The sequence below is a fragment of the Mercenaria mercenaria genome, chromosome 13 (genome assembly GCF_021730395.1).
Source record: "Mercenaria mercenaria strain notata chromosome 13, MADL_Memer_1, whole genome shotgun sequence".
Taxonomy (NCBI): domain Eukaryota; kingdom Metazoa; phylum Mollusca; class Bivalvia; order Venerida; family Veneridae; genus Mercenaria; species Mercenaria mercenaria.
This window is the reverse complement of record NC_069373.1, coordinates 44296643-44368731: the sequence shown is the minus strand read 5'-3', so window position 1 is coordinate 44368731 and position 72089 is coordinate 44296643. Positions and strand designations below refer to the sequence as shown.

Below are 72089 nucleotides of genomic sequence, written 5' to 3'. Positions count from 1 at the left end.
ATTAGATCGTCATTTTCTATATATATATATATACTTTCCAACACAGTGCATGTATTAAGGTGTCTTAAAAACACAAAACTAAAAAGAAAATTTAATTTTGTATGTCCTTTCTACTTGAGTGTGTCCGGTAGATTGAATTCACATTTCAATAAACAACCTAAAGTAAAATACACCCACGAGTATCCCGTGCAAAAATTTACACACTGAAACTACACTTCACACAAAAGTACACGCAACGTAAAGACAATATTTTCGCGCTATACTGCCGAAACGCGCGAAAATTTCAGTCTTAACTATACTGTATACTGATTAAGAACCCCTAAAAACAATCAGGCTACCAAATAAATAACAAGCAACTACTGTATGCACTTGCCGGACAAGCATGTAGACCATAAAAAGTCAGGGCTTGAGCATATGGCTGTAGTTAAATACATGTAGTATAAGATTTTTTTTTTTTTTTTTTTATAAACTTAATTTTTGAGACACCACAAGTCTGCTTGACAAAGAATCTGTCACGTAGCCGTCTTTACTACTGTCGGACTTCCACCGACCGTGACGTTTCCAACATCTGTCATTAACTCCGGAATTTGCGGCTGTGGTTGCCCCACCAGATCTTAGCGAATGAAGGCCTATGTTTAAATCCCCCGTGAATGGACGTAATCTACCTATAATACATTCCCTAGCCCTTGTATAACTTAACGGTTTGCTTTTGTAAATTAATTTACAAGTAGAATTTGATCTAAAACATGGTCTGAATAAATAATTGCTATCAAAAGTAGTCTGATTTGACAAAGACAAATAACGTCTTAACATGTTGTAAGGACAAGCAACAGATACTCCTTTACTTATAACTATTTCATGCCCTAGTCTATATTGGTCAGTCTAACTTTTCCTAATTTTCAGACAAAAATGGTCATCACGAAAAACAATATCGTTACAACGGAGTGAACTCAATTCATCATATCTTAGAAAACCTGCAAAACCAAGTAAAATCATACACAAATCTCTTACAACTAAAATGTCTGAAGATTCAGAATATTCAGCACAAACGTCAATCAATGTCTGTGTAGACAGAGGCTCCTTTTTAGAAGTTGGTTTGGAATTGTTTCTTTTAGCATTATCTAATAAATTCTTTACAAACGAGTTATCAGTAGGGTCTTGAAGCCCTTTCAAACCGTGTGCCCATTTCAAACTATAAACAGTTGCTGAAATCACGTGATCCGAAAAACGCTTTTCTAATAAATCCGTGATATATAATGCGACATGAATTGGAGAAGCTGGTAAGGAACTGCCTCCCTTCTCAGAAATGAACTTTTCCCACTTCTTAAAATATGAAATATACTTAATGTTTGTATTGTCACTTCGTGAACCCGATAACTTCTGTGCCATTTTATCAGGCAAGTCACCAAAACTGTCTAATGCTACCCCTGCGTTGTTTACGTGGTCAATGATTGTGTCCTTGAGCTTCAAGCCTGAAAATATAAGAACATTTTATTATGTTGTCACAATTCTCAACGCTAATAGGCCAAATTTTAAAGGCCTCCCATCGAAAATTCCGTTCTTTCCTCTTCCTCTTCTTGTCAAAAGACCCGGCTGAAACTGAAATAAATCTTTAATGTAAGGAGCTTGATTTTTCGCCATCTGGAAATATCAAAGGCCAAAAACATGCCGATCTCCACATCGGTACTATCAGCGTACATACGCATTTGTCTTCTATAGCTTTCTTGATACATTTACTTACAAGCCTGGGCGGCGGAACCAACCAGTTTACGTGACCTGACCAATCCTGTCTGAATGCATCTATTCCGCTTGTACCTGGACACCAAAACCTTGAATTGAAACTGCAACATTTTGCATTATAGTTATAAGCAAATCGATCAACACTATGCTTACCCCACATGTTTTCAAGCTTCCGAAAAATCCAGTCTTGTACCGACCAGTCGTCACTATCGCAACATTTGCTCAAATAATCCGCATCAACATTGTCTGATCTAGGTACCCACATTGGTACTATTTTCATATTATTCTGCCTACATGCATCGTCTACCTTTAAAGCAATATTCTGAAGGTATGGCTTAGAACTGCCTTTACTCAAAATTACCGACACATTTTTGTTGTCGGTTTTCCACGTTACCTGTTGTCCTTCCAGACTTCCCAAGTTACTGAGCAATACCCTATGTACGGCCTCAAGTTCCCGCCAAGTAGAACTAGCGTCTGTCTCACTTACTGACCAACTTCCTATGACATCACTTCCAGACGCGCCCACTATGTACCCTCCATAACCAAGGTCACTGGCATCGCTAAATACCGTACAATGTTTACTGCTACCACAGTCAATGAAATCTACACTGTCACAACTGACATTATCCATAATACAGGAATTCATGTGTCTTATATTTTCCTTCCAGAAAATCATTTCAGATAGTGCATCTGATGTCACATTGACCGGAGCATTCCAGCTCGCTCTTTGATTAATACATGCATACATAGCACGTGATCGCAGGCTAACAACGGGGCCTATCACACATTTCATTGACATCAACTGTCCGACCAAACAAGCTAATTTTCTTACCTGAATCAGCGTTCTGCCGCCACACACCTGGTCTATTAGCCAAACCACTAACCTTTCAAAACGAAGCATTCTCTCTTCTGTCACGGATAAGACGCCTGAAATGGTGTTCCACACGTATCCCAACCAGACAATAACCTGTGTTGGATACCAAATACACTTATCGTCTGCTAAAAGGAAACCAAACAGCTGTAAATCAGCTTTTATGAATTGACTTAAAGACAAAGCTTTATCAAACGTTACGTCTCCGCTCAGACCGTCATCTAAAAAAACTAAAATCTTATGTCCTCTGGAACGCCAGTGTTTTACAACTGCCCTCATCACCTTCGTGAAAATGTAGCCTGCTACAGAAATACCAAATGGTAAAACATTGAAAACATAAAACTTTCCACCCCATGCGAAACCTAAAAATGTACGATGAGAATTAAAGATCATAATATGATGATAAGCACTCTTTAAATCGAACGAAAACAGAAAATTGCCTTTTGTAAACAGTTGCTTAGCGACTGACTGATCTTCGAAAGTACATTTATATCTAAACAATGACATAGTTATATGCCTACAGTCTAAAACCAAACGAGGCTTACCTGACCTGTTAAAGGCCACTGTCAGTGGATTTACAACCTGTGGAACCTGCTTAACTTCAGATATACAACCTTTTTCTAAAAGCTTATCAATCTCTGATGTCACAATCTGAGTATTAACTCTGGCAGATTTGTTGTTTTTTAAAATTGCTTTTTCAGGAATTGCCTTTAAAGGCAATTTATAACCATTTTCAATTACATCTATTATAAAATTACCTGCACCTGCACTTTTCCAATGTGCAATATTATCTCGGAGTCGCCCAACAGGGGACACAACTTTGCTTGAACCTTGAACGCTCAAGAATTGTGCTTTTTCAAAAACAATATCTGAACATTTTTCTATATTATAAAATCTACTTAACTGACTAACGCTTGAGTCATGCACCTCTGCAGCCTTGACCTTGCAGTCCGCCTGCCAATGACCTGGTCTCCCGCACCGGAAACAAAGCCCTGGTTTTCGCCCGAGAGTCTGAATCCGAGCACCGACTGGAGTCGAAGATGTAGCTGTCGCTGCACTTGGTCCTGGAGTAGCGTATGGGGTAAAACGCCTCGACTTTGAACGCTTATCCTGCCTAGCCTTTCGATCAGCCTGAACCTGAGCTCGATACATTTTCTTTTCGTCATCAGATCCTTCCGCTAGCGGATGCGCCTCATATTCTTTAACCACACGCCATCCTAGGTCACTAGAATCTGCCAATTTTATAATTTTTTGGCGGTACCTTAAAGTGTCCATACCTTCAATAACTTTCTGTGTGGCGGCTTCTGCTTTTGTCGACCCGCTGGAAACCAACTCGGCAAGCTCGTCCTTTGCTTCAGCTAAACTTCCGAGCACTTTTTTGTTTAACTTGAACTGCTCCTCGTTTCCCCGCTTTCGAAACTGATAATTGTCACTGGAATCCAATTTTAGCTTTAATTTTTCCAGCTGAGAATCTGAGATTCGTTTTTGAGTTTCTGTCAAAGTTTTCTCAAATTCCGCTAACATACTTGAAACTAAACTTTCCATTTTACTCAATAGTTCATTTTCTTCTGCGGAATTATCCATAATCTGCCACGTGGTCGCACAAACTCGCAAATTTAATTTTGTATGTCCTTTCTACTTGAGTGTGTCCGGTAGACTGAATTCACATTTCAATAAACAACCTAAAGTAAAATACACCCACGAGTATCCCGTGCAAAAATTTATACACTGAAACTATACTTCTCACAAAAGTACACGCAACGTAAAGACAATATTTTCGCGCTATACTGCCGAAACGCGCGAAAATTTCAATATACGGGTTTCAATAGGATTCAGTTGCTAAACATTCTTCAGTCTGGCTTGATTGACATATTGGTTTCAATAGGAGTTGATTGCAAAATATTGTTCAGACTTGCTTGATTGGCGTATGGTTCCAGTAGGAGTTGATTGCAAAATATTGTTCAGTCTTGCTTGATTGACATACTGGTTTCAATTTGAATTGATTGCAAAACATTGTTCAGTCTGGCTTGACTGACATACTGGTTTCAGGAGTCTATTGCAAAACATTATTCATTCTGGCCTGATTGACATACTTGTTTCAATAGGAGTCGATTGCAAAACATTGTTCAGTCTTGCTTGATTGACATATTGGTTTCAATAGGAGTTGATTGCAAACCATTGTTCAGTCTTGCTTGATTGACGTATTGTTCCAGTAGGAGTTGATTTCATAATATTGTTCAGTCTTGCTTGACTGACATACTGGTTTCAGTAGGAGTCTATCGCAAAACATTGTTCAGTCTTGCTTGATTGACATACTAGTTTCAAAAGGAGTTGATTACAAAACATTGTTCAGTCTTGTTTGATTGATATTCTGGTTTCAATAGGAGTTGATTGCAAACCATTGTTCAGTCTTGCTTGATTGACGTATTGTTCCAGTAGGAGTTGATTTCATAATATTGTTCAGTCTTGCTTGACTGACATACTGGTTTCAGTAGGAGTCTATCGCAAAACATTGTTCAGTCTTGCTTGATTGACATACTAGTTTCAAAAGGAGTTGATTACAAAACATTGTTCAGTCTTGTTTGATTGATATTCTGGTTTCAATAGGAGTTGATTGCAAATTATTGTTCAGTCTTGCTTGATTGGCATACTGGTTTCAATAGAAGTCGATCGGAAAACATTATTCAGTCTTGCTTGATTGACAAAATGGTATAAATAGGAGTCGATCGCAAAACATTCTTCAGTCTGGATTGATTGAAATATTGGTTTCAATTTGAATTGACTGCAAAACATTGTTCAGTCTGGCTTGATTAACATACTGGTTTCAATAGGAGTCGATTGCAAAACATTGTTCAGTCTTTCTTGATTGAAATATGGTTTCAACAGGAGTTGATTGCAAAATGTTGTTCAGTCTTGCTTGACTGATATATTGGTTTCAACAGGAGTTGTTTGAAAACATTGTTCAGTCTTGCTTGATTGACGTATGGTTCAAGTAGGAGTTGATTGCAAAATATTATTCAGTCTTGCTTGATTGACATACTGGTTTCAGTAGGAGTCGATCGCAAAACGTTGTTCAGTCTTGCTTGATTGACATATTGGTTTCAATAGGAGTTGATTACAAAACATAATTCAGGCTTGCTTGATTGATATTCTGGTTTCAATAGGAGTTGATTGCAAAATATTGTTCAGTCTTGCTTGATTGACATACTGGTTTCAATAGGAGTCGATAGCAAAACATTGGTCAGTCTGGCTTAATTGATATACTGGTTTCAATAGGAGTCGATTGCAAAACATTCTTCAGTCTGGCTTGATTGACAAATTGGTTTCAGTAGGAGTTGATTGCAAAACATCGTTCAGTCTTGCTTGATTGACATACTGGTTTCAATAGGATTCTGTTGCAAAACATTCTTCAGTCTGGCTTGATTGACAAATTGGTTTCAGTAGGAGTTGATTGCAAAACTTTGTCCCGTCTTGCTTGATTGACAAATTGGTTTCAATAGCAGTTGATTGCAAAATATTGTTCAGTCTTGCTTGACTGACATACTGGTTTCAATAGGTGTAACGGCAATGTACGGATTTAGCGTCACAATACCTTGTGCGTGGATTAAGCGTCATAATACTTTGTGCGTAATTGGTAATTACTCCCCTTGGAGACTGCGCTGCCATTTTATACTGCGTTAAGTCGGAAAGACAAAATCTCCGTATTAAACTGCGTTTTATCTAGTTAAATAGGCCCAAAGAGTTCGACATGAACTCAGGAAAAAAGAATTCTTGGTTCTCAGTGCGGCCTTTGGGTATACTTGTTTGTTCATTACGGCATGCGTGTGCTGCCGTCATAGTCGAACTCTGTCTATATTGAGGTTTTGTCTCACAGTCTACGGATGAGTCACAGTAAATTGAAGAAGTTCATAAACACTCAAAGTGAGCAACTGGACATAAATTCATTAAACTGGACACCATATCTCATAAGTGATAGTAAAGGGAAATATTTAAAACGAGCTTGTTCATCTCATTCTGCAGCGATAAGGAACATAAAATGGGTTTGTAAAGGAGGTGCATCATCACAAAACATCATTAACTGGTTGTCAAAAAATCTTGAAAGCCTTTTGAAAGACCGTGGTCAGGTTTCACTCTATATTTGGACTGGCACCTGTGACTTTACTGTTAAAGAAAAGAAATACATCAGTTTAAAAACACCAGCAGAACAAACCCTTGAATCTTATAAAAACAGTTTGAAAGAAATTCAACGACTATGTACCAATCCAAATATTAAATTAACATTCCTACAAGTTCCATATTTCTCCATACAGTACTGGAATGAAACAAAGGGCGAGAAGGATCCAGACAGATTCAAATCGGATGACGAGCAGTTAACACGCCTTATCAATAGTGCTGATGAATATATTGACTCCTTAAATGGAACTTTAAATACCTACACACCAAAGTTCAACACAGATCTAATCCGAAGCAGGAAAAGGCAAAGATCCAGGGGCAGATACTCAATCAGATTCAATTTGCTGCAAAACGGAATACATCCAGGAGAAACGTTATCAAAAGCATGGCTTACATCCTTTACTAAGCTGATACACATACATTGCAGATAAACTTTTGTATGTAGGCAGAGATTGCTCAGCCACATACATGTAGTGCTCCAGATTTAGAGACTGTTACTATTGCATTGTATATTGTTAAATCTATTTGATTATTTTCATATATTGACAGTTTTTGTATGCTGTAGGCAGGAATTGCCCAGCCATAGTTACTAGTGTATTGTATAATTGATTACTTGAACATGTATTTTTGTAAGTGCTGATATTGTAAATTTTTGCGTGCTTGAATTTGATAATCAAAATAACCGTGACTCTTAAGCAAATAAGGTTAAAATGTCTGAAAATCAGTCAAGTATTTCCGATAAACGGGAGCGCGTTCAAACCGAAAAGGGTCGCGAGTATGAAATTTCACTTAAAGAAAAGACTTTTAAGTCGTCGATATCAGCATGGCGCACACATGCTAACAGCAGGGTTGTAGTAATGCTAATGCTAATGGTAATGCATTAGTAATGCATTATTTTTTTCAACTAATGCCAAGTAATGATTAATGCCACAATTTTAGCATTAAAAATAATGCTAATTTAATGCCAAAGTAAGTAATGCTAATGCTAATGCTTAGCATTACTTAGGCATTATTTTTTGTATCACTGGAAAAAAAATTACACATGTATGCTGTTATTTATACAGGTTATAGCAGTTCTCTAATAGATTTTTGTTTGATTTTAATAAACTGTCTGATGATATAATTGCCTTTTGTTCAATGTACACCTGAAATATTTTGTATAATAGCCATAGAAGTGTGACATAATTAGATTTGTCACCCAAAATATCAAACAGAATCTATTATCTTTTGACACCTTTTTATCAATTAACACTATGCCACTGATAGTGATGTTTAAGACCTGTTTAAGGCAGCTAGCTTTTACATGTCATGTTAAATTAGGCTCTTAGGGAGCCATTAAACAGGTACTTGACTTTCTCTACGATTTAAATGCTCATGCATGCTGTACTTCCAACATTAGGTATTTTTATTTTTTTTATTATTTTTTTATAAAGTAATGGTAAAAGAAAAAAATCAGATAAAATACAAGGAAGTCATACACGTATTTAACTATTCATGTAGACGACCTAGACCTAGGTAAACTAAAATGATTTAATGAAAAAGAGTGTATGTGATAATAACATTCAATGATTCTCAAAAAGTAATGGTAATGGTAATGCTAATGCACCCTATGTAATGCTAATTTAATGCATTATTTTGATAAAAATGAGTAATGCTAATGCTAATTTAATGCCATCTTTTTCCAAGTAATGCTAATTTAATGCATTACTATTGCAAGTAATTATTAACAACCCTGGCTAACAGATTGTTTATGCTTCTCTCTGATAGCAGTGACGTACACATGCCATTCGTGTCCATAGAGATATACTTCAAACTGCATTTGAAGACTTAGATAAAGTTTTTAGGGCATTGCAAAATCTTAAGGAAGATGCCATGGATGAGGCATCAAGGTTCGAACCAATCGAAGAAGAACATCAGCGCATCATTAGTAGCACAACTGAGCGCATTCGCGAAATAGAAAGTCAAAATATTGAAACTGGTTCTAACAGATCCTCTCGAAGCGGTATGTCTCGTATTTCAAGGAAATCTAATGCTTCACATGTTTCTGGCACAGTTAGGAAGCCTAAGCTAAGAGCAGAATTAAAGTATATCGACACAGAGTTATCGTACAAGGCAGAATTAGAGAAAATTAAAACCATTAAGAGAAAAGAAATTGCAATGGCCGAGTTAGATGCCCTAGAAAGGGATTTTGATCAAGATCTAGAAACTGAACTGAAGCCTAGTATTTCTTTGCCTGAAGATAGTAGGAAAGAATATGTACAAAATTATGTTCAAAATTACAGTCAAGTGCCTCAAAGTTCACATTTTTATCAAACAAATGTCAAGGCTACTACTGATACTGTTTTAGCTACAGAATCAAATGTCAATGTTAGTACTTCTGCAAATGCTGCAATGCATAGCGGTTCTATGATAGTTACTGCTGCAACAAGTGATCCATCAATGTCCGTAAATCATCTAAATGTTCCTCCACTCCGTAATTCAGCTGTCCCCAAGGCAAGTTTTGAGTCAGTCATTAATACAGGGGCTAGCTTGCAATCAAGTACACTGCCAAACCTTGTACAACAGAGCCCCCTCTTAGACACCTCTATTAGTCCAGGACTAAACCCCTCTGTTCCTACATTTGTCACAACTATGCCCACAGATAATCAACAAGACTTGGCAAACTTAACAAAGGCCCTTGTTGATCAAGTGAATTTGAGCAGACTTCCTGCATCTCAGACCAATATCTTTTATGGTGACCCACTGCAGTATCCAGCATTGAAACTAGCTTTTAAAACCTTGATCGATCAGAGGAATATCCCCGCTGCAGAGAGAATTCATTACTTAAAGAAATATCTCGGAGGTTCAGTTAAGCAGGTAGTTGACAACTACCTTCTTATCCCAAGTGCAGACGCTTATGATGACGCAAGGAAACTACTCGATAAGAGGTTCGGAGATCCATTCGTCGTTGCCAATGCGTTTAGAGCCAAGCTTGACAGTTGGCCTATAGTTACTTCTAAGGACTCTCTTGGGTTACTGAAATTTTCTGATTTCTTAAAACAGTGTACAACAGCCATGCAGACTGTCCCACACTTAAATGTATTAAATGATTCCATAGAAAACCGGAAACTTCTTTCCAATCTACCAGAGTGGCTAACTGGTCGATGGAACCGCTTTGTCGTCAACCACAAAGAAACGCATAGTCAGTTCCCTCAGTTGAAAGAGTTTGTTAGCTTTATATCAAAGGAGGCTAAGATTGCTAATGACCCAATCACGTCCCCTGCTTCTGTTAAGACTGAACAGAACCCACATGATTCTGAGGAGAGGATAGACAAGAATTTCAGACAGGAAAGAAGAGCCCCATACAAGGGTACATCTTGCCGGCAATGCAAAACACCATAGTTTCCAACTTAGTTCAGAAAACCCTAACAGGACACATTGTCCCCTTTGTCCTAAAAGTCATGAGCTTGAAATATGCAGTTCTTTCCTCGGAAAGCCCCTTGATGCCAGAAAGGCCTTTATCCAAGATAAAAGGCTGTGTTTTGCTTCTCAGTCCAGGTCATATCTCTAAGAAATGTAGACAAAGAAAACAATGCCAAATATGTTCAAAGTTCCATCCAACATCTTTGCCTGTTAACGCCATAAAGCAAGAAGACGAAGCAGTTGCTAAAAAGGCCCCGCCCCCTGGCGCAAATAAGGAAGTTAGGGATTCTAATTCTAGTGTCTCATTTTTGAACAGCTCTAGTTCCCTTAATAAGAATTCTATGGTTGTCCCAGTGTTTGTTTCTCACCGTGACAATCCTCAGTTTGAGAGACTTGTCTATGCAATGCTTGATACACAGTCTGATACCACGTTCGTCCTAAAGGAAACTTGCGATGCTCTAGGTGTGTCCGGACCAAAGGATGGAGTTGGATTTTAGTGAGCATCAAGCTAACCTTGAGTCCTTGTCATACAATGATCGACAGTTCCTGTCCAAATTGAGTGATGGAATTCGCCTGGTAGATGGCCATTATACCATGCCATTACCCTTCAAGGGCGAACCCCCTTCTCTCCCGGACAATAGAAGTCTTGCACTTCACAGATTACGCCACTTAAAGCCTCGACTGCAGAGTGATAAAACTTATCGCAGTCACCACGAACAGTTCATGAAGAACCTGATAGATAATGGACATGCGGAAAGAGTACCAGAATCAGATGAAAGTATCCTGGGACCTTGGTATATCCCTCACCATGGCGTTTACCATCCAAAGAAACCAGGGAAATTAAGGGTTGTCTTTGATTGTAGTTCACAGTTCAAGGACGAGAGCCTTAATGCCCATCTCTTGCAAGGTCCCGACCTAACAAATTACTCTGAATGGTGTTCTTTGTTGTTTCCGAATGGAACATATTGCATTTATTTGCGACATAGAGCAAATGTTCCATCAGTTTTATGTCTCTAAGGAACACCGTGACTACCTTAGGGTTTTTTTGGTGGACAGACGAAGAGAAGACACAGCCCGTAGAGTACCGCATGTGCGTTCACCTGTTTGGTGCTTCTTCCTCACCAGGCTGTGCCAACTTTGGCCTGAAACAAGTTGCAAAAGATAATGAAGATGACTTTGGTAAGGATGTAGCAGACTTCTTGCGGTATAACTTCTATGTTGACGATGGTCTGAAGTCTATGCCTTCTGTGGTAGATGCAGTGAGATTGATAGAGCGGAATCAAGCTATGTGTAAACAAGGTGGTCTAAGGTTACACAAATTTGCAAGTACCTCTAAGGAGGTCCTTAGTCACATTTCTTCTCAAGATAGAGCTAATGGCCTAACAAACATTGACATATTCAACCAGGATTTACCTGTTGAAAGGGCCCTTGGAGTTCAGTGGTGTATTGAGTCTGATAGTTTTCAGTTTAGGATAGTCCTATCTGATAAACCATTGACCAGGAGAGGCATTCTTTCCACTGTTAGTTCAATTTATGACCCACTTGGTTTCATTTCCCCAATTACCTTGGTTGGCAAAAAGATTTTGCAAACGATGTGTGGAGAAAATATTGGTTGGGTCGATCCTGTACCTGACACCCTTGGTATTCAATGGGAAAGCTGGAGGCGAAGTTTACAGGAGTTGCATTCCCTACACACAAGGCGATGTTTGAAGCCAATCAACTTTGGAGAGCCTACTGTTGTTTAGTTTCACCATTTTTCTGATGCTTGTTATAGTGGATATGGTCAGTGCTCTTTCCTTCGTTTGAAGGACGCCAAAGGTCAGGTTCATTGTTCTCTCTTGATTGGTAAAGCCAGAGTTACTCCACTCAAAACAGTCACACTTCCTCGACTTGGACTCACAGCAGCTGCAGTGTCAGTAAATGTTGCTGCTTTACTGAGCAAGGAGTTGGTATATGATAATGCAGTCCATTTCTTCTGGACCGACAGTCGTGTAGTTTTGGGTTACATTTCAAGACTCAAAGAAATTCCATGTGTTTGTAGCCAATCGTGTACAGCAAAAACGGGACCATACCACTGTATCTCAATGGAACTACGTGGAATCCTGTGATAATCCAGCTGATATTGCGTCTAGAGGCTGTACAGCTGCAGAACTGATGAAATCCACTTGGTTTACCGGACCAGAATTCCTCTGGAAGAAGACAAAGCTCCCTTCACACCATTCAAACTTAGAGATAGGAACTCTTAGTGAAGAAGACCCAGAAGTTAAGAAGGGTCAGTGTTTTTCTTCTGTTGTTATGCCAACGAATCAGGTGAAGTTTCTGGAGCGTTTGGAGTATTTCTCAAACTGGTCGCACGTCAAGACTGCAGTCGCTCTCTGTCTACGTTTTAAGTCTATGCTTATGAAGCGTATTGTCAAAAAACCGTTTGCAACTAAATCTCTTGCCCATCTTAAGTTAGAGGTCATTCCAAAATTTTGCTCTCCCTCTGTCTGTGAATTGCAACATGCAGAGTTAGAAATTCTTAGACATGTTCAGTCTGACTGTTTTCCAGAAGAGCTCAAGGCACTTAACCAAGATCAAAATTTACTCAATCATGTTAGTAAGGGCTTTGTAAAAGGAAACTCCCCGCTTTCTCGCCTTGACCCTTATGTAGCTAGAGACGGTCTTATTCGTGTAGGCGGCAGAATGCGTCACTCACCGTTGAATGTAGATACTAAACACCCAGTAGTCCTCCCCAGAAAATGCCACATTACAACATTATTAATCAGACATTTTCATGAGCGTACACTCTACCAGGGACGTGGGATGACTATCAATGAGCTGCGTGCAAATGGGTTTTGGATCTGTAGTGCAGCTGTTCGAAGCTACATATTTCACTGTGTAACTTGCGCAAACTTAGGACAAAAACCGCAGAACAGAAGATGGCTGACTTACCTTATGACAGACTTGAACCATGCACTCCCTTCTCATATTGTGGTGTGGACTACTTTGGTCCTTTTCAAATAAAAGAGGGCAGAAAGGAGTTAAAGCGGTATGGCGTAATATTTACCTGTTTTACAAGTAGGGCTGTTTATCTTGAGTTTGCCAACTCTCTCAACACTGGTTCCTTTATAAATGCTCTCCGCCGTTTTCTCGCAGTCAGAGGTCCAGTTAGGCAATTAAGATCTGATCGAGGCACTAATTACATTGGTGCTGAGAGAGAGCTCAGAGAAGCAGTCTCTGAGTTAGATGATAAACGCATTGCTCAGTTTCTGCTTAAAGAAGGTTGTGATTTTTTTTTAATCAAGACGAATGTCCCATCTGCAAGCCACATGGGTGGCGTATGGGAGAGGCTTATTCGGACTGTGCGCAGCGTTTTTTCTGTACTTTTGAGTCAGTTCTCCAAGCAGTTAGACGATGAGTCCCTTCGTACATTAATTTGCGAGGTTATGACACTTGTTAACAGTAGACCATTGTCTATTGAGAATCTGAATGATCCCTTGTCAGATGCCCCTCTGACTCCTAATCATCTCTTAACAATGAAAAGTAAGGTACTCTTGCCCCCTCCTGGTGAATTCATGAAACCAGACTTATATACTCGTAAAAGGTGGAGACGTATCCAGCATCTGGCTAATGAGTTTTGGCTGAGGTGACAAAAGGAGTATTTAAGTACACTACAGGCACGTTCGAAATGGGTAACAAAAAGGCGCAGTATTCAGGTGGGCGATGTTGTTATAGTAAGAGATGAAAACTTGCCACGGAATCAGTGGAAGGTCGCTCGCGTAGAAAAAGCTGATTCTGACTCTGATGGCCTAGTTAGAAAGGTTACAGTTAGAACCAGTACAGTGTCAGTAGATGATAAGGGCAACCAAAAATGTGTAAACCCTTTTTTAGATAGACCAATCCATAAACTAGTGTTACTACTTGAATCAGAAATATAAGCTAACTGGGGTCATCCCCGTCAAGGAGCCAATGGATTAGTTTATACATAGGAAGTACAGTTGTTTAAGTAATTATTATTATACAACATTCATTGGTTTATAAGATAAACCGTATTTTTATTTTTGATATTTCTTTTTCTTTGACATATTGTTTCTTGCGACACATCAATTTCATTTTGCGGTCAAATTAAGTTTCTTGATGCATTTAATGTGTAGCCATTGCGGATTAATTCAGTTGTATGATACTGTAATTTGGAGGATTAACTGAAATAATATGACAAATTAGTAAAGGACTAATTTGGGGGAGCCATGTAACGGCAATGTACGGATTTAGCGTCACAATACCTTGTGCGTGGATTAAGCGTCATAACACCTTGTGCGTAATTGGTAATTACTCCCCTTTGAGGTTATAACACACTAAATAGTTGTTGTTCTTTATTCTATATAAAATTGACCTATTTCCAATGACCGCAGCACACATCAGGACCCATTTTACATGTCTGTAACTTACATTTTCTTGAAGAATATTGTCAGTGCTAACTAAAAATCAAAAGAAAAGTGGGGGTCATGTTTGATGCAAGAAAAGTAATTTCAGTCAAACACACAAACTGCAAAATCAGCTAAAAAATGAGACCCCAAATTATACTGGTGGTGTATGATCTAAGTTTCCATGAAAAATTTTGTCATGTTGTTATTTCATTATGAAAATGCTACCTACATGTCAAGCATAGATCTGTCATGTGATTTTAGCAAAAAATTGCAAAGAAAATAAGGAAAATAGCTCTACAGAGCAAAAAAGCTGAGGACTATACGCCATTATGCGACTACCATTTTTTTTCGCGCCATTTTTCTATTTAGCGTCTGTATGCCTTGAGACTGCGCTGCCATTTTATACTGCGTTAAGGCAGAAAGACAAAATCTCTGTATTAAATTGCGTTTTATCTAGTTAAATAGGCCCAAAGAGTTCGACGTGAACTCAGGAAAAAAATTCTTGGTTCTCAGTGCGGCATTTGGGTATACTTGTTTTTTCATTACGGCATGCGTGTGCGGCCGTCATAATAGTAGTCGATCGCAAAACATTATTCTGTCTGGCTTGATTGACATATTGGTTTCAGTAGGAGTCGATCACAAAACATTATTCAATCTGGCTTGATTGACATACTGGTTTCAATAGGAGTCGATTGCAAAACATTGTTCAATCTGGCTTGATTGACATACTGGTTTCAATAGGAGTCGATTGCTAAACATTGTTCAGTCTTGCTTGATTGACATACGGTTTCAATAGGAGTCGATTGCAAAACATTGTTCAGTCTTGCTTGATTGACTTATGGTTCCAGTAGGAGTTAATTGCAAAATATTGTTCAGTCTTGCTTGATTGACATACTGGTTTCAATTTGAATTGATTGCAAAACATTGTTCAGTCTCGTTTGATTGACATACTGGTTTCAAAAGGAGTCGATTGCAAAATATTATTCATTCTGGCCTGATTGACATACTGGTTTCAATAGGAGTCGATTGCAAAACATTGTTCAGTCTTGCTTGATTGACATATGGTTTCAATAGGAGTTGATTGCAAAACATTGTTCAGTCTTGCTTGATTGACGTATGGTTCCAGTAGGAGTTGATTTCAAAATATTGTTCAGTCTTGCTTGACTGACATACTGGTTTCAATAGGAGTCAATCACAAAACGTTGTTCAGTCTTGCTTGATTGACATATTGGTTTCAGTAGGAGTTGATTACAAAACATTGTTCAGTCTTGTTTGATTGATATTCTGGTTTCAATAGGAGTTGATTGCAAAATATTGTTCAGTCTTGCTTGATTGACATACTGGTTTCAATAGGAGTCGATCGCAAAACATTATTCAGTCTTGCTTGATTGACATATTGGTTTAAATAGGAGTTGATCGCAAAACATTCTGGCTTGATTGAAATATTGGTTTCAGTAGGAGTCGATTGCAAAACATTGTTCAGTCTGGAGTCGATTGCAAAACATTATTCAGTCTGGCTTGATTGACATACTGGTTTCAAAAGGAGTCGATCGTAGAACATTCTTCTGTCTGGCTTGATTGACATACTGGTTTCAACAGGAGTCGACTGCAAACATTGTTCAGTCTGGCTTAATTGACATACTGGTTTCAATAGGAGTTGATTGCAAAACATTGTTCAGTCTGGCTTGATTGACATACTGGTTTCAATAGAAGTAGTTTCACTAAGAGTGGATTGCAATACACGGATCAATCTGGCTTGACTGACATACTGGTTTAAATAGGAGTTGATTGCAATACATGGAACAATCTGGCTTGATTGACATACTGGTTCCAATGAGAGTTTATTACAATATATGGATCAATCTGGCTTTTTTGACATACTGGTGTCAAAACAAGAGTTCCACCAAGTGGGGCAATATATGCCCAAAGGGTTATATATAAATCAAAAGAGGACAGAAGCAAAACTCAAAGATCTTTTTGGTGGGAGGTTGATGGGGGCAGGGAAGCAAGGGTGTGTGTGTGTGTAGAATATGTGACAAGATACTTAAGGAAAAAACAAAATGAGCTTTTTAAGGGGATGGAGTTGGCCCAGTGTTGTAATGTAGATTGTTACAGTCTGCACATTGTCTCATCACCTCCTGCCTATATTCAAAGTTTCAAGTCAGTACCTTTAACATCTTTACGTTATGCCCTAGACAAAAAATAAGATAAGGGCAGATGTGACCTTGACCTTTGACCTACAACCCTGGTTCATGCGCTATGCACATCGTCGCATCACCATCTACTTACATACCTTGAATGGTTAATAAGTTATGCTTCAGATGCTAAATATGATGGACAGATTGATTTGAATTCAATTTGTGGTCTTGACCCTAAACCAACAGACCAGATTCATGTTCTCTGCACATTGTCTCATCACCACCTACCTACATGCCAAGTTTGAAGTCAATAGCTTGAATGGATAATAAGTTATGCTTCAGACAGGAAATATGACAGACATATTTGACCTCAATTTGACCTAAAGACCAGGTGTATGTGCTCTGCACTTCATCTCATCGCTATCTAAATGCAAAGTTTAGAGTCAATACCAGTATAATGGTTATAAAGATATGGTTTGGACCAAATACGACGGACGGATGGAAAAACGCAAACGCCATCACATAATAAGTCAGTTTTCCAAAATGGGCGGATAAAAAGACATTCAGTCTCGCTTGATTGACATACTGGTTTCAAATAGATGCTTCTGTAGAAACGTACATGTCTCCCCCAAAGAATAGAAGTAATAGGCATAAGTCAATCGGGGACAGGAGCGAAAATCAAAGAGACACTGATGGTTGGCTTGGTTGTTGAAATGCAGTGGAGATCATCTACCCGACATGTCCAGTCATCCTATATAAACTTTCTTAATCAAGAGGTTCTCAAATTATAGATTGAAAACAGTTTTCCATTTTCTGGCCCCTGTGACTTTGACCCCAAAATCAATAAGGGTCATCTACTCAATATGTCCAATCATTCAACAAAGTTTCAACATTCTGGGTTAAGTGGATCTCAATTTCATGTTTTCAATATTCAAATCCCTTCAACCTTCATCCTTAATCTATTTATCCACAAAATGATAGGACATCTATTTATTTAAGCAAAATCAGGCTATCAAGTTTGAAAGTTCTGAGTAAAGTGGTTCTCAAGTTGTTAGGCAGAGATCACTTTCAAGCTTAAGGTTCCTGTGAACTTGGCCTTCTACTTACTGATTCCCAAAACAAGACGGATCGACTACTTCACACAGAGTTAAAAGTTTTGTCCATGTGAAGGTTTTGGATCAAGTCATTCTCAAGTTATTGCGCTGAAATACTTTTCAAGGTTAAGGTCCCTTTGACCTTGACCTTTATTGGGTGGAAACCATTTTAAGGGTGTGGTCCGTTTGACTTGACCTTTGACTTACTGACTTTTCAATGTTTCCCTGTGACCTTGACCTTTAATCAATTTGACCACCCCAACCCTTCAAAAAGGGATGAAAAGCAGACATCTTCATAAGCCCAATCATGCTACCATGTTTGAAAGTTCTGGGTCAAATGTTTCCAAGCTGTCGTGCAGAAAGAACTTTGACCTTCAAAACAATAAGGGTCGTCTACTTCATAATTCCAATCACATTCCATGGTTGAAGGTTCTGGGTCAAGTCATTCTCAAGTTATTGTGCAGTACCAATTTTCAGGCACTTGTGATCTTTCCCTTTGACCGAATGACCCCTTCTCCCACCCCTAAAAGAACAGATAGTTGTTGTAATGTTATTGGGCAGAAACCGTTACCTCTATCGGCAAATGAACAGGCGGACCAAATGACTGACGTACGCAAATCAATATACATCCTTCTTCTTTGAAGAGGAGCGTGAAAATAGTTCCCATTCCTTGGACCTACAAGTAAAATTTCAAAGTATTACTGATTGTGGTCATTAGCCAAAGGATTATATGGCTTTTAAGCTGAAACCAGTTTATCTTTATAATGTTTGAACATATATCCTTCAATGTTTTGTCAAAGGTAAAATGCAACTACATTCTCGAGACTGAAAATCATAAACTTCAATATTTTCAAAAAACGACATAAAAGTGCCAGTAGTTGAAAGTTCATGTTGAAGCAGATATTGAAAACTTATCCCAATCACTTAGGCCTGGCTATTGCCGCAAAACTTCATAGGATAACTGCCTGAAGTCAGTACAAACCCATATTGGCAATAGGTTCAAGTTTTGTCAGAGTGACCTTATGGCTGGAGAATGCTTGGACCTACAGCCTCAAACTTTATAAAATGACTGTGGTTTACTAAGTAGATGACACCTATTATTTTGGGGGCCAGGAGGTAAAAGTCAGGGTCACAGGATTACTGCAGGTCAGTAGATTACCCGTATTGCTAGGGGTCAGCAGGCCTAGGGGTAAGTTAAGAGTAGCCTCGTGACCTAACACGGTTTATTTGGAAATGCCTTCAGCTACTCTATCTACAGCCTTCAACTTGTATTTTGTCGATTGATGGCAATGTGTCAAGGCCAATTCCACTGCATACTTGAGATTTTAAGTACATACTCTTACCTTCCACTGTACATAGTGAAGCTGTATACATATTTACAGAATAGTACCTGAACTAACAAGGAGGATACTAGTTTCGACACGGATTAATTGCTATACCGTTTCCTGTAATGCTAGATTCAATTGTGGTTTTAATCTGGTTTTATTGCCATATTGGTTTCAAAAAGACTTGATTGTCACACATGTTTATTAAATACTGGTGTTCAAAAGGCTTTCCGTCTGGCTTGACTGAGACTAACGGTTTCAAAAAGAGTTCATTGTCATACGTGATTCAATCTGATTTGACTGACATAATGGTTTCAAAAAGAGTTCATTGTCATATGTGATTCAATCTGATTTGACTGACAAAATGGTTTCAAGAAGAGTTGATTGTCATACATGGTTCCATCCGCTTTGACAGAAATAATGGTTTCATTTCATCGATTGTTTGGTTTTTGTTTTTGTTTTGGGTTTAACACCATTTTTCAACAGTATTTCAGTTATGTAACAGCGAGCAGGCAACCAAGCCAACGTTCCTGGATTATGTACCAGTATAACACTGTTCTCAACTACTCCACATGAATCAGAGGTGGAGGACGAATGATTTCAGACACGCTGTCTTTCATCAATCGTCACACAGAACATACGGCCCATCCGGGGATTGCAACCCTGTGATCTGTTGATCTGCGCTCTCCCTATTGAGAGTTTCAACAGTTCAAAAAGAATTACTTGTTAACATGGTTCAATCTGGCTTGATTGGCATACTGGATTCAGTAAGAGTGGATTGTCATACATGGTTCAATGTGGCTTGAATGAAAGTGAATTCTAAAAAGGTTGATTGCTACATGGTTCAATCTGGCCTGTCTTGGCGGACATACTGGATTCAATAAGAGTTGATTGTCATACATGGTTTTCCACATCTCATGTATTTATTTCGATGTAAATGAGATGTGAAACCAAAATTTGTAGTCCTGTTTGGCGCCATATTTATAACCTATACTGTGTTGGTGCGCCGTAAAATCCAAATAAATAAATAAGGATTGGCTAACATTATGAATTCAGTGAGTTAATATTTTGTCATACATGGTTCATTGTGGACTGATTGACATAGTGGAGTCAATACGAGTTAATTGCCATACGTGGTTCAATATGGCTTGACTGACATACTGCATTCAAAAGATAATAGGTAAGGGTAGATTTCTCGGAAGCACAGAGCACCAAAAACACAGCCCCAGAGCTACGCATTTACATAGTAGGCCCACAACAAAAAGAAGCTGTAATGGAAAAATATTTCAGACGGGATGCTTCAAACATCCAACAAGTACATATAAATATAACCTAAAAATTATTAAAGGGGAAGGAAATGGTAAGTGGCGAAATGGGGACGGGGGTGGTGGAGGAATCCGAAGGGGAAAGTTAAGAAAGGAAGAATATAAGGAATGCCATTTTCTTTAAAAACAGTCGCACTACAACGTAAACCACAATAGCGCAGACACTCATGTACCAAAGATAATCACAAAACGACGATCAACTGAATAACATAGAAAAACGAACAAGCAACACATAAGAAAACAGTAGGGCACCGTTATAGACTAACAAGCTGCCAAAACAAAGCGGAGTCACGAAAACTTACTAAAAGTAAAGGGGAAGGGGATGCAAAAAGTAGCGTAAATGCAAGGGAAAGGAGAGGACAAAAGGAGCTGCGGGGGGGGGGGGGGGGGCGGAGGAAAAACGCTTATAACAAACAATAACAAACAAGGAAACATACGCAACACACAATACAAGACAGACAAAGCAACCTGTTGAAAATAGGGGCACCGCCTTGGAACGGTCAGTAACCTAAATAAAGGAAACTGGGGGGTTTTTAGCGTTTAGGGAATGCCAACCTCGCACTTACCCTATTTTCAACAAGTTAAACAACACAATGTAAATAAAATCCCCGCTGAGAAAGGCTCTAACATTAGTGCAGAAGTAACAAATTAATAAAGCAAAACATAAGATTAAGATAAATTTAAGGTACAATTACACCAATGTACTCAACAACTTGTCTGAAGTCAGGGCAACAACAGCATAACTTTTAAGAGCACGACTAAGAAAACTGTAAGAAAAAAATCAACTCCCTCTGTCCGTTTATATGTAGGATTTAGGAGAAAAGCATCATGGAGTCCTACACTTTATTAGTCATCGCACCATCAAATAGGAAAGCGTAGCAATTAACTGTAGAGGGGTCAATCACTAAACATGCACTGTGCTTCACGATTTTCGCATCGTATCCTCTTTTGATAAACTTTTTAACCAATTTCACAAAAATTTGATTGAAATAAGGGGTATGTTTAATTTTCCGAATTTTATAAACTACATCTCCATAGTATTCCGGGTGTATAAGTCCAAGTTTTAAAGGTTTTTTAAGGGGCGTATTGTATTTTTGTAATAGTTCAGACGATCTGTAGTAAAATTTACTAAAAGCTTTCCGCAGCTTATGATAACGGTAACCCTGTTGTAACCATTTCTTGGTGATATGAAAATTTCTGTCAATAAAATCATCTAACTTTGAGCAAGCTCTTGCAAAACGAATAAGCTGTGAAATATAGACACCGTATGATGTAGCTCGAGGGACATCTCCATCAAGATGGGGAAGTTGACAATTTCAAAATTAAAATCGTCCCTTTTATCATATATTTTCGTTTCTAGATTATTATTCACAATTTTTAAATTTAGATCAAGAAATGACACTTCTAAATCTGAAGTATTAGCTTTGTTAAGCTGTAACTCTTTAGGGTAAATATATTTCACCATTTCTGAAAAATATTGGTTGTCCATATTTAAAATATCATCAAGATACCTTGAGGTTCCATTAAAAGCTTCAATAATTTCAAATTGTGTCTCAGTGGATAAACTAAGCATGAAATCTCGTTCATAACAGTTTAAGAATAAATCAGCAATGAGTAGGGCGCAGTTGGTTCCCATCGGGATACCAATTACTTGTCGGTAAGTTTTATTGCCCAGTTTGATAAATACATTATCTAGTAGAAACTTTAGAGCTTCACAAACCTGATCACAACTCCATTAAACGCACTGTTAGAAAAGAATGCTCTAGTTTCATTGCAAGCCAGATAATTAACGTTTTCTCTTGCAAATGTTTTCTCAATTAAAGTTACTAGTTTGTCTTTAATAAGATTATGTGGTAAATTAGTATAAAGAGTAGAAATATCATAAGTACTTATCATCGAACATTTGAAGTGTTTGTTTTGTAGCTTTTTGATAACATCTCCAGATTTCTTGATGCACCAAAACAGATTAACACCAGAGTTCTCATAAACCTTGGAGCAATACTTTTGTACGTGGTCTTTAATTGTAGTAAGACAGGAAGTCAAAAGTACAGAAATGTTTTTTGTAGTGCACAAGGTTGAATTTGCAATGAATCGAGCTTTATATGGAGTTTTGTGAAGTTTAGGGATCCAATAAAGAGTAGGGAGCTTCATATGACTGTCGTCTAGTGCGACATTAAAATTAATACAATGATTTGCATGACTTTTTGCAATAGTTTCATCATCTAGTTGTGATAACTGGTAAGTTTTTGTATGTTTCAGTTCATTTTGTAATACTTCTGTGTAATATATGCGTCATATAATAATAATATTAGAAGCTTTGTCAGCAGGAGTGAAAACAAAATTCGTATGTACCTTGGATAAAGCTTTCTTTAAACTTCGAAGTGAAAACTTTGGTTTAGGAGGTAATAAGGAAGCTAGGATTTGATTCATAAAATTTAACTAGAGTTTTAATGATTTTAAATATATTCTTTTTCCATTCAGTGAGAGCGCTCTGATCTGCATTTTCCTTCCGACACCATTTTTTAATATAGTCATCAACAGACAGTTGTTTCAGAGAGACATTTTTCAAATGGACGAGGAAATTCTATATTTTGGACCTTTGGAAAAAAAATTCTGATTCTTTTATCATTAAAAATCTTAAAATTACCCGTTATGACATGGCCAGATGGTTGGTAACAGTATTTAGATTCTTTACAGTTACAACTATTTGGAACATTAAGTTCTATATCTTAATCCGAGACAATTTGATTGTAATTAAATATAACGTTTCTAACTGGTTAATTATATTTGTAACAGATAATACGAGTTTCTGAATTCTTGAAATATTTAGGAATAGAGTTTACTACAGATTGGTCTCTCAAAATACTAGGTAAATCAATAAACTCGATTCCTTTATTTAAGCCCGCCCGCTTAGCTCAGTAGGTAAGAGCGTTGGTCTACGGATCGCGGGGTCCCGAGTTCGATCCTCGGGCGGGGCATATGTTCTCTGTGACTATTTGATAAACCACTAGTGTCTGAAATCATTAGTCCTCCACCTCTGATTCATGTGGGAAAGTTGGCTGTTACTTGCGGAGAACAGGTTTGTACTGGTACAGAATCCAGGAACACTGGTTAGGTTAACTGCCCGCCGTTACACGACTGAAATACTGTTGAAAAACGGCGTTAAACCCAAAACAAACAAACAAACAAACAAACAAACATACTGCATTCGATAAGAGTAGATTGTCATACATGGTTCAATCTTGCTTGACTGACATACTGAATTCCATACGAGTTTATTGTCATACACGGTTCAATGTGGATTGACAGACATAATGAATTCAATACGAGTTAATTGCCATACACGGTTCAATGTGGATTGACTGACATACTGAATTCAATAAGGGTAAATTGTCATACATAGTTCAATCTTGCTTGACTAACATACTGTTTTCAATATGAGTTGATTGTCATACATGGTTCAATGTGGATTGACAGACATAATGAACTCAATACGAGTTCATTGTCACACATGATTCATTGTGGATTGACCGACATTCTGGATTTAATATGAGTTGATTATCAACATGGTTCAATCTGGTTCGACTGACATACTAGATTCAATAAAAGTTGATTGTCATACATGGTTCAATCTGACTTGACTGACACACTGAATTCAACACAAGTTGATTGTCACACATGGTTCAATATGGCTTGACTGGCATTTTGATCCCAGATGCCCCTCCGTGCATCATTTTTATCACGAGCGGGCCCCTGGGTAGAACCACCGACCTTCCGTAAGCCAGTTGGATGGCTTCCTCACATGAAGAATTCAATGCCCCGAGTGAGGCTCGAACCCACCTGGATGAGGGGCAAGTGATACTGGATTCAATAAGAGTTGATTGTCATACATGGTTAAATGTGGATTGACTGACATAATGAATTGAATACGAGTTAATTGTCATACAGGGTTCAATATGGCTTGACTGACATACTGGATTCAATAAGAGTTGATTGTCATACATGGTTTAATGTGGATTGACTGACACTGTATTCAACAAGTAAATTCGATAATTTGGTATCCCCCGCTGAAAGGGTTTGTGGTGAGGAATGGCCAAAAAACATATCCGGCAAAAAGTTAAGGATGTTAATAAGAAGCAAATAATTTCATTAGTCAAAATCAATTTAACAGAAAACAAATGTTTAATAAAAGAGTACATAATAAATGTATGATACTTTGGTCCTGACTAAAGAATTTATTTTGAATGGGATATGCTTACTGTAGTAAGCTTAGTTTTTAAAATTAAATGCAGTTAATTGAAATGTGAGCTTGAAGTTTAACTGGAACGAAATATTGTCTTTGAGTGGTTTGGCACCAGGTGTTGCTGTTTAACATGTACATTTGAACTTAAAAGAACAGATGTTCTTAAGAGAACACAGGTAAGATATCTTGAACATGGCTGAGGACAAGGTTTGTGCAGTCACAACTTAATATATTTATTTTTTTAGGGGGTGGGGTGTGGGGGAACGGGAGAGGAAACAAAATTTCACATGTTGATTATAAATATTGATTGAAAATTAAAAATGAAAAAAAGGGTAAAAGGGTGATTTATTTATTTATTTGGGTTTTACGGCACACCAACACAGTATAGGTTATATGGCGCCAAACAGGACTACAAAGGGTAAAAGGGTGAAGTTTAGGGGGGGGGGGGGGGGGGGGGGCAGGGGATGCATGATCAGTGGTGGGCATGACTGGGTGGAGGAGTGAGGTGAGGGAATGGTACAACTTGCATGTTGATAAATAATCATGGAAGGTTTGAAAAAAATCTACAATAAATGAAATAAAAAGAAAAAAAATTTTTTGGAGGGGGGTGGGGGGTTGGGAGGGGGAGGGGTTGTGACTAAGGCAAGTGGGTGACCAGGTGTGGGTGCGCAACTTCACATGTTTATAATAAATGTTCACAGAAAAGAATGAAAGAAATTTAATGAAATTCTGCCAATTGGTAAATTTGTTATGTACAAATATGTGGATTTTTAGAAAATCAAAGGGCAATAACTCATAGGGAGGGATGTAATCAAGGTAAGGGGGTGACCAGGTGTGGGTACACAACTTCACATGTTTACAATAAATTTTCATGGAAAAGAAAGAAAGAAATTTAAAGAAATTCTACCAAATGGTAAGTTTGTTATGTACAAATATGTGGATTTTTATACAATTAAAAGGCAATACTCTTAATTTACAAATAAATCCAAACGAAATTGTGTGTACACAACCACATTATGGTGATCTAAATTCTGTTTAAGTTTCATAGTTCTAGGTCAAATATATCAAAAATTATGATGCAGCAATTGCCATATTTATAGTACCCTATATAGTTAACACTAGAAATTTCTAAGGGCCATAACTCTGGTGTTACTTGGGCAATCTGACTGAAACTTGACGGGCCGCAAGAACTCATAGTGGTGAACAAGTATATGAAGTTTAAATAAATATTCCCAACCATTTCCTAGATATGGCTCCGGACGGACGGAAAGACGGACGGACAACGGCAAAACTATATCCCTCCGACTTTCGTCGGGGGATAACAAGCAAATTCGATGAACTGGTATCCCCCGCCGAAAGGGTTTGTGGTGAGGGGTTGCAAAAAATATATCCGGCAAAAAGTTAAGGATGTTACTAAGAAGCAAATAATTTCAATAGTCAAAATAATTTAATAGAAAATGAATGCATTTTTTTTTTGGTTTGTTGGGGTGGAGCAGCGGGGATGACCGGGTGAGGGTACAAAACATCACATGTTGATTATAAATATTGATGGAAAATTAAAAATGAAAAAAAAAGGTGGTTGGGGGCGGGGATGCGCGATTGCAATGGTAGGCGTAACTCAGCGGGGTGGAGGAGTGAGGTGTTGGAACAGTAAAACTTTGTATGTTGATAAATATTCATGGAAGGTTTGAAAACAATAAATAAAAATGAATGATTTTTTCGGGAGTAGGGGTGACCAAGGCTAGGTGGTGACCAGGTGTGGGTACAACTTCACATGTTATAATAAATGTTCATGGAAAAGAATGAAAGAAGTTTAATGAAACTCTACCAACTGGTTGGTTTGTTATGTACAAATCTGTAGATTTTTAAACAGTTAACGGGCAGTAACTCTAAGGAAAATTGGCGAATTAAAAAAAAAATGACAGGCATCAATGAAGTATGTTGGTTCATATTTATTTAAAGTTTCATGAAATTCTACCAGCTTGTTACTGAGAAATGCCTGCAGATGTGGATCTTTAATGAAAACAAGGGCAATAACTCTAAGGGAAACTGACTAACAAAAAAATTGATAGGCATCATCGCAGTATGTTGGTGCATGTTTATTTCAAGTTTTATGAAATTCTACCTGATAATTACTGAGTAATGGCTGCAGACGGACATGTTGGTGCATTTTTCATTAAATCAACGGCAATAACTCTAATGTAAATTGACTAATCAAAACAAAAACTTGACAGACATCATTGCAGTATGTTTATTTCAAATTTCATAAAATTCTACCTGCTACTTACTGAGAAATGCTGCGGACGGACATTTTTGGGCATTTTGCATTAAATCAAGGGTAAAAACTCTAAGGGAAATTGACTTATAAAAAAAACTGGACGGGCACCATCACAGTATGTTGGTTCATATTTATTTCAAGTTTCATGAAATTCTTCCTGCTAGTTACTGAGAAATGGCTACGGACACACAGACTGACGGAAGGACGCCATTTCAATACCCTCCTCCCGATTTCATCGGCGGGGGATAATAAGAGTTAATTGTCATACATGGTTCAATCTGTATTGACTGAAATACTGAATTCAATACGAGTTCATTGTCATACATGGTTCAATGTGGATTGACTACATAAAGAATTCAATACGAGTTAATTGTCATACAGCGTTCATTCTGGGTGGTTTGATTGACATACTAGATTCAATACGAGTTGATTGTCAACATGGTTCAATATGGCTTGACTGACATACTAGATTCAATAAAAGTTGATTGTCATACATGGTTCAGTCAGGCTGGACTGACGATAATGTATTCAATAAGAGTTGATTTTAATACATGTTTCAGTTGTTCAATATGAGTTAACTGTCATACAAGGTTCTATGTGGATTGACTGACATAATGAATTCAATACGATTAATTGTCATAAATGGTTTAATACTGCTTGACATACTGGATTCAATGAGTTGATTGTCATACATGGTTAAATGTGGAATGACTGACATACTGGATTCAGTATGAGTTAATTGCCATATGTGGTTAAATAAAGCTTGACTGGCATACTGAATTCAATATGAGTTGACTGTCAACATAGTTCAATCTGGCTTGACTGACATACTGAATTCAAAACGAGTTAAATGCCACACATGATTCAATCTGGCTTGACTGACATACTGAATTCAATACGAGGAGATTGTCATACATGGTTCAATGTGGATTGACAGACATAATGAATTCAATACGAGTTAACTGTCATTCACGGTTCAATCTTGCTTTACTGACAGACTGAATTCAATAGGAGTTGATTGTCAACATGGTTCAATTTTGCTTGACTGACATACTAGATTCAATAAGAGCTGATCGTCATACATGGTTAAATGTGGATTGACTGACATAGTTGATTCAATATGAGTTTATTGTCATACATGGTTCAATCTGGCTTGACTGACATAATGAATTCAATAGGAGTTAATTGTCATACATGGTTCACTGTGGATTGTTAATTTATTTTACTTTATTTGTGTTTTACGGCGCACCAGCACAGTATAGGTTATATGGCGCCAAACAGGACTACAAATTTTGGTTTCATATCTCATTTACATCGAAATAAAAACTGTAAGGCAGTGGTTCCAATTCTTTTTATACACAGATTGTCCCAGAACCACATGAGGCTCATTGTGGATTGTGGACTGACTGACATTAAATTCTATAAGAGTTGAATGCCATACATAGGTGAATGTGGATTGACTGACATAATGAATTCAATAAAAGTTAATTGTCATACATGGTTCAGTATGACTTGACTGACATACTGAATTCAATAGGAGTTGATTGTCATACATTGTTAGACGTGGATTGACTGACATATTAAACTGAATAGGAGTTGACTGTCATACATGGTTCAATGTGGATTGACTGACATGATGAATTAAATACAAGTTAATTGTCATACATGGTTCAATATGGCTTGACTGACATACTGGATTCAATAAGAGTTGATTGTCATAGATGGTTAAATATGGATTGACTGACACTGGATTCAATATGAGTTTATTAACATACATGTACATGTTTCAATCTGGCTTGACTGACATAATGAATTCAATACGAGCTGAATGTCACACATGGTTCAATGTGGATTGACTGACATACTGGATTCAATACGAGTTAATTGTCATACATGGTTCAATCTGGCTTGACTGACTGACATACTGAATTCAATAAGCGTTGATTGCCATACATGGTTTAATCTGGCTCGACTAACTTACTTGGGGCTCACACTGGTCTCCAAAAAATAATGGTCAACATTTGAACCTTGACTGACATGTGTCCAAGCAAAGTAAATATTTGTCTCTTTCCTTTTTATTTATCTACAATAACATTATTTTTATTCAAAACAAATGGCAATCATTTTTATTATTTAATGCTTTTATTACTGAGAATATGGAATAAAGAGCTGAACTATTTTTTTTAAATTAAATATTATTTGTTTATTTGGGTTTTACGGCGCATCAGCACAGTATAGGTTATATGGCGCCAAACAGGACTACAAATTTTGGTTTCACATCTCATTTACATCGAATTAAAAAGAATACATAGTAACTTTCGACAAAGATGTTTAGTCCATTTACAAAATGCCAGAAAAATATTTTAGTCCACTGACATATCAAAATCTTTCAAATTTTCCTGTTTTTGTCCTTCGAGGTTGACATCTTCCTCTGCTAATCTATAAAGAAAATGGTAAAAACCCATTTCAAAAGTTATTTCTATATGTATTTATAATAAACATAAATGTACATGCATTTAGGTTTTCACATAACATTATGTTTCACTTGTAAAATTTGCAATTTTAGCACAAATCTAATATTACAACAAGGAGCTGTGTTCAATAAACGCTTGATGCCCCCTGTGGCATCCTTGTCGATACACAGCAACCTAAGTCCAAAACGAGGTCTAAGTCAAGGTCAAACTGAGGTTAGGTGATGTTTGAGATGAGGAATGGTCACAGTTTACATCTGTATTAGTATCAATTCATTCTTGTAAGCGGTATTGATGCTAGACGAAACGGTCCCATTTGGTTAACCAAAAGGTGGCCCATATAAAGAAACCTAAGTCCAAAATGAGGTCAATGTCAAGGTCAAACTGAGGTCAGGTGATGTCTGAAGATGAGGAATGTTCACAGGTTACATCTGCATTAGTATCAAGTCATTCTAGTAAGGGGTATAGATACTAGACGAAACGGTCCCATTTGGTTAACCTCGTACGGACAGACGGACAGGACAATCACTATATGCCTCCCGCATGATGCCGGGGGCATAATAAAAGTATGAAACAATGTTTTAAACAGTCTGTATTAATATAAACATGTACTGCATATGATTCTGTTGAGTCAGATCTATAGCTATTTTGACCACCTTCAGAAACAACTGATGGGCCTGACATATCAAATACAAGTTACCTGTCAAAACTAATTAGCAAGGTTTAAACATTTCTAGGACTCACACATAGATTCCTTTTCACAGATATATAAAAGTTCCATGTTACAACTGCCATCTACCCAAAAATTGGAATTGACCTCAAAGGCAACACAGTCCCAATCTGGAAAGCTGCCGCGGAAATAATATTGCGGACTGATGAAAGACACTGGGTCCCCTGATTTATGCCAAACAAATTCGCCCTCGATCTTCCTATCGTTCAGTCCAATCCAAACAAACTCATCTTCAAAATTCAATCAGATAATAATCTTAAAATCTACAAAATATAATCTTAATGCTTATCATTATTGCAGTAATTAAGAGAAAGCAGATATTTTACTTTGTAATCAAATTTAGATATCACTGCACACGACTGATTTCCTATTTTTCTATTACTATCAGGGCTTCGGAAATTTGCCGGTTTGTCGGTTTTGGACCGATTTTTGACTTTTCAGACCGATTCGTGAAGTGAAAAAACGAAAAAAATCGGTCCTGTAAAAATGGAGAAAAGTATAAATTTCGGTCTGATATCTCAATACACGATCACCTGCCAAGCAGGAAATTGTTGGTCGCACCCTCAGATAATCAATAAACGTGTCAAACGGTCTGATGGTCACTTTGATAATCGGTCCGTAATTAGCACGTGACGCAATCCGTGCTCGCGTGGCACATCCTTTAATGTTTGCAGACAGCCGACTGCAATGTATTAAACATTTTTGACTGGTTTCCAAATGTTTCTGACTGGATCCAAATCATTTCAACGGGGATCCACTCCTTTTATCTAGAATCTGATGGATGGTTTATTACAAAAGGCTATGTTTGATCGCGGTAAAAAACAAAGGGTCACTGCATTTAATCAAAGAGTTATAATTGTGCATTATAGGTCTTTGATTTAATGAGACATCACACGGAAACCGATAAAAATAATTTTTATTATTTAATATATTTGAAAAAATTACATGATTCATTTGTTGGGGCTCCAGTTGAAACAAGTGTGGAAAATCTTCTTTGCAACCCGACTGTACAAAAAAAGAAAATGAAAACAATGGACTGGCAAACACGAATGATAGAGAGAACCGGAGTGGCGCTGTTTATCAAATCGGTCTTTAAACAAGAGCTGTCGGAGGACAGCAACGCTCGACTATTCAACAGCCTTGTCGACTGAATGAATACGAAAGTCGAAAAAGGGGCATAATTTAAAAAAAGCAAAATAGGGTTATGGAACCTGCGTAGTGCTTATCAGCTCATGACAGTGGACAGGTGTGTGAAGTTTCAATCCATTCCCATTAGTGGGTACTGAGATACCAGCTTACATATAAGAATTTAACCCAAAACTCCTAAGTTTAAAAAGGGGCATAATTTTGTAAAATGCAAAGTTGAGTTATTGACCCTTTGCACTGCATGTCATATCATGACAGTGAACAAGTGTGTGAAGTTTCAATCCTTTCCCATTAGTGGATACTGAGATACCAGCTTACATACAAAACCTTAACCAAAAAATTCTAAGTTGAAAAAAGGGGCATAATTTTGTAAAAAAGCAAAACAGAGTTATGGAACCTGCTTTGTGTATGTCAGATCATGACAGTGAACAAGTGTGTGAAGTTTCAATCCATTCCAATTAGTGAGTACTGAGATACCAGCTTACATACAAAACCTTAACCAAAAATGTCTAAGTCGAAAAAGGGGCATAATTTTGTAAAAAAGCAAAATAAAGTTATGGAACCTGTGCAATGTAAGTCAGTTTATCACAGTGAATAAGTGTGTGAAGTTTCAATCCATTCCCACAAGTGGTTGCTGAGATACCAGATTACATACAAAACCTTAACCAAAAATTTCTAAGTCAAAAAAGGGGCATAATTTTGTAAAAAAGCAAAATAGAGTTATGGAACCTGTGCAATGTAAGTCAGTTTATCACAGTGAATAAGTGTGTGAAGTTTCAATCCATTCCCACAAGTGGTTGCTGAGATACCAGCTTACATACAAAAACTTAACCAAATCGGGACGCGGACGCCGACGCATGGGCGAGTCCAATAGCTCTACTATTCTATGAATAGTCGAGCTAAAAACGTTTCAAAATGAAATTTTGTTTACATCAGAAGAGAACATAACTTTATAAAATGTAGTTGCTTATTGAAGTACAACGTAAGTGAAATGAAATATCAGTGGCCAACCCACGTGACATTTTGGTACTATGCATGCGGGAAATTCGATCTCAGCGTTCACATAACGTACACATTCGGTCCGCGGCAGAGTATTCTTAAAATACTGAGGCTGTTTAGCAGAGAATATGTATCGTGTAATTCACTTTGACGCATTGTATTTTATAGAATTCCGTCAAAGAATGAGGAAACATCACAAAGTATCTGCCATGTGTACGGTACGAAAGTCACGTGCGTTGGCTTTTAGACTAGTTACGTACGCGTTGTCAATGCCTCGGCAATTTTATCCTTGCATTTTCTTGGAAAAACATCGAAATTTAAACAAAGTAACGATCACACATAACACTGAATAACTGTCTTCATTGTATGGTAACTCGCAGTGACCGGTAACTCAGTTTTAATGCATGACATGCTTATTTCTTTACTCTATCACGTTTTACAAAATATGTAATATTGGGAATGCGGTGGGTGGGGTAGCGCCGATGTCAGGATTTTCGTTTCGGACCGATTGAGTTATCAAAATTTCCGGAGCCCTGATTACTATACTATGTTATTTTAATGAAAGGTCTACATTCTACAATTTATATCATCGAGAGAATGTCATAATGGATGAAGGTGTTCACTGTAGTTTCACAAGTCCAACATGTTACACTTATGGTAGAGAGTCATAATAACCTTACCTCGAGCACTTTACGTTCAGTTGGGCTAAAACCAAGGATTATTAAGCGAGGTAAACACAAATCATTTGTCAGAACCAATTTTGATAATTGTCAGTATTCAAAACCTAGACTTTTTATATTGTATATACATCTGCAGATCAAAGAAGTCTCAGTAAATGAGATACACTCTGCATGTCCCAAATGAACAGTACGAAACTTATTTATCTCCCGCCACATACACATACAACCCTCCCCGAGTCATTTTATTACATTCCCAACCAAATGACAGCTGTAGCAAATACTATTTAAAACAGCAATTAGTCTGTTTTACTTACTGAAATCAGGTATCGTAGTAAAAAAATCCAGTTCTGCTTGAGTCTGGATTTCTGTAAGATATGCACCGGTTTCATTGCAGGCAGCCTGTCAATATTAAAGTTATAAATTTGATAAACTTTGAAAATTTTATATTATTCATTACATGATTTTATGTAATTTTTTTTTTCATTGTAATTTTCTTATTCAGATGAATTTTCATTTCATTGAAACTCTGAATACCATTCACATGGCCTGTAAACACTGACTCTCTCTCTCTCTTCAAATGAGATGAAAAAAAGAACAAATAATACTTCTGAGGTGGTGCTAATGATTACAGGAACTGCACAAAAAACGATGTGTTGATGATTTAATTCTGTAACAAATTTAAACAATGTAGTTCCATTAGAAATAACCACTTTTTTAGTATACAGGTCGATTTGCAGAGTGAAAGTAGTTCTTGATGTGAGGACTTTTGCAAGTTGGGAGGCAGGACCAGCTCAAACCAAAACTGGTTATGTTTCTATATACTTAGCATTAATTTACACAAATTAAAGATTTAAAAGTTACCATTCCGATCTTTTTGAAAAAAATGTCTTTACTGTATAACATTTATAAGTGATTTACTGACAGGTTTCATATATGTGCGGAGAAGCCAGCACTGTAGGGGATGCGCTCAGAACCAGAGGCAGAGCCAATAGCCTTTTGATATTTGGGTGTTTATATATATAACGCTTGTAAGTAATCAACAAGTTATCCGTTTTCCTTAAACTTTATTGAGACATCTTAACGATTCTTTTCTCTTTTTAAAACATGTCAAATGGTGCTGAAACATAATGTCATTAGTTGTAAATGATATTTAATGTAAGGCAAATTTCCCACGCTACAACAATTTTCATGGTCAATGAATTTTGGAATTATACCAAGTAGTGAAATCTCTACTGCAATCGATATGATATACAAGTTTTATATACTTTAAAAAAATATTCTTTTACTTTCAACTTTAACTTTGTTGTGAGTTTAGCCATGCTTAGTTTTACTGAAAATCGTAAATAAAGAAGCCTATAGTTTGTATAATATGAAAAAGATGACTATGTATTATGGCTAAAAGTTAAGTTTTCCACATGTTCTAAAGATAACAGTCAAATTGAAAATGCCATGTTTTGGAGATAAATATATATATATATCCGCTGACAAGATCTTATGGATATAGTTTTAACACTGTCAGTGTCCATTTGTCTGTCATTCGATATCCATAGTTTTCAGAACTTACACAATATTCTAATAGAACAGGTAAAAATAATTTTTTATGAATCAATCATTTGTATTAAATGAATCAAGTCATAAAAACATGAAACATTTTTGGAACAATTATTTATAGTTTAATATGATAGAATTTTGTGCATTTAACTTGTTACGGAGATTGTGAAATAGTTAAGTATATATGTGAAAAATGATAACATACAACAGCAGATAGCCAATCTAAATCCATGTCACTAAGATAATAACAGCTACCACTGAAAAAGAACCATCCTTCTTGACATGACGCAACAGGTACTGCTTCTGTAAATAAAGAAAAAAAAACATAAAGATTTGTCCCAGTAGACATAGTTTAACTGCTCTGGAAACTGTGAATAAGGACAGATCCATCCTGTAAACATGGTTCAGCTGCTTCTGTAAATATGGATATGCATCCCTGTAAACATGGTTATTGGTTAAGCTGCTTCTGTAAATATGGAGATGCATCCCTGTAAACATGGTTAAGCTGCTTCTGTAAATATGGATATGCATCCCTGTAAACAGGGTTAAGCTGCTTCTGTAAATATGGATATGCATCCCTGTAAACATGGCTGCTTCTGTAAATATGGATATGTATGCCTGTAAACATGGTTCAGCTGATTCTGTAAAATATGCATGACTATAAACCTTCAGCTGCCTCTGTAAATATGGACATGTCTCCCTGTAAACATGAGATTTATCCCTGTAAACCAGGTTCAGCTGCTTCTGTAAATATGGAGATATATTCCTATAAACATGGTTCAGCTGCTTCTGAAAACATGGAGATGTATCCCTGAAAACATGGTTCAGCTGCTTCTGTAAATATGGAGATGTATCCCTGTAAACATGGTTCAGCTGCTTCTGTAAATATGGAGATGCACCCCTATAAACATGGTTCAGCTGCTTCTGTAAATATAAATATGCATGACTAAACCCGGTTCAGCTGCCTCTGTAAATATGGAGATGTCTCCCTGTAAACTTGAGAAATATCCCAGTAAACCTGGTTCAGCTGCTTCTGTAAACATGGTTCAGCCTCTACAGTAAATATGGAGATGTATCCCTGTCAACATGGTTCAGCTGCTTCTGTAAATATGGAAATCCATGACTATAATCCTGGTTCTGCTGCTTCTGTAAATATGGATATGCATGACTATAAATCTGGTTCAGCTGCTTCTGTAAATATGGATATGCATGACTAAAACATGGTTCAGCTGCTTCTGTAAATATAGATATGCATGACTATTAACCTGGTTCAGCTGCTTCTGTAAATATAGATATGCATGACTATTAACCTGGTTCAGCTGCCTCTGTAAATATGGAGATGTCTCCCTGTAAACTTGAGAAATATCCCAGTAAACCTGGTTCAGCTGCTTCTGTAAACATGGTTCAGCCTCTACAGTAAATATGGAGATGTATCCCTGTCAACATGGTTCAGCTGCTTCTGTAAATATGGAAATCCATGACTATAATCCTGGTTCTGCTGCTTCTGTAAATATGGATATGCATGACTATAAATCTGGTTCAGCTGCTTCTGTAAATATGGATATGCATGACTAAAACATGGTTCAGCTGCTTCTGTAAATATAGATATGCATGACTATTAACCTGGTTCAGCTGCTTCTGTAAATATAGATATGCACGTCTATAAACCTGGTTCAGCTGCTTCTGTAAATATGGATATGCATGACTATAAACATGGTTCAGCTGCTTCTGTAAATATAGGTATGCATGACTATAAACATGAATCAGCTGCTTCTGTAAATATGGATATGCATGACTATAAACCTGGTTCAGCTGCCTCTGTAAATATGGAGATATATCCCTGTAAACATAGTTCAGCTGCTTCTATAAATATGGATATGCATGACTATAAACCTGGTTCAGCTGCTTCTGTAAATATGGAGATTTATTATATACCTATATAAATTCTGTAAAAAATCGGCTTGTATTTCACAATCAAATATGAACAGACAGACAAAAATTCCGTATTGTACCTTTTAAATTCCGTATTGTACCTTCCGTATTGTATGCTGCCGGACTATTTTCATTAATATGCATGATCCGACACATTTCTATAAATAGCGCACATAAAAACTTCACTCAGTTCCATTTAATATCGATAAATATTGAAGATTTCGTTCAAGAACAAAACAAGAATCAAAATGGTAAAGGTATATAATAAAAGGGTCATTATAACAGTAGCTAGATCTGGGACTTTGTATTCGGCTCTCGTTGATTTTGCAAGGTCGGATCACACTCGGCGCTTGCGCGCCTCGTGAGATCCGATCTGGCAAAATCCACTCGAGCCGAATACTGCATTCCAGATCAAGCTACTGTTATAATAACCCTATTATATCCCTGTAAACATGGTTCTGCTGCTACAGTAAATATGAAGATATATCCCTGTAAACATGGTTCAGCTGCTACAGTAAATATGTATTGTAGAAATATTATTAATGGATTCTTCTGGAATAGTGATTTATGGATTTTTATAAATTCCCAAGTATTTCTGTATTTTGTTATTACCTTTATTTTACACTTACAGCAAATTATTTGAGGAAAGAAAAATATATCTTGTTAGATGTAAATTTCAAGCGAATATGTTTAATGTTTATGAAAACATTAGACACAATTCTTACCATAATATGAAGTATCTAGACCTAGCCAGCAATAAAATGTTATTGAAATGTAGAAATACCTTCACAGTTTCTGCCTCTGAAACCATCAGTACAACTGCATGTGTAATTGTCTGCACCCTCTACACATGTACCATTATTCTTACAAGGGCCTGTGCTACATCTGTCCAATTCTGTATTGTAGAAATATAATTAATGGATTCTTCTGGGATAGTGATTTATGAATTTTTATAAATTCCCAAGTATTTCTGTATTTCATTATTACCTTGATTTTACACTTACAGCAAATTATATGAGGAAAGAAACAAATCATCATGTTAGATGTAAATTTCAAGCGAATATGTTTACTGTTTATGAAGACATTAGACGCAATTCTTACAATAACACCAATATCTAGACCTAGCCAGCAATAAAATGCTATGGAAAAGTAGAAATACCTTCACAGTTTCTGCCTCTGAAACCATCAGCACAACTGCATGTGTAATTGTCTGCACCCTCTACACATGTACCATTATTCTTACAAGGGTCTGTACTACACCTGTCTAATTCTGTATTACAGAAATATGTTAATACATCATTCTTTCGGAAGAGCGATTTTTATCAACTCCTAACTACTTGTAGTTTGTTATTTCCTTGAATACATACAGCATATTTAAATGAGGAAAAAAAACAACAAAATATCATGTTGGATGTAAATTTTAAGCCAATCTGTTCACTTTTACAAATGTAAATTTTAAGCCAATCTGTTCACTTTTACAAAGACATTAGACACAGCTCTTACAATCAAATCAAGTATCAAGATCCAGTCAGCAGATTGTAACATAAAAGTACAAATACTTTCAAAGTTATTTCTACATATTTGTCTTAATGCTTCCATAAAAATATTTAGCAATGCTAAGAGCAGCAATGTAAAAATGGAGTTAACACTATGGGTATAGAACTACCCAATGAAGAAACTCCTACATCAAACTTGCAGTTTCAGAGAAGATTTTGCAAGTGATCATTATAAACAAATACAGAGAAATTTAAATTTACTGCTACTTAAAAATTTACCGAAAGTGACTATCTTCTTTAATGGCAATAAATTTGGATGAATCATTATAATATGATAACATGATAACACTTGGTAAAGTGTCACCAAAGGAACAAAGAGGCATTTTGTGAAATAACATCAAAATAAATTTCTAAAGGTCTCCACTATAAATATGTAGGGAAAATTGATCTTGTTCTCTGTTATCTATTTTGAAATGAAAAGGAGCAATTTGAAGAAAAGTCTTGATAGAAAATCAGTAGAGAAACATTTGAGAGGACAAAACTTCTTTTCAGACTAAATCTTCACTCACAAATTTTATCCACTTCCCTTCAGGTCACGAAGCAAGACATATCAGTAGAACCGATAGTTTGAGTCTGATGTACCTTTATCTGAGATTGATAAACCTTTACCTTGGTCTGAGTTTGATGAACCTTTACCTGAGTTTGAGTCTGATGACCCTTTACCTGAGTTTGAGTCTGATGAACCATTACCTTGGTTTAAGTCTGATGACCCTTTACCTGAGTTTGAGTCTGATACCTTTACCTGAGTTTGAGTCTGATGAACCTTTACCTGAGTTTGAGTCTGATGACCCTTTACCTGAGTTTGAGTCTGGTGAACCATTACCTTGGTTTAAGTCTAATGACCCTTTACCTGAGTTTGAGTTTGATGAACGATAGCCTTGGTTTGAGTCTGATGAACCTTTACCTGAGTTTGAGTCTGATGAACCTTTACCCGAGTTTGAATTTGATAAACATTTACCTTGGTTTGAGTCTGGTGAACCATTACCTTGGTTTAAGTCTGATGACCCTTTACCTCAGTTTGAGTCTGATGACCCTTTACCTGAGTTTGAGTTTGATGAACGATAGCCTTGGTTTGAGTCTGATGAACCTTTACCTCAGTTTGAGTCTGATGACCCTTTACCCGAGTTTGAATCTGATAAACATTTACCTTGGTTTGAGTCTGGTGAACCATTACCTTGGTTTAAGTCTGATGACCCTTTACCTGAGTTTGAGTTTGATGAACGATAGCCTTGGTTTGAGTCTGATGAACCTTTACCTGAGTTTGAGTCTGATGAACCTTTACCCGAGTTTGAATTTGATAAACATTTACCTTGGTTTGAGTCTGATGAACCTTTACCTCAGTTTGAGTCTGATGACCCTTTACCCGAGTTTGAATCTGATAAACATTTACCTTGGTTTGAGTCTGATGAACCTTTACCTGGGTTTGAGTCTGATGAACTTTTACCTGAGTTTGAGTCTGATGAACCTTTACCTTAGTTTGAGTCTGATGAACCATTACCATGGTTTGAGTCTGATAAACTTTTACCTGAGTCCGAGTCTGAAAAAACCTTTACCCGAGTTAGAGTCTGATGAACCTTTACCTGGGTTTGAGTCTGATGAAACCTTTACCTGAGTTTGAGTCTGATGAACTTTTACCAGAGTTTGAGTCTGATAAACTTTAACCCGAGTTTGAGTCTGATGAACCTTTACCTGGGTTTGAGTCTGATGAACTTTTACCGGAGTCTGACTCTGACGAACTTTTACCTGAGTTTGAGTCTGATGGATCTTTACCTGAGTTTGAGTCTGATGAATCTTTGCCTGAGTTTGAGTCAGATGAATCTTTACATGAGTTTGAGTCTAATGAATCTTTACTTGAGTCTGAGTCTGATGGATCTTTACCTGAGTTTGAGTCTGATGGATCTTTACCTGAGTTTGAGTCTGATGAATCTTTACATGAGTTTGAGTCTGATGAACCTTTGCCTGAGTCTGAGTCTGATGAACCTTTACCAGAGTCTGAGTCTGATGAACCATTGCCTGAGTTTGAGTCTGATGAACCTTGACCTGGGTTTAAGTCTGATGAATCATCGGCCGAGTCCGAGTTGCTTGATTCACTTCGTGGCTCAGGCTGACCCTGCACATGTCTGTGAAACATTTGCATATAAAAAGTTGTTTGAGCAAACTGTCATTTTCTACATACATTAATTTTAGTTTAAGGAGGTAGGATACCTTGTTACAAGGGTAAATTCAAATTAGTTGAACCGCAGCATGTTTTTGTATTTCGTGTAATATGAAGTTTTAACTGCTACAATCTCAATTTCGTTTGTCTCTGTCCCTTCAAGTTCAATTTTTATCCAGGTTTGAAGAACATGACCCTCCAAAGGTATTTCATATTGAAAGAAGAAGGAAAATACGGATATTTAACACTTTTCAGTGTATTTTAGTTTCATTGATATCCGTAGAAATCTGCATAATTGATAATTTAACTGGTATGCATGTTATCTTTCTAATGTAAGCTTAAAATGTATATGTCGCGGGGCTCGTGTTTCCATGGTAATGCATTTTCTCTCATTTTTAAACAACAATGTATAAAAATAGGGGTTTTCGACGGCTTCAGTGCCATTCTGTTAATGCCCAAAATGAAATATTTGGGTAATATTATTAGCAAAATACCAAGAGCTTTACATGGTACCCTATTTTTCTTAAATTTTAAAGTAACCATGGCAACAGAGATGTTTAAAATATCTTATATCTTGCTGTTTGTCGTAATTTCCTTAAAAAAATATTGAATAAGATTATCTTTCTAGTTGATGTAGCTTTAAAACATATTATTTCTAACATAGGTTACATTTTCGTGTTATTTGCATTTATTCAAACAAATTTCACAGCTTAGAATACGTACAGCAGTGCCCCTCGTCTGCCATTTTTCATGGAAAAAGCGTCAGCCTGCTGCTATTATTCTCATGGATATTGTTGAAATGAAAATAAAAAGCCGAAGCTGTGTTTCTTAAATAGACCAGTGTCAACGCTATTGAATTTTACATTTAGATACATAGGTCACGGGCTTTGTTTCCATGGTAACATCGATTCAATTCAAGAAACCACAATTTTCTACTGAAATTTGAACAATTTTAGATCTTAGTTTTAGTATGTAAGTAACAAATTATCAATGGAACCTGAAAAATAGGTATTACAAATCAAACTGCTAGACTTTTTATTTGAAAATGGCCGTAACAAGTAACCTCTCACCCAACTATATTCCAAATAACATTGGTTGCCATCATCCATTTTCTTACATTCCGCATAACATTTCAATATAACTACATAAAAGAAGCAAAATATTGATTATAATTCAGAGCAAAAGACTCATAAAAAATATTTCAGCAAATAATGATTATTTGAAAATAGTTAAAATAAAGAAAATGTACAGAATTACGTACTTTCAAGATAAAAGCTATTAATTTTGCGCGGTAACTGACACATAACGTCATGACGCCAATGACGTCATTTTAAGGCAACATTGTTTTGAAGCGTTTCTGCGGCAATTTATTCATTATTTCTGCATTATTAAACCAAGTTCATGATTTGTTTTCAGGAGAATGAATATACAAACACATTTAGTTTATCGTAAACGTCGTCGTAAATCGTCACGTTAGCTTCCGGTTGGACATGCGCACATACAAATATGAAGGTAACCTACCTCCTTAACATAAAATTTAAATCAGATTATTCCATGCAAAAATATTTTGGGATTAGCAAGACTGACAGACCAACGTCTGAACATAAAATAACATGAAAACATCCACTTACATCTGAACCCTAATCATGCTGGACACGACTGATTCTGCCTTTACGACCAGTGTAGATCATGATCAGCCTGCACATCCATGCAGTCTGACCATGATCTACACTGTTTGCCCTTAAGTCAGTAATTTAGCAGGGTAAGGGTTAAGATGCAAATAGTAAATGATAACTGAAACAAGGCCATTTCACATAACAAAAAAGGTCATGATAAATGAAATATTTGCCTCATTAAAATTAATATATTTTTCTCACTTTAACATGTTGTGTCTGGAACAGGAAATAATTATTTCTTTAAATTTTCTTAAATTTTACAAACTTATTTGTTTGAAATAAGGAGCTAGTGAACAGACTTTAGAAGTCTGGCAACAAGGCTTGTAACAAGCAACAAAATCAGATTCATCAAAGAGAATGCACATGTTGGTACTTACCTAGAAATTCTTCTTCCTTGTGGACACTGAAGTATAACATATACAAGAGATATTAGCACATTTGAATCATGTAATAAATTAATATATTATTTAAAATAAGGTGTCTTAGTTAGTCAGTGGTGAATGGCTGAAAATATTTCTGAGGTTTTAATATATTCTTAGAATTCGATAAGTCATTTATTTGAGTACAAAACACCAATTGACAATGTAAGAACTTCATTCACTAAGCATATTGTAGAAATATACCTCTGTGTTTGAAGCACATCCAGGAATGGGCTTGGCATTTGCAACACTCTCAGGTCCTGTGAGACAGGTGAAAGCACATGCTAAGAATATAACCTGAAATATAAATAACAATATACGAAGCAAACAGAACAAGCAAATTTCAGGTAAATGGTATTCCCCATAATTTATGATAAAGTTTTACCCTTATAAATGCATTGTCTGCAGAGAATAAGCACTTGCATGCAGCTTAATTTTGGACATAATGAAAGCTACCGATTTTACAGAGTTTACTTGCAATTTTTCACTGTTAGCCAAATTATTGATCGAAAACCATTTCCTATATTTAGTAAGCACAACTTTGACACACGCTAACTAAACTGCAATCAAAAACATAATTCGCTTTAAAACTTCCTATTTAGCTGGTTTGGTTTGCTTACCTCATTTCTAACTGAAATAATCATAAGACAAGGTAATCAGTAACACTAATGGGTGCTCCTCGAAACAAATATCAGAAATGGAGAGTGGGGGAGCAATTCAAAAACAGGGTCATACAGTTATGGTTCTTATTTATTGCACTTCCTCTCAAAGACCTTAATAAATGTGTTAAGTATAAGTCAATCCTTTATATGGTTTGCAAGTTATTCTCAGGACAATCTTTCATACAAGGGAGATAACAAGAGCTGTCCGTAAGACAGCCAAGCTCGACTATTCGAAATATTGTCACAGAAGCAGGAAATTATTACCCAAAATGTTAAATACCAAAAGAGTTTTAAGTTCGAAACGGGACATAATTTGCTCAAAATGCATATCAGTGTTATGGGACTTGATGCTATCAACTAGTTTAATAACCCCGAAACATGTTAAGTTTCAATTCCATATCTGCATTAGTTTTGGAGATAGTAACTTGCATGTAAAACTTTAACCAGGATTTTCTAAGTCCAAAAGGGGGCATAATTTGCTCAAAATACATGTTAAGAGTTATGGAACTTGACCCAGTGAGGTTGGTAACTGACCTAGAAAAAGAATAAATAAGTTTCAAAGCTATATGCCTTTTGGTAATAGCTGTATGTACTTGCACGCAAAACTTTAACCAGGATTTTCTAAGTCCAAATGGGGGCATAATTTGCCCAAAATACATGTCAGAGTTATGGGACTTGATTCTATCAACTAGTTTTATAACCCCGAAGACACATGTGAAGTTTCAATTTAATATCTGCATTAGTTTTGGAGATAGTAACTTGCATGTAAAACTTTAACCAGGATTTTCTAAGTCCAAAAGGGGGCATAATTTGCTCAAAATACATGTCAGAGTTATGGGACTTGGCCCAGTGAGGTAGGTAATTGATCTAGAAAAAGAAAAAATAAGTTTCAAATCAATATGCCTTTTAGTAATAGCTGTATGTACTTGCACACAAAACTTTAACCAGAATTTTCTAAGTCCAAAAGGGGGCATAATTAGGCCAAAATACATGTCAGAGTTATGGGACTTGACCCAGTGAGGTGGGTAATTGATCTAGAAAAAGAAAAAATAAGTTTCAAATCTATATGCCTTTTAGTAATAGCTGTATGTACTTGCACGCAAAACTTTAACCAAAATTTTCTAAGTACAAAAGGGGGCATAATTTGGCCAAAATGAAGATCAGAGTTATGGGACTTGGTGCTATCAACTATTTTTATAACCCCGAAGACACATGTGAAGTTTCAATTCAATATCTGCATTAGTTTTGGAGATAGTAACTTGCATGTAAAACTTTAACCAGAATTTTCTAAGTCCAAAAGGGGGCATAATTTGCTCAAAATACATGTTAGAGTTATGGAACTTGACCCAGTGAGGTTGGTAATTGACCTAGAAAAAGAATAAATAAGTTTCAAAGCTATATGCCTTTAAATGATAGCTGTATGTACTTGCATGCAAAAACTTAACCAAGGTGTGACGCCGATGCCGATGCCGACGCCGACGCGGATGCCAGGGTGAGTAGAATAGCTAGACTATTCTTCGAATAGTCGAGCTAATAAAAATTGGGTGGTCTAGAGTTATTGTTTGCATGTACTGCACTCCCCCTCAATGTGTTCTAAAAGAATTTAAAGTTTGAAGAAAGCATCTTTCATAGTTAAGGAGAGAATCGCTCTGGACAAACTTTTTAACACAAAGTTTTGTTATAAGGTGGTGATCATATTGTCTGAAAACAACAGGAATGACCACTTAAAAACAAAGATTTGTGTGTTCTAAACATTAGTTTATATACTTTTTTAATTCACCAATTTCTAATGACTACATGTTTATTGAATGCAAATTGATAGTTACTGATAACGTTCATTCTCTAATAATTGTTCATTAATCAAATTTTATATATACATGTATATATATATATAAATTATATAAACACAACTTACAGCACAATATAATATCAGTTTCATGGTTGATTACTAAGTGAACAATCCGTCTGGCTTTAGGATATCTGTAAAACCATGTATTGCTGAAAATAGAAAGCAGTATATTGTTAAAAGCATTTTTCTTCATAAAGGTATATTGGAGGGAATCATGAACCGAAGGATTTTTGACATAAAGGTATTTCTTCCTGCATAATTCATGATATGAAAGTTTCACAATTTTGCTAACTGCTAACAGTCAAGTCATAGTTAAGGATAATTGCTGAAAAACTGCTACAGAATACAATTATAGTATATTGGCATTCTTAATTCATAAATGTAGTAATACAAGTAACAACTGAAATGTGCTTAACCTTTACCCTGCTAAATTTCTATAATGGAATGGTCCATCATTCAGTCTGGGCAGTACCATTTATCATTTGAAGGGGTGTTTACTGAAAATTTACTGATTAAACAGCGAACAGTGCAGACCATGATCAGCCTGCATGGGTGTGCAGGCTGATCTTGGTCTGCACTGGTCGCAAAGGCAGAACCTCTTGCTGGCAGCAGGCTAAAGGTTAATACACATATGGAGAATACACAAACAAACATGGAAATTCCACTAAAAATAGGTTTTAAAACTTTACTTCAAGTCAAAAGGTTCTTTTAAAAATAGGGTCATTATTACTTGTTACAAGTGTTTCCATGTATTTTCAGGAAAATCCAGGATTGGACAAGTATCTTTGTTTGTTTGTTTTGGGTTTAACGCCATTTTTCAACAGTATTTCAGTCATGTAACGGCGGGCAGTTAACCTAACCAGTGTTCCTGGATTCTGTACCAGTACAAACCTGTTCTCCGCAAGTAACTGCCAACTTCCCCACATGAATCAGAGGTGGAGGACTAATGATTTCAGACACAATGTCGTTTATCAAATAGTCACGGAGAACATACGCCCCGCCCGAGGATCGAACTCACGACCCCGCGATCCGTAGACCGACGCTCTACCTACTGAGCTAATCGGGCGGGCTTGGACAAGTATCATTCATTCAATTTGACAATTCAAACAACTGTTAGACAGAATCAAGATATCATAAAATAAATACAACAAGAGAAAAAAATCATTTAGGAAAGCATATACACTTTATTTGCTGTTGGATTTAACGTCACACCAACAAAAGCCCCTCCATGCATTACCGTATTTCATCACAGGCCGGCTACTGACGAGAACCAACAACCTTTCATAAGCCAGCTGGATGGCTTTCCAACACGAGGAAGTCATCAAGCTGTCTTATGTGGTTAGTTAAAGCCCTTCTGTTTTCATTAGCACAGTTTGGGGCTAATGCCTTTCACAGTATGGTTTTATTGTTCATTGCAATAATTCAGTCTACCTTAAAACTGTACCAGTAAATGAGAAGAGGGAACAGCGTACATGTATCTATCTTATCATCAAATTTTTACTTAAATATTAAGTGAAAACTTTATTTATATTGGCACTTTTTGTTATTATCTAAAATGAAAAACAAGTGTTTTTGTTCAAGTTTATTTAGAAATATTCTACAATTTTAACATGTTTTTGGAAGAAAAGAATTTGTTTTTTTAATTATTCTAGTTCTATCTGGTTTAAATTAACAACTTTAATCTCCTAAAAAAGGATGCTTTTTTAAGTCTTGACATTATTCAGAGTGAATTTTAATAAAAATCTGGTTATGTTTGTTTTAGTTGTGCACAAATTCCAAATGGATTTTTAAGAAAAAATGTGAGATCCACATGTCTAAATTTTTATTCTGACTGCTGTCTGAATATTTCACAGAACATTTGTCTTCGCTAGTAAACCTCAGTGCATTAAAAGCATAAAAAGGTACACTTTATGCAACCGATGATGTTTTGTTGGTTTGTTTGTTTGTTTTGGGTTTAACGCTGTTTTTCAACAGTATTTCAGTCATGTAATGGCAGACAGTGAACCTAACCAGTGTTCCTTGATTCTGTACCATTACAAACATGTTCTCCGCAATTAATGCCAACTTCCCCAATTGAATCAGAGGTGGAGGACGAATGATTTCAGACACAATGTCTTTTATCAAATCATTACCGAGAACATTATGCCCCGCCTGGGGATCGAACTCACGGCCCCGCGATGATCATAGACCAACGCTCTTCCTACTGAGCTGAGCGGGCGGGCAGACCTATAATGTTGAAGCTAACATTTGGCATATAATAAACCATGATAATTAGTATTTATCCCATTATAACATGATATATTCCAATAATGGTGATTGCATTATTATTTTATTTTTTTTGTATTAAGTGTATATATTAGATCACCTTCCATTGTATGGCTTTTTTCATTATTATGAAACTGTCAAATGATGTTTGTCAATAAAACAAAATTTTCCAGTTTTTAAAAGACCCGTGGTTTATATAATAATAACAACAATTATTATCATTCTCAATATTATTAGTAATTATTATCATTTTACATTCACTGAAGAAAAATTGATTTGGTCACAAAATTTCATCCTCTGTCATCTTTTACAGAAAGTAAAGTGACTGTTAGCCATTATCACAAATTTTAAAGGCCAGGGCCTCAATGAAACAATGAAAGGCCTGTCTATGCCAGATGAACAAAGTGCTAAAATTATTATGTACATTCCAAAAGCATTTGGTACAGGAAGAAATAAAAAAAATATTTGGTACTTTTACACACATTTTTGATGTCATTTAATAACACGTTTAAATTAATAGGTATATTGTAACAAGTCCAAGTCTGGTAAAAATGAAAATTAAGGAATTTAGAGAGAGAGAGAGAGAGAGAGAGTAGCTTTTTTTAAAGGAACTTCTTTTGATTTTTTATTTCTTTTTATTATTTTATTTTTTTTTTTGTATTTTTCATTTGAACTCTTTTTAAAGAAGACAGAAGGAAATTTCAGGAATTTAAGGGCATACACTATGCATTAAAATATGCCAAAGAATGCCCACGCAGCATTATGTCGAATTTTTTTTTTTTTAGGGGCATGCCCCTATGCCTACACACTGTTTTTTTGCAAAGCTGATATCATTTCATTCTTCATGGTGTCATTTTAATCAGGCATGCAAATTTATTTCATGTTAAATAATTATATTTTATTATATTAAATAGACTGTTACTGGCTAAAAGGTATTTTGTCTCTAATTTCATAATTATTTATCTTTTGCCACTGAAATTATTTTCAAGTAAGATGTTATTTTGAATGCTAAACAAGTTTAATCTTTATTGAAAATCAGCTTGACAACTTTAATATTAAAATATATTAACCAGCAGGTTTAATAAAAAGATAACATTTTCCTGAACCTTAAGTGTTGAATTCCTGCAAAACAAAGAACAAAATTACTTTAGCCAATAATATGGAACGTTGAAGAAAGAAAACAAATGAAAACTTACCTTTAAAAAGATATTGAAGACAGATATAATTTCTGTTGCTAGGAGATAATCCTAAAATATTTTAAGACACACCGTTTATCCTAAGTAAAATATAAATTTAAAGAAATTTATTAGAAGTATATTCTTGAATTTACCAAAGCTAATACGAATTCTGTGTCGGGCTGCAATGGTAGCAAGTAGTGAAATGCTCCTTTGTTTGTTCTTAATATTTGTTCAAATACAGACTTTCCCGATAAAATTTGCATCAAACCTAGACAATTTGCATTAAACGTAGACAATAACATAACAAACAACAACACCTGATGACGTCTCATGGTCACACACACTGTTATTGGACAAGGACAGACAACAACGCAGAATCTTTACAGTCACTATAGATTTTATATGGAAAGTGAATGAGTTGGGTTTTACAGCGAATCAACACAAAGAAGTCATATATCGCCTATCTAAAAAATTATGGAAAGAAAAATATGTTTATTTTCATACAAACAACATTGGTGTTATTATACTGAGGACACTTTCTCCTTTTCTCGAGATTTTATGTGCAATCCCTTACAGAAGCAAGCCTCTGTGGCGTACATGCTGCGTATTTGCTGTGTATATGCCGCGAACACAGTAGTACGCCAGAGGAGTACATTTTACATACACCGCATGCCGCGTACTATTTCGACGTGTACACAGCATGTATGCAGGAGGTCACTAGTACACTTCAAGTACGCAGCACAGACTCTGAAAATTTAAGGAGTACACTGCATGTACGCAGGAGGGACTTGTACAAGAAAATAGTACACTGCATGTACACCGCAGTACTTCGAACTTTATAACACTTATATTTAGTTGCATTAAAGTTGTTTCCCCTTGATGCAGTTACGCCATTTTCTTCAGATGTTTACCAAATTACATGCTACAAAAATTGATTTATTTCATTGAAAAGTGGATGAAGAAAAGCATACTTATTTATTTGATAACATCAATCTACATTATTTTGGTAAGGGTAAATACTTATTGATGCATGATTGTCACTTATCTTTTTTCTGTTTTTTTCTGTCCAAATGATCAGCATTTGCATAAGAAAGTTGGTGGGGTAAGGAATTTACATTATCACAGCAGCTTCGCCACAAGAGTACACAGCATGTATGCAGCAGGAGTACACAGCATGTACGCCACAGGACTCGGGCCAGGAGTACACAGAATGTACACCGCAGGAGTACACAGCATGTACGCCGCAGGAGTACACAGCATGTACGCCGCAGGGGTAGTACACCGCAGGCTCATTTGCATGTGAAAAGTGTATGTGCCGCGTACATGCTGCGTACTATTTCCCGCATAATAAATTCCTCCAGCGTACATCCTGTGTACTATGTAGTCCACAGCATGTACGCAGCAAGTAGTACGCGGCAGAGCTCATTTGCATGTCAAAAGTGTACTACAAACGTACTATCGGTGTATGTGCGGTGTATATCCTGCGTACTATTTAAAGCCCTTGATTTCAGTACACATCATATACGCTGTATGTACACAGCAAGAGTACGCAGCAGGCCTTTTTCTTCTGTAAGGGTACTGTTATAATATAGACATAAGCATTAAATGCTATCATACACATCTGGGTTATATTGCAGTAATTCTGTCAAAAATGTGCTTCTGTGGTGTAGTCGGAAGAAGTCCCTAATAAATAGATCCTAATTTTTCCATTTTTCCCGCATTTGCACATAAATTGGGAGCTAAATAGGCATTATTTCACTCGTGGAATGAATTTTACATAAAATAGGACACTTTTCATGCTGATATTCTCATGTTTTTGAGTTGTTTACTTGAAAACAAAAGTAGGGTGTTTATTCTGCGGACCACTTTCTGAAATGCGGCAATATGGGGGTACCCGACTTCAGTTGACTTGCATTGCACTGCATACTATTCAACACCTCTTTTTTTTTTCGTTTTCCTGAAGCAAATGTATGGATATCTCGTGGAAAATAGGTCTATGACGGAGCAAAAATCTAGAAATTAAAAAAAAATTGTTCTGAAGTAGCTGAATTTATATGAAGCAAAGAACAATTTCTTTTATTGTTATTAAGCCTCTATACAGGTATAAACCATATTGGGACTTCTTGCAAATCATGATACTGGCTAACATGGGTCATGGATACTTTGCAATAAGTCCCAACGTGTTCTTTGATTTGCAAGAAGTCCAAATGTGGCTTATACCTATCAAAACCCACAAAAAATACTTTTCAACTTCTCAGAAATGATTAATAGGGTTTAATTGCTTGTGTAAACTGGAGTTAAGTGATTCTATCAAAGTTCCCCCTGTGCCTGAAATAGTATCTGAAGGTGCACCTGGGATCTTCCTTCATATTAGATGTCAAAGAAGGAGCCCATCTGAATAATTACTGCTAGACTGACATAAGAGTCCTTAAAAATAAATATCTCTGCCATAAAATCCTCCCAAATTGCATTTTCTGAAAAAAATATATATATATATATCTCTTAAGGTTTAGAATTAGGCTTTGAGAAACAAAAATCAAACAACACCAAATCATAGAAAGAAAGAGTTGTTTAACATGAAAATTGAACAGCACGTAAAACATGTATATTACTTTACGAACCAAGTGTCAGTATACTGATATGAACATTGAATTCCGGAAAAGGACTGCCTAAAGGGGCCCCACTTCCGGATAGTCAAACACCTTTAAAAACTCACCATTTTCAAAGAACTGTTACACATGTTCGTTTTGATGCATTTGCATTAGCGTGCAAGTAGTGAAATTTCACAAAACAAAGTGGAACACAGTTTTCAGCAATTCTTTATCTTTATTTCTTTACAAATAGCATTGTTTTCAAAGGGAAAAAACTTTTTCTCGACTGATACTTAAAATATTCAGAAAAAGTTGTCTCCCTTTGAAAATAAATGCCATTTGTACTTAAAATATTCGGAAAAAGTTGTCTCCCTTTGAAAATGAATGCCATTTGTAAAGAAATGAAGATAAACAATTGCTGAAAACTGTGTTCCACCTTGTTATGTGAAATTTCACCACTCGCACGCTATTGCAAATGCATCAAAACGAACATGTGTAACAGTTCTTTGAAAATGGTGAGTTTTTAAAGGCGTTTGACTGTCAGGAAGCGGGGCCCCTTTAGGCAGTCCTTTTTCGGAATTCAATGTTTATATCAGTATACTGACACTTGTTTCATAAAGTAATATACATGTTTTACATGCTGTTCATTTTTCATGACCAACAACTCTTTCTTTCTATGATTTGTGTTGTTTGATTTTTGTTTCTCAAAGCCTAATTCTAAGCCTTAATCTTATCTAAAATTAGCCAAATGAGAAAAGGGTATTCTTAGAAAATATCAGTATTATTATGAAGAAAGAAATAAGTTTTATTAAAAATAACTTGATCTCAATGGACTTTGTAAGTCTAAATTACTGCAAGAAATCATCACAACCATAGTTTGTAAGTCTAAATTACTGCATGAAGTCATCACTACCATAGCTTTACTATCAAATGAAACTTTATTTGAATTAAATTAATATGGCCTAGATCTTCAAACTTCAAATAGACAGTCTACAGGAAATACCAGGTCCTGAATCACTGACTCCATTGTCTAAAGCAGATAAAACTATGGGCCAACTCATTTCACTCAACCCGGGACATGCCAGTCACTTGAGTGGCAAAATAATAATTTTCGCCAGTTTAATAATTAATAAACGAATGCTTCAGCATACACCGGACATATGAGCTGCAATAAAAAAGATAAATTTCCAATTTATAATGATTTTCTATTGAGGCCTTAAATTGTCAAAAAAAGTTAGCGAAATATTTCTTGTAGTATGTTTCTATCTTTAGGCCAGAGTTTTTTAATAACTTGGGTTACGGGAGCGCCGGGTCCTAATTCTCCAAAATCCAAATAAAAATAAAATTCAAAATTGCGATTTTTTTTTTATTTTCACCGACGCTTGCATCTACTTTCCGTGGTGGAAAATAAAACAGTGTCTATTAACCTACAATAAATATCACAGCGCATGCAAAGGACTGTTTAGAAGGCGTTAATTGCAGACAACAAAAGGCTTGGATTAAATTGGTGAAACAAGCTCCTAAGTCGGAAGACAAAGTAACTTAATTGTGGAAAATATATCGGTAATTTCAGCACAAAAGCCTCAGCAAGTAACTATATTTTAGCAAATGACATTTCACATCCAGTTTAAATTAATACATTTTTTCCGACCGGTAATAAATTTGCTACTTTCTTCGGATTTTCATCAATGATAAATCCTTTTACAGTATTTTAAGAAGAAAAAAAAACCATTCAATTTGTCTCCTGACCTATTAAAAACTGATATCTTTGACACATTTCGACCAGCACATGGCAGCTGACATCAAAAGGAGTGTCGGCAAAATTTTCCTTTATTGATTTTGTTCGATGTGGGATAAAAGTTAACTGGTTGGGTATTGCAAGGTGAATGACGTAATTTGACATAATTCTACTCCAAGTAAAATGTACTTCAGATTTTTTTAAGTGGATTTTCGTTTTGTAGCTGAACAACAGTAAGTCTGGTGATTTTAATAAAATGCTGACTGTTGCTATAAATTTAAAAAAAAAACAATAAAATATTTTTTGTTAAATAAGATGTTTTCTAATCAATCTAGTGGTCCTTTTCTCTAAATTCTGTTACTTTATGCACTGTTCTGAACCAATTAGTATGGTGATGATAGTAATGATTATGATGATGATGGTGATGATGGTATTGAAGGTAACTACAAAGTGAAAATATGTAGGACTCCAAGAAAATTTAAGAGGGACTCTATAATATGAATGTTAGGCAGTCCTGACTCCATGGAATTGAATCATAATGGAAGCCCTGCAAGGGTACTGAACTCCATGTATGGACCAATTACTTTTAATATTTAAAACATTTGAAATTGAGTAATATTACAAAATCTTGAACTATTAAAGAAGAAGTATGTGTAAGTTTGAATGTAGTACCTTTGCTGATTGTTTTTAAAATTCGCAATTTAAATCTTAAAGTCTACCTCAAATTACTTTCAAAGTTGTAGCCAGATATGGAGTTCAGTAACTTTTAAGAGACCCCTCACACTTAACAGGCTTGGGACTGTCTGGCATGTATAGTGAAAAATGGCCCATGTCGAGCATAAATGAAAAATGGAGAAATCATAAAAGAAAAAAGTGAAAAGTTATTTCCGTCTTCCTTAACCCTTACAATGGTACAACCGATTGGTTTTGCCTTTGCGACCAGTGCAGACCTAGATCAGCCTGCACATCCGTGCAGACTGATCATGGTCTGCACTGTTCACTATTCAGTCAGTATATTTTGAGTGAACACCCCTTCGAATGATAAATGGTATTGCCCAAATTGAATGATGGACCTGTCCATTTTAGAAACTTAGCGTGCTAAGGGTTAAAAGGTCAGAAACACAATATGCATAGGATGTGACAACAATACTACACTACACTATATATAATCACACCAACACCAGAAACAGAGTACAATGCCAGGCGTGTTTAGTCTCTATTTATTAGCAAGCTATATATATGTTTAAGGTTTCGATGGAGGCCTTGAGAAACAAAAATCAAACAACACCAAATCATAGAAAGAAAGAGTTGTTTGACATGAAAATTGAACAGCATGTAAAACATGTATATTACTTTACGAAACAAGTGTCAGTATACCGATATAAACATTGAATTCCGGAAAAGGGCTGCCTAAAGGGGCTCCACTTCCGGACAGTTAAACGCCTTTAAAAACTCAGCATTTTCAAAGAACAGTTACACATGTTCGTTTTGATGCATTTGCAATAGCGTGCGAGTGGTGAAATTTCGCATAACAAGGTGGAACACAGTTTTCAGCAATTGTTTATCTTTATTTCTTTACAAATGGCATTCATTTTCAAAGGGAGACAACTGTTCCCGATTATTTTAAGTACAAATGGCATTCATTTTCAAAGGGAAACAACTTTTTTCGATTATTTTAAGTAATCTTTGAGAAAAAGTTGTCTCCCTTTGAAAATGAATGCCATTTGTAAAGAAAAAAAAGATAAACAATTGTTGAAAACTATGTTCCACCTTGTTACGTGAAATTTCACCACTCGCACGCTATTGCAAATGCATCAAAACAAACGTGTGTAACAGTTCTTTGAAAATGGTGAGTTTTTAAAGGCGTTTAACTGTCCGGAAGTGGAGCCCCTTTAGGCAGCCCTTTTCCGGAATTCAATGTTTATATCAGTATACTGACACTTGTTTCGTAAAGTAATATACATGTTTTACATGCTGTTCAATTTTCATGTCAAACAACTCTTTCTTTCTATGATTTGGTGTTGTTTGATTTTTCTTTCTCAAGGCCTCCATCGAAACCTTAAAGCAGGCAAGCAACATTTAAAAAATTTCAAGTATTAAATAGTTTCTACAACATAATATTATAACATACAACATGGAGGCTTTAATAAAGAAAGTGGGAATAAAATGCTTAAATTTGGAAAATAACTTGTCTGATTTATCTAGACTGTGTTCAGTCCTATGCACAAGGTACAATGTTCCTGAAAATATCCCTTTCCAGCATTAAATCAGGATTTCATGGTACTGAGAAGATTATGATAAATCTAATTAATAAGGGCCATCCGTTAATTGGTACCACATGGTCCGTACAGTAGATTATAGACATCAGTTTGTTATTGCTGACCAGTCACATATCTCATTTCATATCTATATAGCATATTGCCATGCAGTTTTGATACTGGAGAAACAGTATACCTGTGGGACATGTTAGAAAATTATTTACATTATATGATAAGTTCAAAGAGTTTGAATAATATGTAACGAAGAAAAAGTATAATAATGACTATTTTTGCAATAAAATCAAATGCCCCATATTTTCGCGACCCGATTTTTTCACTCGAACACTGACACACTCTACTTTTAAGAAAATGCAGTTGTTATTGTGGTGAAAACTTACTGAGTGCAAACAAAAGTTTAAACATGACAAATAAGGAGTAATTCTTTTTTTGCAAAGTCTGTATAGAATCAGCAACTTAGAAAAAATCCCGAAAAATGAATTCTCTAAATTTCACTTGAGGATACTTTAAATTTGTAATTCATTTGAATGCCTATTATAAACCTTGAAAATAAAGTTTTAAAGTAATATAATGGAATGTTAAAAACTCACATTTACTTCATACTTTTTTCCCAATTTTGAAAATTCACCGCGTAAATAATTTCTAATTTTACCAAGGGCCTTTTTCCCAAAAATCCCTAGAAAAAGCCCTGGCTATGCCGTCGAATTATTCCACAGGCGTATAACCTTTTCGTCAAGTTTAAAGATATTAAAAATGGTTCTGCTAAATATCATTTCTTAAATAACACTTATTTATACATTTGATATTTAGATGGTTAGGCATTTTCTTATTTCATAAACAAGAGCTGTCACAGGAGACAGCGCGCTCGACTATTTCGATGCTGGATAGTGTATCTGGGCACATCTGAGGAAACTACAGCTGTCACTGGAGTGTTTAATGACTCCAATTGTGGATGAAGATATTGCACAATAGCCTGAGTCTATGTCAAAAATATCAACTTAAAGTAATAAGAGAGGTAAAGATGAAATGTATCAAAACACTATATAAGTATATCCTAAGCAAAAAGGGACATAATTCATTAAATATTGGTGCCAGAGTTATGCAGCTTGTGTCATATAGTGTGGGTGATGATGTTGAACAACTATTTTAAGTTCGAATCAAATCCATTCAGTAATAACAGAGACAGAGTGAAAGTGCATCAAAACTTTAACCTAAAATTCTAAGTAAAAAGGGGGAATAATTAATGAAAAATTGATGCCAGAGTTATGCACCTTGCATCATATGGTGTGGGTGATGATGTTGAACAACTATTTTAAGTTTGAATCAAATCCATTCAGTAATATCAGAGACAGAGTGAAAGTGCATCAAAACTTTAACCTAAAATTCTAAGTAAAAAGGGGAAATAATTCATGAAAAATTGGTCCCAGAGTTATGCACCTTGTGTCATATGATAAGGGTAATGATGTTGAACAAATGTTTAAGTTTGAATCAGATCCATTCAGTAATAACAGAGATAGAGTGAAAGTGCATAAAACTTTAACCTGAAATTCTAAGTAAAAAGGGGAATAATTCATGAAAAATTGTGCCAGAGTTATGCATCTTGTGTCATATGATGTGGGTGATGATGCTGAACAACTATTTTAAGTTTGAATCAAATCCATTCAGTAATAACAGAGGTAGAGTGAAAGTGTACCAAAACTTTAACCTGAAATTCTTAGTAAAAAGGGGGAATTATTCATGAAAAAATGGTGCCAGAGTTATGCACCTTGTGTCATATGATGTGGGTGATGATGTTGAACAACTATTTTAAGTTTGAATCAAGTCCATTCAGTAATAACAGAGATAGAGTGAAAGTGCATCAAAACTTTAACCTGAAAATCTAAGTGAAAAGGGGGGATAATTCATGAAATATTGGTGCCATTGTATTATGTTAGATGATGTGGATGATGATGAGGAATAAGTATTTCAAGTTTGAATCAAATCCATCAAGTAATTACAGAGATAAGTTGAAAAAAGAGAAAGTGCACCAAAACTTTAACCAAGGTGGGGACGCGGAAAGACGCCGACGCCGGGGCGAGTAGGATAGCTCTCCTTATACTTCGTATAGTCGAGCTAAAAATACTGAATTGTGTCTTGGACATTCTGAGGAAGGTGAAAAGCAAATGTGCAACAGATATATTATTCTTTTACTTTGTGGCTCAAATAACTTGTACAATATTAATTATAAATTATACAGAATATTTCTTTGTTTCATTGTAAGATTGAACTAAATAAAGTGTATGCTCTGTTCTGTTCAGCCAGATGCAATATTTTAAAATTATATAATATAACCAGTGAATGCTATTTTGATCATACAATTATGGGTAAAAGTTATAATATAAAGTTTTACTGTAAAAATACCTTATTTATTCACAATAAGAATTGAAAACATACAAATTAACATAGATGTGGCAGTTAATTAAAAACAGTAGAGTAAACAGTCTCACAACTTTCCACAGTCTACCCAGTGGGAGATCATTGATCTGCAAGTGTTTTATTGCTTGTTAATTATTAATCCCCTATTATCAGTTATTATGCACATTAGTTACACTTGCTATTTTTTAGCAAGGCAGTGTACCTAATGTGCAAAGGGGTATGTTGTGAATCTACATTTGCCTGAAACAACAATTTTTTTTAACCCAGTGGCACTTTTTACAAAATAAAATTGTTTGTGTTTTTTTTTCATTTTTTTTTTTTTTTTTTTTTTTCGATGCTAACATTTTCCTACTTTATTTTTATTTTTATTCACTCCTCCTAATGCTCATTTTTGGAAAATCTCCCGTAAGCCAAGTTATTAAAAAACTCTGGCCTTACTGTTATTAACACAATTTTTCAGATGTTTAACCTATTTTATATCGCGAATATATATGATTTGCCGTGAAACCAAATGAATGCCTGGCCTGTTGCCCGAGGCAAAATGGTGTAGACCGCAAATGTGAAATGAACTGGCCCTAAGAGGGAAGATGGCATATCTCGTGTAAACATAAGGCTGTATGCTATAAAACAAGTGGTAGATTTTCACTTAACATTGGATACTCATCAATAGAATACTCAAGAGGTATCAAAACTACTAATTTTCTTATTTTAAAGCATTTAATGACCAGGGTATCATCTGTACTAGCTCTGTCATGTTCCAGTATCTGTATCTCGTACTGTCGTCACAACGACTGCATGCTTTGTTTTGTACTAAGAAGACTTTTTAAAAAAGGTGATAGGTCAAATCCAGTTAATTACAGGCCAATTTCATTAACATGTGTCCTATGCAAAGTTCTTGAACACATTGTTTCCTCATCTATTGTTAAGCACTTCACCAACCATGGTATTCTGTATTATTCTGTATGACCTACAGCATGGATTTAGGGAAAAAAGATCATGTGTTACCCAGTTAGTTATGTTAGTAAATGATCTGGTCACTTCAGTCTACAATAAGAAACAATTAGATCTTATACTACTAGATTTTAGTAAGGCTTTCAACAAGCCATGAGAAAGTTTTTCTAAAAATGCACGAATACGGAGTCAGTGGTAACACACTAAGAATCTTAAAGATGGGTCAAAGGCTTCTTAGATAATAGGATCCAGTCAGTATTCTTAAATGGCACTACCTCTGATGCCATTCCAGTACAGTCAAACTTGTGCTAGCAATCACCCGTGAATACCGACCACCTGCCGACAACGACCGGTCTCTGGTCACCCCCCCCCCCCCCCCCGTAGAAAAATGCTCAATAATGCTCATAAAAAAAAGCCATGAATAGCGACCACCTGGCGACCACGACCGGCCTAATTCATTACCAAGGGTCATATTTGCCCCAAAATAATGACCACTAGCTGGACTGTTCTAGCATGAAAATATTTGAAATCCGCCAAATTTTCACGACTTTCGCATTATAGCAAACATAATAATTACTGCTCGATTGAAAATTTGCAAGTTACATAGAACATAAAGAAAGCAAGAAGCTGTAAAAATACTTTTTATCAGCATGATAATGGCTAACTGAGAAATGACCCTTTCCCCTGAATAAAGACCACCTGTGAACAAAGACCACTTTTGCTTGTTCCAAAGAGTGATCTTTGTTCACAGGTCTGACTGTATCATCAGGTGTCCCACAGGGGTCTGTACTTGGTCCCCTGCTCTTCCTAGCTTACATAAATGACCTCCCACAAAACTTCAGTTCCAAAGTCCGTCTGTTTGCAGATGACACGGCAATATATCTAACACTGACATCTGCAGACCAATCTGTCACTCTCCAAAATGACCTCAAACTTGTAGAAAAGTGGGAGATGGAGTGGGATATGGAGTTTAACCCCTCCAAGTGTCAAGTGATCCAAGCCACTAGAAGGAAACATCCTATCCCTACCCAATATTGCCTACATGGAGTCCAACTTGAATCGGTCATCTCAGCTAAAAGGCGTGGATATCTCAAATGACCTATCATGGGCCAATCACATAAACAGGTCAACCAAGAAAGCTAACCAAACCCTAGGGTTTTTATAAAGAAACATTATTAGGTCAAATCCCAATCCATTAAGACCATTGCTTACCAGACTCTAGTCCGACCCCAACTCGAATATGCCTCCAAGGTATGGTCGCCCCACACCCAAACTCAAATTGACCAAATTAAAAGCGTCCAAAGGAGAGCCACCTGTTGGATCAAGATCGACTGCGGCCGTACTTCCAGTGTAACAGATATGCTACACTCCCTAAACCTTCGTCGACTGGATTTAAGGTATTGGACCCGTAATAGAGTATCTCCTTTTTGAAGAGTATTCAATTCTTACCATAAACCTACTTTGACTGCAATTTTCAGGGGGGCGTAGGTTCAAACCCCACAGGGACGAAATTTTTTTTTTCCATGTTTTCCTTTTTTTCTAGTAAGTTTTTACTTCTTTCAAGACTAATCATGGAAGAATTGTACAAAAGTGGAAAATTTTCATTTTAAAAGCGATTTTTTGCTGTTCAATGTGAATTTACCCCTGAATCAGGAGGGGTAGACTTAGACATCTTTAAAAATACTGAGTTACGTGCGGTAAAAGTTCTCTATTTTGCCTTCATTCTTTAGATTACATATTGTGGAAGAAATGCAGGTAGGTTTTACTATTGCCCCAAGGTTATTTTTGAATGAAGTGAGCAAAATTCAAAACAGACCCACAGAATTCGACCTTAATTTTTCAATGTTGGAGTTAGAATTTTGTCTCATTAAATCTGTTTACTTGAGGCACCCTAGACAAAAATTATTTTTACAGTTTTATTTTGTGTTTTATAGTTATTTAACAATAGTTTGATGTTTCTTTTATCAAAATTAATGCTGTAATGAATTCTCTGCAAACGTTTTAGATAGTGGCCATCACATTGAATTTTGTCTCCTCTTGAGCATGAGGAAATACCATAAATTATACAAAATTTACAAAAAACGGCACGGTAAAAATTGTTTAAAATTTGCAACACAGTGTGAAACATGGTCAACTTTAAGAATATACCAAGCAAATGCCATTTTTTAAACATTACTATTAGGGGTCCAATACCTTAAGGCGTATAGATTCTAGGTTTCTGACTCTTCTATAAGATTCATCATGATTTGGTTGCTATCCCAATCGTAGATTACCTGACCCCAATGTCCCGCTGTGCCCACTATGGCCATTCCCTAAGTTATAGGTTAATTACTGCAACCACTGACTACCGTAAGTACTACAAGTTTTCTTATTTTCCGAGAACAGTGTTCCGTTGGAACCAACTTGCCCCAGTGTCGCCCACCTCCCTACCCTAGAGCAGTTCAGTGCTGCAGTTTGCAGCCTAGAACATGTCTAGCCCTAGTTATCCTGCAAATCCAAGTTTTAACCTTTTTAGCTCACCTGACACATAGTGACAAGGTGAGCTTTTGTCACCCTTCGTCTGTCGTCAGTCCGTCCGTGCATGCGTCCGTCCGTCAACAATTTCTTGTCTGCACGACAGAGGTTTCATTTATGGTTTTATTTTTACCAAACTTGCACACAACTTGTATCACCATAAGGTCTTGGTTCTTTCTTGAACTGGCCAGATTCCTTTATGGGTTCCAGAGTTATGGCCCCTGAAAGGGCCAGAATTAGCTGTTTTGACCTTGTCTGCACAATAGCAGCTTCATTTATGATTTTATTTTAACTAAACTTGCACACAACTTGTATCACCATAACATCTCTGTTCCTTTTATGAACTGGCCAGATCCCCTTTTGGGTTCCAGAGTTATGGCCCCTAAAAGGGCCAGAATTAGCTATTTTGATCTTTTCTGCATAATAGCAGCTTTATTTATGATTTGATTTTTACCAAACTTGCACACAACTTGTATCACCATAAGATCTTGGTTCCTTTCTTGAACTGGCCAGATTCCTTTATTGGTTCCAGAGTTATGGCCCCTGAAAGGGCCAGAATTAGCTATTTTGACCTTGTCTACACAATAGCAGCTTCAGTTATGATTTTATTTTAACCAAACTTGCTCACAACTTATATCACCATAAGATCTTGGTGCCTTTCTTGAACTGGCCAGATTCCATTATGGGCTCTAGAGTTATGGCCCCTGAAAGGGCCAGAATTAGCTATTTTGACCTTGTTTGCACAATAGCAGCTTCATTTATGATTTGATTTTAACCAAACTAGCACACAACTTGTATCACCATAAGATCTTGATTCCTTTCTTGAACTGGCCAGGTTCCATTATGGGTTCCAGAGTTATGTCCGCTGAAAGGGCCAAAAGTAGCTATTTTGTCCTTGTCTGCACAAAAGCAACTTCATTTTTTATTTGATTTTAACCAAACTTGCAAACAACTTGTATCACCATAAGATCTAGGGTTCCTTTCTTGAACTGGCCAGATTCCATCATTGGTTCCAGAGTTATGGCCCATTAAAGGTCCAAAATTTGCTATTTTGGCTTTTGCAGTCATATAGAGACTTCATTTATGGTTTGATTTGATACAAACTTCCAGAATATCTTCAACAACAATAAATCTTGGATTCCATGACGAATGTCAGATCCAATCGTAGGTTCTTTTATATCTGATTACCTCCCCTGATTGTAATCAAAATGGATTTATATCAGTAAGTACTTATAGGACTTATTTGAAATTTCATTATTGTCATTAGTTTGACTGAGACAATCAGGGTAGATAACTATGGACTGATTTTTTGTCAGATAACCTCCCTCTGTAACCAATGAAGATACTGATTTGAAATGTCATTTATGCCATCAGATGGACTCGGACAATCAGGGTAGATAACTTTTGACTGAATTTATGACAAATTACCTCCCTTTGTTTTATGTAAATGAATATAGGTCAGGACCCTTAGGTCAAAACGGACTGTTATAAGAAAACATTTATCCTGATGATATTTAATGTCTATGCCTATGTGATCTATGTCAAAACTTGATCTTATCATTAAGAGCAATGGTACTCAGGTGAGCGATATAGGGCACCATGGCCCTCTTGTTACATCACCAAATCTATTTTCTGTTTCTTTTACTCTAAACTTTTATCACTATTTTCTTTCTATTAGTTTTCAACTGTCCGTCCGTTCATTAGTTCGTTCATTAGTTCGTTTGTCACAACGTTAACTTTTTGCATGAAGGCACTTTACTCGCGAACCACTGCACCCAGGACCTTCAAACTTCACATGCTGATAGTACTTATTGAGTACACGACCCCTACTGACTTTTGGGTCACCATGACAAAGGTCAAGGTCACAGGGGCCAATGTTAACTTTTTTGCATGAAGGCACTTTACTCGCGAACCACTGCACCCAGGACCTTCAAACTTCACATGCTGCTGGTACTTATTGAGTACACGACCCCTACTGATTTTGGGGTCACCACGTCACAGGTCAAGGTCACAGGGGCCAATGTTAACTTCTTGCATGAAGGCACTTTACTCGCGAACCACTGCACCCTTGACCTTTAAACTTCACATGCTAATAGTACTTATTGAGTACACGATCCCTATTGACTTTGGGGTCACAAGGTCAAAGGTCAAGGCGCTGTGGGAGCATTTGTCACCATTAGTGACAGCTCTTGTTGATTCTGACGCGCAAAACGTCTACGTTCCCAAAAGGGGTTTGACGTCAACGGCAAATAGATAGACTTTCTTAGTAGCTTTTTGAATGGGGGTGGGGAGAGGGAAAAGTCCACAGTACCAATACAGACGTTATTTCCGATACAGGCAGGCACCCAGGATAGAACCACAGATATTCTTGCATGACAACCTTTGTAAAGCTTAAACCCACATAGGTAAGCGACTAGTGATACAACATCAGTGACCTTAACCACTCGGCAACTGAGACCATTGCTCCTGGAGTGGTTCAACCCATGGTCAGGCAGCTTACTTTTCACCTTGTAAGATATATTTGTATATACAAAACTACATTTGATATTCAAATCAAGTTTATTGATCAAAGGTATGTCTACTTCGTATTATTGACTTCTTATATAGATCAAATATAATACACCATGAGTATACATAATAACTATTAAATGTGGTTGATCACTTTACACAGCAACATTTTCATATATTCTGTTAGATTTATTGAAGGAACAAAAAGACTGACCCATTACATAGAGTTAGATCCCTCAATTGGAAATGTATAATTTATACCTTTTTATGAAATCTTGTAATCACCCTTTAATTCAGAAGTGTTAAAAAAGTGAACCCCCAACCCCCACCCCAGCTTGATGCATTCAGTAATTGCACAAGAAACAAAAATTATTTGCTCACTGTAAACAAAAGTTACACGAAATGCTCAACCCCCCACCCCCACCCCAGCTTGATGCATTCAGTAATTGAACAAGAAACAAAAATTATTTGCTCACTTTGAACAAAAGTTCTACTGTTCTGGTTCAATCTGACCTTGACCTTTGACCTACTGACCTCAAAATCAACAGGGTTCATCTACTGGTCATGATCAACCTTCCTATTAAGTTTCGTGAGCCTAGGCCCAATTTGGCAAGCGTTCTCAAGTTATTGTCTGGAAAGTGTTTAACTGTTCCAGGTCAATGTGACCTTGCCCTTTGGCCTACTGACCTCAAAATCTAAAGGGGTCATCTACTGGTTCGAAGAAGGAGGAGTATATTGTTTTGCAGATGTCGGTCGGTATGTCGGTCGGAATGTAGACCAATCTGTTTCCGGATGATAACTCAAGAACGCTTGGGCCTAGGATCATGAAAGTTGATAGGGAGTTTGTTCATCACAAGCAGATGATACCTATTGATTTTGAGATCTGTATGTCAATGATCAAGGTCACAGTGACCCTGATGAGTAAAAAGGTTTCCGGATGATAACTCAAGAACCCTTGGGCCTAGGATCATGAAAGTGAATAGGGAGGTTGGTCATCACCAGCAGATGACCCCTATTGATTTTGAGGTCAGTTTGTCAAAGGTCAAGGTCACAGTGACCCTGAACAGTTGAAGGGTTTCCGGATGATAACTCAAGAATGCTTAGGTCTAGGGTCATGGAAGTTGATAGGGAGGTTGGTCATGACCAGCAGATGACCCCTATTGATTTTGAGGTCAGTATTTCAAAGGTCAAGGTCACAGTGACCAGGAACAGTAAAATGGTTTCCAGGCAATAACTCAAGAACGCTTTGGCCTAGTGTCAGGAAAATTGATAGTGAGGTTGGTCATAACCAGCAGATGACCTCTATTGATTTTGAGGTCATTAGGTGAAAGGTCAAGGTCACATTGGCCAGGAACAGTTAAACGGTTTCTGATCTTCTTTTCCAAAACCACAGGGCCTAGGGCTTTGATATTTGGTGTGTAGCAAAATCTAGTGGTCCTCTACCAAGACTGTTCAGATTATTTCCCTGGGGTCAAATATGGCCCCACCCCGGGGGTCACATGGTTTAAATTATGTAGACTTATATAGGAAAAAACTTTGAAAAGCCTCTTATCCAAAACCACAGGTCCAAGGGCTTTGATATTTGGTATATGACATCATCTAGTGGTCCTCTACTAAGATTGTCCAAATTATTCCCCTAGGATCAAATATGGCCCTGCCCTGGGGATCACACGGTTTACATAGACTTATATAGGGAAAAACTTTGAAAATCTTCTTGTCCAAACCACAAAGCCTAGGGCTTTGTAATGTAGCATCATCTAGTGGTTCTCTACCAAGTTTGTTCAAATTATCCCTCTAGGGTCAAATGTGGCCTCACCCCGGGGGTCACATGGTTAATATTGTAATAGTCAGTCTAGCTGACACTGGTAAATAAGTATACAATCACAAAATAACTGGGTGAGGAACTATTTCAGACCAAACCAAACATGTACTATGCATAAATCATCTTAATAGACCAGTAACTAGTGTGAATTGGTACACAAATGGCAAAGACATGAATTCCATCAAGATTTGTTATGATCGCGGAAATGCGTTACAATTGCAAATTATGTTTCAACAAACAAACTTACGGCAGCTATTCACAGTCATAGATATTTACCATCATCAATAGAGTTCATGCCAATAACAATCTCGTTCAATAATGTTGACAATTGTATAAACTCTGGATTGCTTACATTTACTCGTCAAACTTTTGACGGAAGCTAGTTCCTTCCATGCCAGACGCTGTGAGAAATTACCAACAAGCAGCATAACTACCGTTAGTAAATATTAAATCCCCTAAGATTGCCAATTACAAAGCTGTAACCCTTTAAGGGATCCGTTCTGTGTGGACCTTGTAATCGTGCTTTTACTGGACCTTTGACGGATCTATCTCGCATGACGGCGATTTGATGCAGACGATGATCGTGATGCGTAACGATTTCATTGGCTAACTGGAGCCGCTGTGCGCGCTGATTGGACAGCGCTATGTTTGAAACTTTTCTGGCGGGACTATTCACCCTGGATATTAGTACGCAAAAGGCTATAAATAAAGCGAATGCCGTCAAGTTTTCAGCTTTTCCACCGTCAAAACGGGTAAATGGTTGAAACCCGTAGGTCACCAGAGATAGGTCTATAGTCCGTCAAATTTCACTGGTTCCGTCAGCCGTCAAGGTATACCGTCAAAAGAGCATTAATAATATTGATTTCTACATGACAATACTAAACGCCGTCAATTTCGCGAATGCCGTCAAAAGGTGGTTGCCGTCAATACTGTAAAATCCGTCGAAACCTGTGGACGCCGTCAAAATAGTGAATTCCGTCAAAATAACACAAAAACAGCAAAAACGTGTACATCTCCTTTGCCAAAGTGACATTTTCATAACATTTTAACAATCAAGAACATTGAAATACAGAAGTTTACAGCTACAGTGACACTACCAAGGGTTATGAAATATAAAACAACACAATAACGTATTAATTACATGATTTAATTCAACATCGTTATAATAATATAGCAAATATTTCAACATCATTAAAAGTAATTGAAACGAATAAATCTTTCTATTGAATTACGTCTCTACCATCAGATATACGTAAAGGTTACAAGGTAGTAAATGCCATCCAATGATATAATTCAGAGATCAGGTTTTTTAAAGAAGTAAATTCTAAGAGCCATCCAGTACTAACTGTTATAGCGCCATCCATGACAAAGACCGGGTACGATTACAATATAGACTTATATAGGGAAAAACTTAGAATCTTCATGTCCGTAACCTATATCATTCAAATTTGGACCACATGTATTGTTTTGAGTGGCAAGATGAGCCTTGACATGAGTTGACCTTGATCTTGACCTAGTGACCTACTTTCACATTTCTGTAGCTACAGCCTTCAAATTTGGACCACATGCATAGGTTTGTGTACCGAAACAAACTTTGACCTTGTTATTGACCTAGTGACCTACTTTCACATTTTTGAAGGTACAGGCATCAAATTTGGACCACATGCAAAGTTTTGTGTTCCGAAATGAAATTTGACATTGATTTTGACCAAGTGACCTATTTTACATTTCTCAAGCTACAGCCTTCAAATTTGGACCCCATGTTTAGTTTTATGTACTGAAATAAACTTTGACCTTGAAATTGATCTAGTAACCTACTTTCACATTTCTGAAGCCACAGCTTTCAAATTTGGACCACATGCACAGTGTTTTGCACTGAATGAAATTTGACCTTGACTTCAGACTTCAGGAAAGTTGGAACAAGAGCACCGCCTTGCGGGTGCTGACGCTCATCTGATTTTTTTTGTATAATAGAAATATTGTCCTACCCATGATTTTCTAAGTCTAAAAAGGGCCATCACTCTTGCAAAAAGCAGGATAGAGTTATGTTTCTTGATGTACAGTGTCCACTTATGATGGTGAAAAACTGTTGCAAGTTTTAAAGCAATAGCTTTGATAGTTTATGAGAAAAGTTGACTTAAACATAATATTCAACCAAGAAAATGATTTTTCTAAGGCCAAAAGGGGCAATAATTATTGCAAAAAGCAGGATGGAGTTATGTTGCTTGATGTACAGGGTCAGCTTATGATGGTGAACAAGAGTTGCAAGTTTTAAAGCAATAGCTTTGATAGTTTAAGAGAAAAAGTTGACCTAAACATAAAACTTAACCAAGAAATCTGATATTTTCTAAGTCCAAAAGGGGCCATAAATCTTGCAAAAAGCAGGATGGAGTTATGTTTCTTGCAGTACAGGGTCAGCTTATGATGGTGAACAAGTGTTGCAAGTTTTAAAGCAATAGCTTTGATAGTTTAGGATAAAAGCTGACCTAAACATAAAACTTAACCAAGAAAACTGATTTTCTAAGTCCAAAAGGGGCAATAATTCTTGCAAAAAGCAAGATGGAGTTATGTTTCTTGATGTACAGGATCTGCTTATGATGGTGAACAAGTATTCCAAGTTTCAAAGCAAAAGCTTTGATAGTTCAGGAGAAAAGTTGACCTAAATTTAAAACTTAACCAAGAAATCTGATATTTTCTAAGTACAAAAGGGGCCATAAATCTTGCAAAAAGCAAGATGGAGTTATGTTTCTTGCTATACAGGGTCAGCTTATGATGATGAACAAGTATTCCAAGTTTCAAAGCAATAGCTTTGATAGTTTAGGAGAAAGGAAGTGTCTAGCCGTCCGGTAACCGGACATCTAGCCTGCGTTCTAGTCGTCCGGTTACCGGACGACTAGCAAATCCTCAGGGGATTTTCTAGTCGTCCGGTAATTGATTTCTTATTGAATAGGTAATGATTTTATACAGTTTTAAATGTTATTTACTTAAAATACCAATATTTATCTGATTTTTCAGTCAATTAAACGCAAGAGATCGTGTTTGTTTACAAAGCCGTTGATATTCTATTTTTAGAAATGATTAAACATTGATCGCCGAACGTCCATATGCTATTTTTGTAAAAAGTGATGTTTTTCTAACGGCCTAAACTTTAGTTATTAAAACACAAATCTCTATATATATTTTAACTACTGTTTTTCTTAAAGTTTTGAACATTTCAGTGCCGCTTTTGAAATTAGATGTCATTTAAAACAGTTGTTCATTAAAAAATATTTGAATACTAAAATATGAAATTGAAATTTCAAAACTGTTTTAATTTTGAAAATCCAGTGAAAAAGTTGTTAAAATTTAAAAATTCCGATCCCATTCATAACTTTATCATGACATCATTGTATATTAGGGGTTCTAACTGACCAATCAGAGAGCTGCATTTTCGAGTACCTGCCAGTTTCCACTTGGGTATAACAAAGTATATTTACAATGAACATATAGTGACTTTAAAAATAAATAACATACTATTTTAGAAATCAAATTAAGATTTTTCACTGCACATGCCCCAGATAATGCTACAAACTACACAACTTTGAAGTTTCATTGAAATATCAAATCGATTTAATACCTTTATTTTAGTTAAAAGTTTGAGATTTTACACAGGGAGTCTATGATAAAGTCCGAGTAAAATGTAATCAATACCCAAGTGAAATAAGTATCATTCCGCAATGTCTTGGACATGTTAAAATTATGAATAAAAGCCTCCAGATGAACAGACTTTGATAAGTGGCGTCATGTCGATCTCACCATCATTGAGTTCGCCAAACTTCCATTTTATCGGCTGAATAATGCAGTGATTTATTGTAAATCTGTATAATATGTATTCACACAACATTTTGTTTGCAGATAAGTATCAATATCTTAAGTAAATAACATTAAAACTATATAAAATCATGTCTTATTCATTTGGAAATCAATTACCGGACGACTAGAAAATCCCCTGAGGATTTGCTAGCCGTCCGGTAACCGGACGACTAGAACGCAGGCTAGGCATCCGGTTACCGGACGGCTAGACACTTCCTAGGAGAAAAGCTGACCTAAACATAAAACTTAACCAGGCAACGCCGACGCCGGCGCCGACGCCGACAACCGCTCAAGTGATGACAATAACTCATCATTTTTTTTCAAAAAATCAGATGAGCTAAAAATGGCAGGACATTTGGTCCAGCAATGCCTAAAAATCTGCCAGACCAAAAAAAAAATATGCCGGACCAAAGAAAATGTCTGTGTACCGCATACGTTGCTTTTCTCCATCATATACAAGCCAGGAGTGGTTTTTAGTCCATTTCTCGTTAAATGTTCGGTCAACCCTCTTATTTTCGTACATTTGTTTCCTTTCACTACGATTGTTAGGCGTTAATTTACGTTTCTTTCCCGGTTTGCCCCGGCATAATTATGTGACGCCATTTTGATATGTCGTCCGAGATGTTGCGGTTCTCGGGGTACAATAAATGCCGGGCATGACTAGATACCGGAAAGGGCCCTTTCCGTGATATTTGATCGGAAAGGGCCTAACATGATCGGAAAGGGCCTGCCATATGTTTATTATTGGAATTGATTTAACTATTTCTTCATATTTCATTATGACATAATAAAAGAAAATAAATTACGAGAAAAAGTTATCAATTTGTTATTTTTAAATGAAAATACGAGTATTAATACTCGAATTTTAAATGAATTATAGATAAAATACGGGTCATGACATAAACCGCGCTGATCGGAAAGGGCTTAACATGATCGGAAAGGGCCTGCTATATGTTTATTATTGGAACTAATTTTATTATTTTTTCACATTTCATTTAACAAATAAAAAAGAAATTATTTAAGATAAAAAATTATCAATATTCGATTTTTAAATGAATTATGGACAAAATACGGGTCATGACATAAACCGCGCTGATCGGAAAGGGGTTAACATGATCGGAAAGGGCCTGCTATATGTTTATTATTGGAAATTGTTTATTTCTTTCTTCATATTTCATTTATCAAATCAAAAAGAGAAGAACATACGAAAAAAAGATATATGAATTTTTGATTTTTAGATGAATTATAGGCAAAATACGCGCCAGTACATAAAGCGCGCTGATCGGAAAGAGCTTAACATGATCGGAAAGGGCCTGTTATATGTTTATTATTGGAAATTATTTATTTCTTTCTTCATATTTCATTTATCAAATCAAAAAGAAAAGAACTTAAAAAAAATAACATTTATTTTTATTTTTAAATGAATTATTGACAATATAGTGAATATACGCGTCAGTACATAAACTAAATGTATTTTAGTTATATGTTTTAACTCCGTGTAAATTGCACATTGATGAGATGATAATAAATACAGATCTCCCTTAAATATTTATAAAACATGTATTTATTGGAAGTTTAATAATAACAAATATTCTTGCAATATACTTTTAAAGTTTATTGCTCATCGTTCTGTTAAAAGTACCTTATAATTGTTATTAACGAACGGACAGGTTATTCATATGTCACCAATCAATCAACAAGTTGAGTAAATACTGATTGCTACGTGTCAATCAAAATATTTAAAGAAGGTTAGATGTTTTTACGGCTTTTCGTTGACAAAATAATTTGCCATTGAGTAAATGATGCTTTATTCAATAATATAATATATAAACCATAGACTGATTTCAGAAACGCAACATTCGAATAATAATGCTATATTTGGTGACAGTTACGTTACACGCCTAGAAAAGCATACCAGTGGCAATATGCATTTCAAATATAAATGTGCCTTCTATGGTGTATCTGGAATGTCAACACGTAAAACATTCAGGCCAATGTATGATAGATTATTAAAGGACAAACCAAGGTAAGAAGTAAATTTCTATTTTTGCTAAATATTTATAATATTTTCTTTCGGTGAAAGAACAAGACATTATAAACTTTTGCTAATCTAAGTAATGGAAATAGTTACAATTTGTAAACCAAGTACTATCATAATCATATTTAAGTGTAAACAAACATGTGCATGTTGGTGCACATGCCATGCACGTGCATAATATGCAACACTGTTACGCCTTATGTGTTACTACCGCGAGTTGCCAAAAACATTATAATAATTAGCTTCAGTACCTATTCAAATGTTGGTATGTGAAATGACGTGTAGTGAATACATACATTATTAAGAAAATTGTAATACAATATAAAATAAAAGCATCAATACGACGTTTAGAAATAACATTACAGATTGGATATACCAATTATTTTTTTTTATATCTACGAATACGTATTTTTATAAACGTATACGATAATGATTTTTAAATACATATGTTTTATATTTCAGGTATGTCTTCTTAAACATCGGAGGAAACAACATTGTCAACTACTGTTCGCCGGCTGATATATTTACGGCTTTATAAGCATTTCTTGTGCAAAAATAAAAATACTACCGAATGTACTTGTTTTTTTTTCTTCAATTCTTCAATTTGCAGGAATAACGACAAGTATTAACATTAGATAAAAGCTTATCATATTAACTGCACTTACCTCACAGAATATACAGTTCGTCTTACACTGTTCCGTGCAAACGGTACACCCATGCATGCTAAAAATCAGGTGACTTTTTACCCAAAACATTTAGCGGCATTGTTTGAGGAAGCAATTAAAGTCAATAAAGGCTATTATCTGTCCAAAAGGCAAAGTGTATAAAAATATTGTTATAATATAAAGACATTATTTGTCACATGGCACTTGTGTGTGCTTACAAATATACTGATTAATTGATATAATCAATAGGTGTGATAATCCAATCAAACTCTATCAGGACTAATCAGAGGCACGTGTTTGTTACGCCGCATATATTCAAAGGCCGGTCCTTTCCGATCAGCGCGGTTTATGCACTGACATGTGTTTTGTGTATAGTTCATTTAAAAATCGATAATGATCTTTTTTCTTAATTAATTTTCTTTTGTTAAACGAAATACGAAATATGAAGAAAC

The 72089-nt window shown here is 36.2% G+C and overlaps 2 protein-coding genes and 1 non-coding gene across 7 annotated transcripts; 2 read left to right on the top strand and 1 right to left on the bottom strand.

The window, feature by feature from the left end:
• Positions 1 to 11274: 11274 nt before the first annotated feature.
• On the top strand, positions 11275 to 11931 carry LOC128547728 (uncharacterized). The gene has a single exon (XM_053520849.1). It carries the CDS (start codon positions 11275 to 11277, stop codon positions 11929 to 11931), a length of 657 nt encoding a protein of 218 aa, XP_053376824.1.
• An 11446-nt stretch (positions 11932 to 23377) lies between these two features.
• On the top strand, positions 23378 to 23455 carry Trnar-acg (transfer RNA arginine (anticodon ACG)). The gene has a single exon. It is a non-coding gene; the product is annotated as a tRNA-Arg (tRNA).
• A 5663-nt stretch (positions 23456 to 29118) lies between these two features.
• Positions 29119 to 69521, bottom strand: LOC123529797 (sushi, nidogen and EGF-like domain-containing protein 1). Of its 5 annotated transcripts, none has more exons than XM_053521672.1 (11): positions 69363 to 69521; positions 44891 to 44973; positions 42518 to 42610; positions 42272 to 42297; positions 39969 to 40183; positions 37667 to 37777; positions 37292 to 37402; positions 34781 to 34878; positions 33339 to 33423; positions 30214 to 30429; positions 29119 to 29437 (listed from the first exon to the last, which is right to left on the bottom strand). In XM_053521672.1, exons 2-11 carry the CDS (start codon positions 44912 to 44914, stop codon positions 29433 to 29435), a joined length of 984 nt encoding a protein of 327 aa, XP_053377647.1. In that variant the 5' UTR covers positions 44915 to 44973; positions 69363 to 69521; the 3' UTR covers positions 29119 to 29432. The 5 variants fall into 5 exon arrangements, with proteins under 5 accessions (XP_053377647.1, XP_053377648.1, XP_053377646.1 ...); XM_053521673.1 differs by lacking the exon at positions 69363 to 69521 and adding an exon at positions 48286 to 48962 and having other exon boundaries at positions 40104 to 40183; XM_053521671.1 differs by lacking the exon at positions 69363 to 69521 and adding an exon at positions 48420 to 48950.
• Between the last annotated feature and the right edge of the window lie 2568 nt (positions 69522 to 72089).

Bases quoted from the DNA above. Each gene is read 5' to 3' on its own strand.
- LOC128547728 (XM_053520849.1), top strand. From the start codon at position 11,275: ATGTGCGTTCACCTGTTTGGTGCTTCTTCCTCACCAGGCTGTGCCAAC.
- LOC123529797 (XM_053521672.1), bottom strand. From the start codon at position 44,914: ATGAAACTGATATTATATTGTGCT. The intron at 42,298-42,517 runs GTATATTTCTAC...GTTATACTTCAG, and splicing joins GATGTGCTTCAAACACAGAG to TGTCCACAAGGAAGAAGAAT. The intron at 37,778-39,968 runs GTAAAGATCCAT...TCTGTAATACAG, and splicing joins TTCATCAGACTCAAACTCAG to AATTAGACAGGTGTAGTACA.